Source organism: Xiphias gladius, unplaced genomic scaffold, assembly GCF_016859285.1.
Source record: "Xiphias gladius isolate SHS-SW01 ecotype Sanya breed wild unplaced genomic scaffold, ASM1685928v1 HiC_scaffold_1472, whole genome shotgun sequence".
Lineage (NCBI taxonomy): Eukaryota > Metazoa > Chordata > Actinopteri > Istiophoriformes > Xiphiidae > Xiphias > Xiphias gladius.
In genome coordinates this window covers 1,242,369-1,314,457 of record NW_024401802.1, presented here as the reverse complement: position 1 = coordinate 1,314,457, position 72,089 = coordinate 1,242,369, and the positions used below count along the sequence as shown (strand labels likewise).

The window sequence follows — 72,089 nt, the reverse complement described above, 5'->3', positions numbered from 1 at the left end:
CAACATTTATTTATGTGTTCTTTGCTGTGTCATGCACTCCTGCACTACTTATATAACACAATGCCTAGCAGACACAACTCTATAAACAATTTACGGTTATATTTGACATGGATATAAGTGTTCTATGTAAGATTTTTTTTTTTCTTCTGTTTAATTACATACTCACTGAGCACTTTTTTAGGAACTACTTTACACCTGCTTTTACATGCAATTATCCAATCAGCCAATCATGTGGCAGCAGTGCAATGCATAGAATCATGCAGACTGAATTCAGGAGGTTCAATTAATGTTCACATTAAACATCAGAATGTGGGAAAAAGTGATCTCAGTGACTTTGACTGTGGCATGATTGTTAGTGCCAGACGGGCTGGTCTGAGTATTTCTGAAACTGCTGATCTCCTGGGACTTTCACACATAACAGTCTCTACAGTTTATTCAGAATAGTGTCAAAAAAAAAAATGCAGTGAGTGGCAGTTCTGTGGATGGAAACGTCTTGTTGATGAGAGAGGTCAGAGGAAAATGGCCAGACCTGTTCAAACCGACAAAGGCTACAGTACTTAAGATAACCACTCTTTACAGCTGTTAGCAGAAAAGCATCTCAGAAAAAACATCAAACCTTTAGGCGGATTGGCTGCAACAACTAAGACCATGTCGGGTGTCACTCCTGTCATCCAAGAACAGGAATCTGAGGCACAGGTTCACCAAACCTTGACTTAAGGGTGGTCTCGTGAATCTGGATTTCTGCTGAGGTACACAGATGGCAGGGTCAGAATTTGGCACCAACAGCACGAATCCAAGGACCCAGCCTGCATCGTGTCAACAGTCCAGATTGGTGGTGGTGGCGTGATGGTGTGGAGAATGTTTTCCTGGCACACCTTGGGCCCCTTAATACCAATCAATCATCGTTTGAATACCACAGCCTATCTGAGTATTGTTGCTGACCATGTGCTTCCCTTTATGGTCACAATTTACCCATCTTCCAATGGCTACTTCCAGCATGATAATGCACCATGTCACAAAGCAAAAGTCATCTCAAACTGGTTTCATGAACATGACAATGGGTTCAGTGTACTTCAGTGGCCTCCCCAGTCACCTGTTCTGAGTCCAATAGAACACCTTTTGGATATGGCAGAGCGGGAGATTGGCAGCATGGATGTGCAGCTGAAAAATCTTCAGAAATTATAAAGATGCAATCATGTCAATATGGACCAGAATCTCAAAGGAATGTTTCCATCATCTTGTGGAATCCATGCTACAAAGAACTGGTGCTATTTTGAGAGCAAAGGGAGGTGTACCCATTATTAGTATGGTGTTCCATATAAAGTGCTAAAGAACATGAACAACTTAAATTCTAGGTTGTTTCCAGGCAATTCATTTGCTAAAGACTATTTCCAAATGATTTTTTTTTTAATCAGGTAAAACAAGCTACAGGAGTTCACAGTTTACTGTTTTCGCCATGTGAAATTTGTGTACCTTCTTTTCTCAACAGCTAGATTGAAGTATAGCTCCTGTAGTTGTTGAGCATCAGTGTCAACTCAGGCTGTGAAAGTTTAGTTGAGCTTCATTGATTGGTGGAAAAATGCACTGGGCAGATTCTGGGGTTTAAAAAAACATTATTGATTTGCTGATAAGTGTGCTGGAGCTCAGTGAGCCTATCAGCTTGTACCAGACACTGATGAAAGCAGGCCAGGTCATGGATGGAATGAGTGCTGTCAAAGGCTGCCCACACAAAAACTAAAGTGGAAATACAGTCATGGCCAGAACAGCTCATATCAGGACGAAATAATTTCAATGGAAAATGCACAATTATGTTCCCTGTGGCATTTGTGTAGAAAACAACTAGAACATCGGCATCCTCATAGATATCCATACTGATACTTGACAGTCAGTGGTGAAGGAGATTATCAAATATACTCTTTACATTTTACAATCCAGTCTGTGATTTGCAGTGCACTTTTGCTTTACCAGTAAAATCCAGACTGGTTCCTGCTGATACTTGAATATACGTATAGTGGAAGGAAAGAAGACAATGGGGAACAAGTGGGTCTTTTACAGAAAAGGAGAAGTATTTTTTGTGAATACCAGGTATGTAGTGGTACAACTTTGGGAAATACAACTGAAGTTGGGAAAAATGGTGTTAACAACCTTTTTCTGATGTGTAATTAAAGAGGAAAAATGGGAGAACAGCCACATTTTATATTACAGCCCACAGACCTATTATTATATAATATTATTGTTGATGCATGTACACAGTATTTTAAGGTTAAAATTGGTTAGATGAAGCTGATTCAAACTACATGTTATACTGCTGAATTGTTTAATCTATATAAAAACACCATGTTTTATAAGCTCATCCTATGGTTTGGATGAAATTATCATTGTGAAACAATCTTTGGTTGCATTCAAATGCACTCTGTCCCTGTCTCTCTCTAGTTATTTCTAGTTATTATACATGGGTGAGAGAGTGTGGTTAAATACTGCAGCTTAGAGCAGAGCTGATATGTTTGTATTTGATTGTGTGTGAGATGAGTTTGGTTGTTAACCCAACATCTGTATCATGAGGGGCCCATGGCTGAGAATGTGAAGAAGAATGCAGCAGTGGAAAGTTAGACCAATCTTTTGGCTGAAAACTGAAGCAGAGTAATCTCAAAAACTCTTTATTTCACAAACTATCACTTCTTTGCTTAAAAGCTAAACACAAAGTGGCACTGTACTTAGAATTTTGCTCTTAGTGATTACAGCAGATTTAACAAATAATCAAATACTGGTGTAACCAACAAAAAGTAAAAGGAAAAAGACACAGACCGGAAATTATGATGCATCCTGTCAGAAGCTTATCTAAATTTCAATAATCATTGCAAAAATCTATTTACACGTCTTATCACATGCACAGTGTATCCCACTCTAGGTTCACCATGCTGAAGTGAGAAAAATTTGCAACATTTGATTTGACAAGTGTCACTAACAAAACTGTGAAAAACAAAGCACCTTGCAATGCACATTCAGAGAAACTGCAGGCCACTCTGCAGTTGTTTCCCTCTCCTCTGCTTCATTTTGTCTCATCTAACTCAAATAGACCAGGAAGAAATACATTCAACACGTTTGCTAGAACTCAAGATTACACACAGTGTGTTTATTTTGTTTGCCTTTTGATTGATTTTTGGTGATTTGTAATAATTTTGGAAGGCACTGACAAACACTATTGTCCTGTTGATAGGGGCATCAGATAAGAAGAAACTTATATGAAATTTGTTTCAAATGTCCCTTTTTTCTGAGAACTTTACGGACTTCTCTTCTATGCTGGCAAGAATGGGCTTTCAATCTCAATTTTTAAACCAACAGGGACAAGAATCCATCACTTTGTGTATTTCATGATAGTTTACAGGACACAGTGAGGTAACTGCATCTGTAGCATCATCAGCTGTATTTAAGAATCTTGTAGTTAAGCACTGGAAATCTGTGTAACCTCTGAAACTATGACAATTGAAAAAGGAAATGTTTTATTATTTAAATAATTTGAACTGTAATAGGAACAGTATTACAATATGTAAGTACGTAGAATTCCAGACTTTCAGTAAGTAACCTGAACTTTGAGGAAGATGCTATCAAACAATGAGGCTGAGCTTGCCTGTTTTGGTGTTTGGCAAATGTGTTTTATGTTTTGTTGTTGTTTTGTTATTTGATCTTGTGAGTTTGATATGATGGTTAGCAAGATCAAGTTTTTTGTTTTGTTTATATGAAGTATATATGATGTGGGTAGGTACATATTTAGAAGAGGAAAATGATATTGTACACACAAAAAAAAAGAATCACAGGAATGGAACATTCAACATTCCATGACAACTAGACAAGTTTCACATGGTGAGGATGACTGTGTGATACTATTGATATATTGTCGTCTTACAGTGTGATGTTTTATTGTAAAGAAAAAAAGAATTACTTGCACTGAAGATGGTGTATAACTCTCAGTATCGCTCTCTCTCTCTCTCTCCAAGTGTATCGGAGGGTTGTTGGATGTGTGCACAGTGGAGTCACATTTCAGGTTGCGCTCTGGGAAATGACAGGCCACTTCAGCTTCATAAAAGCTTGATTGTTTTCAGGGGGAAGCTGAGAGTCCTAACTGACAGGAAGCCAGGGTCGCAGTCTCTCTGTGTTCCTTCCTGTCTGACCTCATCCTCACCGTCTCCAGCCTATGAAACACCAACTCCCACTGACAACACAGTCCCTCCCTCTGCTCACCACCCCCTGTACTTTTAATTTGATGTTTTCATGAGCCGTACCGGTGATTTACACCGCTTTGCTTTCCATCAACTCAGTTCTACAAGCCCCTAATCTACCAAGACAGTTAGGTCTTATAAACACGACTCCTACTTTGATCCTCCACAGCCATTTCAATCTGGAATGCTTTTTTTACTTTTCATAAATTCCTAAAGTGGCAAGAAAGGGTTTATTTGGATTTAATTTCTCTCTTTTTCCCTTTCTTCATTTCTTCCTTTCTTCCACCTGCAGGCTTTTCTCTTAATTGAACCTCTGTGTTGAACTCTGTAGGTCTTTTACATCCCAGTGAATTTCTACCCATAAATTCCACCCAATACAATTGTCTCCCCTCTAACCAACGCCTGAGGCGCACACCCACACACACACACAAACTTGTACTTCTATCTTTTTGAGGACACTCACTAATATAATGCATTCTTTAGCCCCTTAATCATCATAACTAAATGCCAAACCCCAAACCATACCCTGACCCTAACCCAAACCTGAACCCTAAAACCAAGTCTTAACCCTCAAACAGCCTTTTGAAAGTGTTTCAGAAAGAGTACTGACCAAAATGTCCCCACTTTCCCAAAATGTCCTCACTCCGTAAGGTATATGATTGGTCCTCACAAAGATAGAAATACAAGTACACACACACACACACACACACACGCACACACATATGTGTAAGTTCGACCATCATACATTGTATATTAACATTCTCAGCTATCCAACATCTCTATTAGTCCAGATTTTTAAGTAAAAACGTGTCTGTTCATGTATGTTTTGCGGCTCCAGCAGTAAAGAGTGTCCCACTCCACACATTGACACACAGTATATTCATCCACTGGTCAGAAAGTGATAATTCCAAGCTGTGAATGACAAGTGTCATACACTGCAGCAAAAAGAGCTCTCTACAGACCGAGTTGGACTACTCAGTGGTGGATGAACCTCTTAACCCCCACCACACAACAAAACAGTAAGAGCCGGCACACTAGTGTGATACTTTACTCAAATAAAAGTAATACCAAGCAGTGAAATACTCCATTACTATTACAAGTCCTGAATTGAAAATGTTTTTTAGGAAAAGTTTGTAAGTATAATCTGGAAAATGTACTCAAAGTATTAAAAGTACTCTTTATATACTGTATTATATAATATTATCTCGTGCATTATTAAATAAACAACATTTTACTGTCGTAGTTGGTAGGGGTGGAGGTAATTTTTAACTGTTTCCATTGTGAATCAATCTTCTGATTATTTTCTTGATTAAACAATTGATTGTTTGGGCTTTGGGTAATTGTGACATAATTTCTCACTATTTTCTTAACTTTTTAAAGCAAAATGGCACTTTCAAAATGTTTGTTTTGTTCATCCAACAGTCCAAACCTTAAAAATGATTAACAATAAATTAAAAATTTTAAAATAATTTTAAAAAAAGGGAACAAATCCTCACACTTGAGAAATTGGAACCATGACATTATGAGCATTTTGTATGAAACTATAAACTATTAAACAATTTGTAAAATCAATCGCCTAATCAATTTAGAAATGTGTATATTGTTGGGTAGTTTAATTTATAACAAAGCATAATCTTTTAAAAGCATTTCATGTTTTGTATGTAAAATCTTAATATATAAAGTAAACAGTGACTGCAACTGTCAGATAAATGTACAGGTACCTCAAATTTGTTGTTACGAACAGTACTTGGGTAAATTTACTTAGTTACACTCCACCACTGGGGGTATAGGCATGTGGTAGGAACTGTCTCCCTCAGGATTCAACCTAATAACTATGGTGATTCTCTGACTTTTTGTCCAGCGCCATCATCAGGTCAACATTTTAATTTGTCCAGTTCTTTGGTTTATGACCAAATACTTGCAAAAATAATGACATTCCCATCAATAATGAATTAGTCGATTAACAGAAAGTTAATCTGCAACAATTTTGATAAATGATCAGTCATTTAAGTTATCTCTTTAAGCAAAATACCAAAAATTCACTGGTTCTAGCTCCTCAAATGTGAATATTTGATGGTTTCCTCAGTCTTCTATGACAATAAACTAAATATCTGTAAATTGGGCTGTTGGTTGGACAAAGCAAGACATTTGAAGATGTCACCTTGGACTCCAAGAAACTGAGATGAACCAGTCGGTTAAGCAATTAATCAGTTAATTGAGAAAATAATTGGCTGATTAACTGATAATGAAATGAATCCTTATAAAATTAATTTGAAATCAGTATGCTTAGTTATAACCACTCATATATCTCTACATGTCCTCTAAACATCTAAATCAGTTTTTGTGTTTGTTTTAAAAATGTCACATGGCATTTTGTGATCTGATCCCTGTATCAGCAGCTTGGCATCGTTGGTCAGTGCCTTCCAAATCTGTTACAAATCATTGTTAAAAAAATGATCAGACCATTTTCTGATATGCCAAAGCTAGGTTAAGGTTTGGTTAGGTTTAGACACAAAAAACACTTGGTCATCTTTAGGGAAACACTGTGGTTAGGGTTACACTGAGTACATAGTGAAGGTTAGAGAATGTTCGTCATCACGGTTAAAGAAACAACTACTTGGTGAAGTTAAGGGAATGATAATGATCATGGTTGATAATGACAGTGCTGACTGCCGGTAAGAAAATAGAAACAAATGTACATGCTGCTACCACAAGTAGCAGTAGCTACCTTTTGGAGTGGCTGTGGCTCAGGAGGTAGAGCGTGTTATCCACTAACTCGAAGGTTGGTAGTGCGATCCCCGGCTCCTCCAGTCTGAATGTCGAAGTGTCCTTGGGCAAGATACTGAGCCAAAATGCCCCCAAGTTATCATCAATGTGTGAATGTGTGTGTATGTGGGTTATAAGACTCATCAAGAATCATCCTCTATTGACCATGAATATTCTCAACAAGTTTAGTTGCTGGGTTTGATTTTTCAGAACATGGACCAAAATGTTAGATGTGACAAAGTGCCTGAGCTGCCAACTGAGTGACCCCTGTCCATCCCCATCCTCAAACACTGCCAATAGAGCAAACATTTTCAGTCACTTCAATTTAAATGTACAATAAAGAAAGCAGAAAGTTTCTCAATTGAAAAACTGTCCCTCTGCCCATTTTTCCTTGAGATGAATGATCCAATCCTGAGTTCATGAAGTTATTTCTGGTCATTGAGAGCAGCTATAGTTTTTCAGCAACTCTGTCTATGTCTCTCTCTCCCAGTGAGCAAGCTTTGGAGAGACAAAATTTCTGTGGCTCTCTGGGGACAAGAGGATTTAATAATGAATATGTATCCCTGAGAGCTGACAAGGGGGAATCAAATTAGGCCAGTCTGTCTCTGCAGACACACTGAAGCCCTGGCCTTTCTATTGATGACTGCTGGAGCTTGTAATCTGCAGTTCTTAGACTGATAGAAGGAGAAACAGTGTGTGTATAGGGGGGGGGTGAGTGAGAGGAAAAAGCAAGAAAGTGGAAAATCACTCTAACGGCTTGTGTGAAGAGAAGAGAGAAGAAGAAAGTTTGGGGAAAAAGATGAGTGAAAATGGAAGTTATGAGAAAGATTAAACAGAAGGGGGAATAGGAGAGAAGAAAGGCAAAATAAGTGTGACAGGGAACAGTCATTGCTCTGACTTAATTGTTCTGTCTGTCTGAGAGGTTAGAGATTTTTGTACCCATCCAACAGCCTAATGTAGGACAACAGGGTTTCATGTTCAGCTTAAGTTCTTGTTCTGCTGAGAATCTTAATGTGAATATTTTTTTATTTTCCCCTCAATTTGTTGTCATGTCTGTTCCTCAGGTGTACCACCTTCGCTGTCACTGCAAACTTTGGCCAGCCTTACATGTGTTTTAGCCCAGTTAATACAAGTCACACTTTTCATCACTGCTAACCATTTCCCAAAGAGAGTGGTTGCTGAATGTTGTTTCCCACTTTCCAACTGATTTCTTTTCATTTCCAAATTGTTTATGAAAACAGAGACTTAAAGAGGAATGCCAATGATGTATTATTGCTCTTCTGTTGTTGAAGTTGAAAAAGAATAGCCACCTGAGATATCCTGACTTTTACAGGTAATCTAGATCAAAAGTGAGACAATAATATTACTGAAGTGTTTAACATTCAAACTATCCTGACCCTGACCTCTGTTGTTAACATCTCTGTCTTGTCAGCAGCAGCTCTTTAGAAGATGAGAGGTTCACCTGGCTGAAATATCAGAGATTTACTGGACAAAAATAGTTTTACAATAAGCTACATGAAGAGTCTATAGGAAGAATACTAGACTCAGAGCATAAAAAAAGAAAAACATGGTCAGAGTTTTTGTCAATTGTTATGATCAAATGGAAGCTTAACTGTCTCATGACGTGGGAGAGTGACAGACGTCAGACTTCAGCTAGCATGGCAACCAGAACAATGGACATTCCTTCAGAAAGCAGAGGATGCAGAGGAGGAAGTAAAGTAATGAGCTAGACAGACAACACCCCAGTACTCTTTTTATGATCTCCGGGGACTTCAGCTGGACAAGTCTCTCCCCACTTTCACTCAGTTGTGGACTGCACTACCAGAGGAGACGGAACCTGCTGTATGCTAAATGTTAAAAGGTCTGGAGATACCCCTTGGACATTACTTTTTCCACATTTGCATTTGTACCTTTTTCTATTCACTTATTGTGTGTTTATTATTATTACTATTTATAGTACTTTTTACTTATTACTTCTTATTGTAATTGTAACAAAACAATTTTCCTTGGGGAATGCCTTCACACGTAACCACACACACACACACACACACACACACACACACACACACACACACACACACACACACACACACACACACACACACACACACACACACAAACATACATATAGGGTGGAACTCTGATAAAACTTGAGACAACAGGGAGGATAGTTAATAATTGTAACAAAAAAATTTCCTTCGGGAATTCCTTCACACGTAACCACACACACACACACACACACACACACACACACACACACACACACACACACACACACACACACACACATATAGGGTGGAACTCTGATAAAACTTGAGACAACAGGGAGGATAGATATACAGACACGGGAAAGGCCTGGACTTTGGCTAAACGACTTTTGGGGACATTACATAGACTTGCATTTATTTCCTGGAAACATACCCTTTTGTAGGATTTATACAATGCCATGTTCACCCCTGTGAGAGTGACTGGTGCAGGCTCATTTTACCTCTGTGTTCATGGAGACAAGGGAGCCACAGACAGCAAATTATCCAAAATGACGCTGTGCCATGCAGCTATAAGGCTGAATCTGTTTCAACGTGACATCATCCAGCAAAGCAATCCGTTGGCCTATCACATAAATGCAAGTAGGTGCTCCTGGTGGATTATTAAGATTACAGACTTTTTGGTGCCTAAGGGCCATTTTACAGTAACTGGTATCCAAAGTAGCAAACAAAATCCCGAACACTGTCTAATTTGCAATGATAATTTTATTTTCAATGTTTCGGTGCTGGACCATCATCAGGCAAATGGTTTGTGACAATGAGAGGCCATCTTAAATAAGAGTGGCTGTGAACCTGCAACCAATCACATTGCCCCACGTGCAATAGAAAGGCATAAATACCAAACATTAATTTACTATTTAAAAGTTTCTAATATCATACATAGAGCTAGAAAATAAATAACTCTGTATTTTAACAATAATACATAATAAATGTACCTCAAAATTCTTACATTAAATGGTTGATTTAATATAAAATTAATGCTTAAGGCCCCAAAGGCTAAACTGCATTCTCAAAAAGATACATTCCCAAATATTGCAAGATAAATTTGTAGATGAACCTGTAGGGATACATTTACATGGCATATGAAAATCAGCATCAATACCATACCTCTCATAATAAATAAATATATATCTCATAATAAATAAGACCTCTCAAAATTCTATTGGGCAAACACAACATATGTTCAGTAGCAATATGTTAGCTATGTTAGGTTCACCCACAAATGTAACTTGCTAAATATGTGCATTTTTTTAATTGCAATTATTTTTTGGGGCCTGTAGGATCTATTTATGAGGACCTACTTAATATAATGTTTGCAGTCATGATAGGGTAGAGGTAGATTTGATTCATTTTACTTAACATATGTCACAAAACATCTGTCTTCAAAGTTGTTAAACTGACTATCATGTAGAGGATTTATTCACTGGATGCCACAGACTGGAAAAAACATCCAGCATGCTACAGTTTATGGACTAACTGCAATAGTCATTTTATTTCTAGGCTGGTCACTCAATAGTCTCTTAAATGCCAGCTGATAATATAAGGAGGCCAACGGCGAAGGCAGGATCTCTCTCAAGGCAGAGCAGGAGGCCAATGATGAAAGCTGGACTGCTCTGGAGGTCGGCAAAGAAGCTGGAAGTAAGGAAAGGTAGCTGGCACTAAGAGATACAGCTGCAGCTAGAGGCAGGGTGCGGGCAGGAGGTTGGCAGCTAGAGATCAGGAGCTGGTGTCAGCTGGGCTGCCAACTGGAGATCAGGAATTGGTGTCAGCTGAGCCACCGACATCGGCAGCTATCCTTAACACCGGAACAGAAGGGACATCAGCCGGAACCCCAAACGCAGGAACAGATGGGACGTCAGCAGAAACAAACAGCTTAGAAATATACTCAGGAACAGATTGGCCAGGACCCCCGATTCAGGAACAGGTGAGATGTCGGCTAGGACCCCCAAAGCAGGACCAAATGAGACTCAGCAGGGACCCCCGATGCAGGGACAGACAAGACATCAGCTGCAACCCCTGACTCAGGAACGTTGACTAGGACCCCCGACGCAGGAACAGACAGACAGTGGTGGGGACAGCCAACTCCCAATCTGGCTGGGTGCCCGGCTGTGCATTGATTTTGGCACTGGGAAGTGGAGGCTAAGGGTTGCTGGGCAGTGGAGACTATGTGAAGTTGGGCTCTGTTGAGCTTGGCAACAGAGGCTCTGCAGAACTGGGCAGCTTAGTCTCTGTGGAGTTAGGTAGCTTGGGGAATCGACGTCTCCCTGACCCACGCTTCCTTCTAGGTTCTCTGACCCCTAGATATATGGGGGAAATTGCCAGGCGAGTCCCAAAGAAAGGGTGACTGCTCAAGGTCTTCTGGGTCAGGATAAGACATGAGGCTAGTTGGCTTGGTCATAGGACTGGAAAGTGGACTAGCTGGCTCAGAGAAAAAATGCAAGTAGCAGAAACCATGCTATAAACACAAAAACACTGGGAACAGAAACAGTCAAACTGGAAGAGGGAATGAGGAATAGGTGGGGAGAGATCAGGTGGTGGCAGGGTTGTTGGGGGAAAATGGGAACAGATGTGTGGATCGGCAGAGCAGACAGGAAAATGGGAAGGTCTGGGGAGATGAGGGGAGGTTCTAGGCCTGAGGCTAGAGACAGGGGCGGGGGGAAAAAACAAAGGCAGATCATGACAAGCACTGGAAATTAAGTTTCTCCTCCTGTGTCTCTGTATTGTACCAACCTGTCAGAAAGGCTTTACAGACAGTAGCCCTTCACATGAGGGCAGCACTAAGTATGTTTAGTAGAAATTGTAACAAATTTTGCTGCATTATTTCTAACCCTTATAAAGAACAAGACTAGAAACCCTGTCTACTCCTGACATCTGTTTCATAGGGTTGAAAGTTTTGGGTCAAGTTAGTAAGAGGACTTTCAATTGAAATGGTTTTGTCAAGAATTAACTTTTAAGCTAACATTGATGGGAACTTTCAAAAGTGCTCAGAAATATGGAAGAAACTATAGTTCCACGACAACTGAGCAATGCTTAAGACTGGTTGATGTTGTTCAACGCTAAGAAAAAACCAAGTAAGTGAACTTGTTTTGTTTTTTGACATGTTAATTAGTACTGTGTGAAACAATGCAGCCTCGTTATTCATTTTAAATGAAAAAAAAATTGAGGTTGTCTTGTAAAAACGTTGAGCCAAGTTCAAGTTTTTTGCAGTGCAGTACTGTGGTGTGTAGTGCAGTGCAGTGCTGTGGTGTTGTGTGCAGTGATGTACAATGCTGTGCTGTACAGTGCAGTGCAGTGCTGTGCGCACAACAACAACATTTCGTCAATGATGCAGCCCCTTGTGTTTTTTTTGTTTCACATCTTTTATAGAATACCATTCCAGTCTGTAAGCTCAGTTTAAGTCTGACAGAAGAGTGCCGGATTGAAGTCAGGAGTCCAAGATCCAGAGAACAGGAGGATGCAGTACTTTTAGTTGACAGTTGTGAGTGTTCTTGATTACATTGGCAGCTGAGCTGGACTCTGGTGATTACACTTCAACAAATCTATACACCTCTGTGTGACAAATGATATCAATTTAAAGTTCACTTTAAATTGGCTTTTCAGAGCTTTCAATGCCTTTGACTGTGAAATGTTGTCAACAAATATACCTGTTATCATCATTTTAATGTACATCTACAATAAAACCAAATTTAGCACAACAGAATGCATGCATCTGATTGCTTTTCTGTTTATGTATTTATTATTTTTATTGAAATGTGGTGAGATCTGTACGTATAAGGACCCCAAATTCCCCAGGGGCAGCTCTGTTGTACAATGTCCAGTAGAAACATGAACCTTCCATTTTCCCTTCAGACAAACTATATGGCATTATCAAATATTAGATTACAACTCAGAGACCAAAGTTAACTTTTCAAAAAGAATTTTATCTTTTGCTTATAATGTGTTGGAGAAGCCAGAGCCACCAGTAAATTACCAATGGGTTGCTGAGATAAGATTGTTCTCTTAGGATGAACATGAATGCTGAGCAGACGGAGAGACGGCCTGCTAGCTCCTGAGATGACCCTCCAGTTTCACTCAGCAGCTCCTCACATCTCTGAACAAATCAGAAGAAATAGTCAAGCAGGCATTATTTTTGATAAACTGGGCATGTATTCATAAACAACAGTTGAAACAATTTTGTCTAAAAAGAAAAAAAAAAAGTGGCACAAGAACACAGTCAGTCTTGCTCAAACCCTTCACCATCCCTACTAGTTGATATGAAATGCATGCTGGGATACTTGTCAAACCTAAGTTCTCACACACACACACACACACACACACACACACACAAGAACACAACTGAGACCGCTGGACACAGACAAAACAAGAGTACAAACAGACAGTTCTGCCAACAGGAGACAGAGACAGAGAAAAACTGCAACAAAAATAAAACTCAAATACCCTACTAAGAATTAGACACACTGAAACCAAAACAAAATCCAATAGTAAGTTGGGGAAAAAACTGACATTGAAATGGAAATGGAAGCAGCAGAATCTTTCAGAGCATGTCACTGTCTGAGGGGTTAGGGTTAGGGTTAATCAGAAGTCCTCTCAAAATCAGAGTCCTCCTTTGCTTCTGTTATCTTCTACGGCTCTCACATTACCACCACAACCAAATGTATCTATAGCTCCATATATAGGCTATAGCATATGACAAGCATGATATGTAGCTGTGTAGTTTAGGTGAACCATTGGTGGGTGTTTTTTCTTATATTCCAGTATACTTACACTGTGACCTTGTACAACTTGCTTTTGCAAACTGTGTTAAATTATGGTCATCGTAATTAAGCAAAAGGTTGAAAGCCTATAGCTATCTCTCTCCTTACTCATGCGTAATGTCTCTCTGCCTCTGTGAACGTGAAAGTGATGACGGTTCGACAGGAGGAGTCGAGAAAGCTAGACACACACTGAGAGAGAGAGAAGGAAAGAGAGAGAGAGAAAAAGGACGGCAGACTGGACAGGGATCGGGGCGACAGCCGGAGCGGGACTTGTATCGGGGGTTTCGGGGAGATGCTGTCCCCACCGAGGAGATGGACCAGAGATCAGCCTCTGAGCTCTGTAACGTCGTAAGTCCACTCACGTTCTGCTTACTTTGTCGCTCCCCTCTAACTCCACATTCCTCTTACTGCCTCAGTAGTCCGCTGAACAGACACAGTGTGCCTCGGGTTAACATTTCCTAGTAAAAAGCATCCTGACCGCTGGGCAGACAGCCTGCTCAGATGTTCCGCTATACGCTGTAGGGGCATACCGAGAAGCAGCTGTTCTCCCCTCCTAAACAGGGAACTACTTTCGGCCGCAACTGAACTTATGTACCGCTCTTTGTAGAATGAGGGTAACTGGAAAACCCTTTAGAGCACCATGTCTATGACCTTTCTGCTAGGACATTTAGAGGGGAGCTTGACTGGTATAAACAGAATGTAGGCCTAAATATCATTTAAGGATGCTTCTGTAGGATGTTCTATAGGTTCCTTTGTATTTTTAACTCATCATTTCAACTTATCAGACCAAGGCTGAAATGAGTTAAAGGTGTCTGTTTCTTGTCACAGTACATACTGTACATTCTGTGGTCAATTAAGTAATGAAAATGTACAATCCAAATCCAAAAATAAGTGCTGTTTATCACTTTTGGTAGAAACATATAGGCTCATTGAGAACTGAGCGCTAGTATTGAGACAATTACTTAACTAATCATTTAGTCAGCTAACATAACTGTAAGGAAATTTCATAATCTATTGGGGGAAAAATGGGTTATGGTTAGGGTTAGGGTAGTTTTACCTATTTATCAGGTAAAACTGATTTTCTCTGGTTCCACCTTCTCACATGTGAGGATTTGCTACTTTCCTCTATTGGTCAGACAAGAAACCCATTTGAAGACATCACCTTGGGAAATTGTGATGTACATTTTTCACTATTTTGTGATATTTAATAGACTAGATGATAAATCTATGAATCAAAAAAATAATTAGCAGAATAATCAGTAAAGAAAATAAATCCAAATGAAAATGAAAATAAATCCAAATGAAACAAATGGACCTCCGTTGATATAGTCTATACAGATAACGTGTATCAAAATTATAATCATTTCAGTTTTACTACTAATTTAGTGAGTATAAACTGACCAAAACTAAATGTATTGATAGGAAAGGGATATCAGGTAAATATAAAATACATGAGTAATTTAAAATGAAAAAAGACACAAAATCAAACGTTTAATAGGCTATTCCTGATCGCACTAAAAGTTGATGATCAAATATACAGTATAAACATACAGATGGGTGATAAAAAAACAAACAACCACCACCACCTCCTTGTAAATGGTAAATTAACTGCACTTATATAGCGCTTTTCTAGTCTTATTGCCCAACAAAAGCACTTTACACTACATGCCACAGTCACCTGTTCGTGCACACATTCATACATAGCATTCACACACAAATTCAGTATCTTTCCCAACGACACTTCGTCATGTGGAATGGAGGAGCCAGGAATTAAACCACCGACCTCGTGGTTAGTGGACGACCTGCTTTACCTTCTGAGCCACAACCACCCAGAATATGTCCCAGTAATGTTGTAGTTTCAACCAGTGCTTGTGTGCTGGAATAGTGCTAGCGGGCCTCAGATTTTCAGTGTGTCAGTTAATTTGTGGCAAATTGATTAAACACAGGATTTAAGAAAGTTCAGAAAACTCTGACCAGAAAACAAAAAAAAAGTATGTAAAATGTTTTAATTACTTGAATTTAAACCCACAAATTCACATTAAAATAAAATGCAGTAAAATACCTGACTGTCTTCAGGGGCAATTTTTGCCTTGAGCGGAGATGGAGCATTTCTAACACACCTACATAAGGATCATCACATCCAGCTTGGCAGTAAAAATGGGAGATTTTGTTGATGCTGCAGTGTTATTGGCTGGTATCAACAGTTTATCATCATGAATCCAGAGGCCAGTGTTTCACAACCAAGCATACTCATTTTATGGACTTCTAAGCACAAATAAGCATAAAATCTATTTTAACAAATAATGCAACATTTATAGGCAAATTTATTTTGTTCCTCTTCATTTCAAACTTCCATAGGACTCAACTGATGGACTAGATCATAGTTAACTCATTCAATGCCCATTTAGTCTTCTATATTGTGTATTGAAAGTTTTTCTTCCTTTACTCTTGGTTTTGACTCTATCTTGACTCGAGCTTGAAACTGTTCAGAGTCGGACTTGTCTAAAACTCGACTTAAGTTGTTTACAGTAGTCCACTAGCCTCTCTATGATTTTGTGTTACATCATAATCATGACAGTTAGAAGATCTCTAATATAAACCCAGGCTCAGCTACAGTGTGTCACCTGACTCAGACTGTCTCGGTTTTTAAATTATTTTATACTCTTGACAATACTTTCCAACTCAATTAAATTAATTAGGGCAATTTCCAGTGAAACAACAGGACTGTCAGGAAGTGTGTCAGAGTGAAGAAAAGGGTGGGTTCAGTCCAGGCAGCTGTAAGGTGAACATGTGTGCACATGTTCTTGTTTTGCTGAAATGCTCAAAGGTATTCTTTGCTTTCTTGCTTAAATAAGAATTAAAATACTGTTCCTTAAGGAATAAGCCTTAAAACCATATGAATCCACCATGAAACTGTCATGTGAACAGCACCCAAAGTAAAAGGCCAAATCAGCATCTGCTGCTAATGTCACTCAGCTTAGTGCTGATATTGTATCCTGTCCCGGGTTCCAGGCATCAGATTACTGTCTGTAGTTTGGATCTGATAAGTGTAACAGAAGTCCAGGTTGTGAGGATGTGGGTTGGTTTCGTTACCTTGAGTCCAGTCCGAGGTCAGACAATGCTACAGGCTTGACCCACAAGGTTTATTTTTGCCTCATGTTAAAGGTACAACAGACATTTCAGGTCTATTTCATGTTATTTAACACTGGCTGCTAATGTGACACTCTTTTCTCTTTAGTTAGAGAAAATGGAAGTCATTTTCTTACCTGGACTGACTTGTTAATTACAGTAAATATTGACATGTGTATATATACAGTGGGGTAGAAAAGTCTGAGTCTCAGACGGCATTGGGGCTGTCTGCCATGTCATTTTCAGCCACACTGATTGGATGGCACAGTTGGTTGGTTGTTCAGCCTGTCTTGTACCAGTACGAGGTTCACATTTATGGTTTAGACTGGAATATCTTGGATACTATTGGATGGATTGCCATGAAATATGGTGTAGACATTCATGTTCATTCATGTTTCATTAGCTGTCAAAACAATCTCATCACAAGGTCCATTTAGTAGCTGTTCTGGGGCGTTAGATTGTACCACAGGATCTTCTGCAGGAGATAGAGTTTGCCCTGTTCGCAAGCAATTGTAGATGTTCAGATATCCAAGTTCCTCAGATTTAAAGGGATTGTGAAAGTTTATTCTTGATTTGTAAACAATAGTTGACAAAAAAGTTTCACCACAAGGTCCATTCAGAAGCCAGTTAACTGGAGATGTGGAGAATGAAGATTCAATCTCAACTGATTTGTTTTTACAACCACTTCAGCTCTGATGTTTTTTTATTTGTTTTGATTGATGGTAAGCTATTGTCAATCACAGACTTCCCTCACAAATGTTTCACATTAAAAGCCTCCCAGTAGCTCAAAGGACATACAGTAATCCCCCTCTTTCCTGTTAGGCTTTCCTAATGTGAAACATCTGCAGGAGCTTTGAGCAAAGTTGTTTGAAAATAATCAGTGACTGAAAACAGTATTTGTGTGTACGTGGGTAAGTAGGCACTCAGCAGTGTGGTGCGTATGACATGACTGTTTTTGGACTAATGGAAATGGACATAATACTAAATCTAACACGTCTCTTCATGCTTCATGCTTCAAATCAGCAGATTGGTTTTTAGTTTAGATCATAAATGTGATTTCTTTGCTCAGGGTGACCTAGCTGTGAGCATATCTCTGTCCAGGGACAGATAAGAGGCTACGTCAGTCCACAGTGAGCCAGGAGGACACACTGATCTACACTCACATTGACTGTGTATTTGACTGAGCTCCAGCCCACTTTCAGCAGAGAGACGTCTGGAATTCTTCTAAAAAGGCAGAGCTGGCTACCTGGAGCTAATACTTCACTTACACACAGAGGTTAAAAGTTCATGTGTGTTTGTGAGGGATGCGGAGGGCGGCCTGGAGGAGGAGCAGGACGGGCTCCAGATGTTGCTGGCGCCTGGGGAAACTGTGGCTTTTTTCCCCTCATTAAGTCCTGATTTCTGCAAACACTCTGCCCTCTTTGCTGACCAATTTTCAAAACATATCATGGTGTTTTGGAATTTGAACGTGTTTCTCGCAAGGTGAAGGCAGCTAATGGTTTCATTTCATTTCCATACAAACCATGGACTTTGTGTGAGCTTTGTATTGTGCATGAGCACACTTAAAATAGCTACACAAGTTACCATTTGTAAAGCATCACATCTTACTTATTCTCCTTTCTACGTTGGAGGAACGGTTTGAAAGGGTTATCACAAAAAGGATTCCACACTATTGTTTGGATTTTACAAGATAATAATGTCATGATACAATTATCATTAATATTATTATGTTAATAAAAATTATGTACATTTTGTAGAATATGAGTTAAAAGCAACAAATCAGTATTTGTTCTAGGTCTTGGCTCCAGGGGGAGACATATCAAAGAGGGAATAAAGGAAATGCCTGTTTGTAATTATTGTTTTTATGTTAAACTCCTGATTGATAAGGAATTTTCATAAAACTACATGTAATTTTATTACATGTCCTTTTTGGACTACAGTCCTTTCTTTAGGACCTATAGGTTGAAATTGTAAGGGCAGGTGTGTGTGGATCCAAGTGCAAGAGAGAGAGAGTCAGGCAGAAGTGCAATGTCCAAAATCCAAATCTTTAATCCGAGAGACGTAGCAGAGGTCAAAATACCAGGAGTCAGTTAAACCAGGCAACAAGGCAGATCAGGAACAGGCAGAATCAAGGGTCACAAAAATTCCCGGAAAAACAGATCATACACAGGGAATCAATCAGGACTAAATGCGAGAGAGCTTGAACACAAGGGTAACAAAGACAATCTGGCAAGGCATGAGAAATGAGGCGGGGTTTAAATACACAGGAAACAAGACACAGGTGAAAGACATTAAGGTGGAGACAGTAATCAAAACAGGCGGGAAAAACCAGGAAGTAAAACAAACAGTAACACAACAGAACCAAGACTTCAAAATAAAACAGGAAATGAATACAGATCCTGACAGAAATGTTGGATAAATGATAAAATAACTAGTAAAAACTTTTGGGAACTTGTACATTTTAGTGTGTGGACAATGTGTCCTTTCCCTCACGGCCAATAGCATTAGCAATGAAATATAATACCAGAATCTGCAAACTGTTCATTGACAAATCAAAATGTTCCTTCTGAATGTGTGAGCAAAATATTCAGTGTCATTGTATTTCATTTATGTTCCTACAATATATGCTCCTGACAGGTAGCCTAAGGAATGATAAATGTTGTCATGGTTGTGTTTGGGCAACTTGGGGATACATTGAGTACAGCAGTAATAAATACAATAAAACATAATAAAATAAGTAGGTATAATAAAATACATACTCAAATAAAATCAAATTAAAACAGTTATATGTAGGCATAATAAAAAATGAAGATACATACAAGAAATAAAATTAGTTAAAACAGTTACAGGGTGAAGCAGGGACATTTGTGATCATATTTTTAAATTGCCCATAAGATATTAGGGAATTGTTATTTATAGTGTGTTGAAAGTTGTTCCAAGACGTTGGAGCATTAAAACAAAAGGCTGTTTTTGGCTCTAGTGAACAGCATGAATTTTGTTTTATTTACTTTAAGTGCCAGTTTAAGATCGATAACAGCTTCCTGAAGAACATTAAAGCAGAGTTGCAGGTTCTCAATGACTAGTTATACAGAGTCAGCAGTACAATACACAACAGTGTCGTCTGCATAAAGACGGACTCGACCGCCATTCAGTGAAGAAACAATATTGTTAATATAAAAAGTGGGGAGAACTAGACCCAAAACTGACCCTTCTGGCACATCGTTTGCTACTGGTAAAAACTCAGACTGGGCAGTTTCTGACTTTATTTACACTGAAGCCTCCCAAACTGATAATTTCGGAACCAATCACAAGCCTTTCGATCCAGAACAATACTATGAATCTTTGTAAAAGCAAAGGATACTTGACTCTATCAAATGCTTTTGATAGGTCCACAAAAAGGGCATGACCAGTGTTTCTTATTGTCTAAAGCAGATATTATATATTTTTTGACCAATGAAATAGCTGGAATAGTGTTGTCATTAGCTCTAAATCCAGATTTTAATACAGAGTGACTTGAAAGAAATGACTTCAGTTGGTAAGATTCTTTTTTGCTTTTGCTAATCAGGATAATTTGGATACAGGGTAGTAGTTATTTAAATCACCTATATCACCTCCTTTACGTAATGGAATCATGCGGGCCACTTTTCAAACACTAGGAAATAACCTGTTGAGATAGAGAGATTATGTGCATTAATGGCTCCATGGTAATGAGAGTGGACAGTTATGTGAAAAAAGGATCTAATTTATCCTATCCAGTTGAACTCCTAGTATTAAGGGTTTTCAATGCTTCAATTACAACACTAGGAGAGGAGGGTTGTAAGGTAAACTGGGGAACATGGTTTCTGGTACATGCACAGTCATTAACAAGTAGAGGGGGCCCAGTAAAATTATTTTCAAATAAATGCCGAGCATCAGTGAAATGTTTATTGGAAGCAAGGCAAATCTCATTTTGTTCATAGATCAAACAGTCACCATATTTAATAAAGCTTAACTAAATGCACCTGATTAAGGTTAAGGAAAGACAGTGATCTTGGTTAAATACTGAAGATCTACATTGACTGGAAATCAAATCCACCATCTTTCCCTAACGTAACCTTAACCATGTGTTTTAGTAGCCTATACCTAACCACACAGGGCTCAAACACTGTCTCTGGTGTCACAGTCCTGAGCTTTGTACATCCAACCATCCACCCTGACCTCCTCCTTTCTGTGGAGTACATAGTATGTTTCCTCCCAAACATATTTGGCAAAGTAAATTAGTATAATAGGAACATATATTGTAGAAGACAGGGTTGTACATGCAGACTACTGTAAAACCTTGCCATTATATAAGCAAGATGGTCTCTTGATATCAAAATGCAGACAGGAAGGGAAATTAAAATCAGTGAGCCATTCTTCAAAAACAAGTCGGAGGTAGAGGAGAAATCTGGTTACTGATGTGCTGCATGTATGAATTTACAGTAACCAAGTTACTATGGCTGATTACCCTTTGTAACCAGGGAACCAGTAATTTCTCTGAGTAATCTAGTTACGTAAGTGCATGTAAACGCACTGTATCCAACAGTGGATTTTTTGACACTGAGAAAAATATAGAATAACAACAGCTTTTTCATTTTGATATAACTGGACTTTTGAAACCTGCTGCCTTTTGATTTTAACATGTTGCTTCATGTTTAAAATGATTCAAAATGACCAATGTTCATAAATGTCCGAGTTTTTGCAGTTTGTTGTTCTTTCCAAGCAGATAAGCTCTCCCTCTGAGTGCTTACTTACCAGCCTCTGTAGAATTCTTACAGTGAACTTTGTAATTTGACAGTGGTGATGTGATCAATATGATTTGATATGATTGATCTACATACTGTAAATATTGATTATATATTTATTTTTCCAGAATTGATTAAGGATTCAGTTTTCAGCTGGTTATGTGTTTATGCATGTCTTTAAATACTTTTGTCTGAGTGACTATCTGCTGCTCTAACTGAAAGACAGTTTGATCAGTGTATGTGGGACTTTGGATTTGGCTAACCAAATTTCTAATTTCTTTTCCATCTGGAGCTGTGGTTAAGCTGTGACTGGCTGCTGAGTTCTGTTTATAGAAAGCTCTGACTGTGCTAAAACATCAAACCAACAAAACATGACAAAGTCAACAGCTACTTCTCAGTCGTGGTAGAAACATACATGGACACGAACTGGCCCCAGCTATTTTCTTCTAAGCTCTAAAATAGCTAATTACCAGTTGCGACAGCTGGGCTGGTATTGTTTTCACCTTGCATTTGTGTATGTGTATCATCATGGCAAAATGTGGTCTTGGAGACACCTACTGTAGCAGAAACTACCACAGAGCTGGTTTTGAGTACTTTGGCAGGTGTTTATATGTCTGTCTGTCTCCTTTGTCACTACAATAACGCTATTGCACAACCATGCAAGATACAGTCACGAAACTTTACAGGTGTGTAGTTGAGATCAAAATGAAGGCTGAGTTTGAAGATGGGTGTGGTCCAACTGCAAAATGGTCTTAACATGGACTACTGTTAATTCTCAAACAGGTCCTTTATTTACTTCAACTGCAAAGAACCAACCCTTTATTTGAAACAAGCTTATATTAGAGACAGCCATTTGTTTTTAATTTTCTCTTTTCTACAGTAAATGCAAACTCTAAACATATTTCATACTCACCTCACTATTGCTTTTAGTTTCTCTTCTCTGACAGAAATATTGATTATTTACAGTCACTTCCACTTTTTTTTTATTACTGTTGATGTACCCTCAGTATCTAGCGGGGAAACTCAACTCCTCCAGCACAGATGTTTAATATTAAAACTATTCTAATAGCTATTCTAATAGACATAATACATTGTTTTCTGGAAAGTTTTTAATTTTGAAAAAATATGCAATAAGTGCTCAAAAAGATATCTGCTCAAAATAGTACTAAAAGTGATTCTACCAATAAATGGAAAAATCTGTAGTTTGATTTCCTGGACAACAGTTCATCCAATTGACTTCAAATTTAGCGGATGTAATGCTTAACATCCATGGAAGTGCAGTGTTGACTATTAAGTTTTTTGGATGAGCAGTTGTTGAGAAAATTGAAAATACAGACATACAATAATCTATAAACCGTATGCAAACATCCAACTGATAGAGGGTTCTATGACATCATAACTGTTTGCTGAAGACCCACGGAAGTGCAGTGTCAACAACTGTGTTTTTTGGATGAGCGGTTCTCAAGAAAGTCAACAGAGATTCCTCCATTTATTTTGAACTGCACTTGCTGTTACCATGTTAACAATATTTTCTTTTAAATTGAGAAACTACCCTTTGTTGAGGTCAGCTTTTGATGGGCATGCACTCTCTACAACTAATTACTGAAAAGTATTTGCGGAAAAAAGAGGTTGTGGGCACAGCAGAGAGTTGACTATGACATCAGTCTTTTGTTTGCCTCAATGCTTCCTACCCAGCCTTTATTTGTTTGTGCCAGACAAGATTATTGTTTGAACAGCAGTTTTCATTTTTCTGATTTTTTTTTTGCCTTAAGTTCTAAACACAGAAATGCATCTATACCAGAGGTGGAAGACCTCTGAAACAAAATTTAGATCATGATAGGACAGCACAACTGCGTGTGTGTCTTTGCACGTGTGTGTGAATGTGTTTGTTTTATCAGTACCCACATCTGTTTAGTCCTTCCAGGACTTTCTCATGGCAAAAAAGGCTGAGTATCACTCTAACAATAAATCTACACAGTGACAAAGGGACAGACAAGGGCTGGAGGAGAGAGCTGATGTCTGGGTTAACGGAGAGAGATGTGCATCAGTGTTTCGGATGTGGCAGGAGATGCAGCATACAAAAGAGCATGTCTTGTTAGTGATTCTGAATAAACCATGAAACAGATTTCTGTTTGACTTTAACAGCAACACAGCTTTAGGATAGTTAGGTTGATCGTCTCTGGCTACTGTGGTCCAGGTCATGATATTTTGACTACTACTGGCCAGATTTGGTACAGATTTTAATGTTTGCCTATATATAATCATCAGTATGTATAGTGCATAGTGGGTTTACATCACCAACGAGGGCTGGCTAGCAAGAAGGTGCCAGGAAATTTGATAAACAAAACAATCAGCTGAGACCATTTGTGTATTATGTGTTTCCATAATTGTTAAAAAAAAAAAAAAAAAAAAAAAAAAAAAAATTCATCCTTCACAGGAAGATGGGTAAGAACCCAATGACTAAGAGGTTTAGGACGTCATCCATTATGGGTTTCTTTCAGATTACACCACAGGCAGCTCTCATCTCATTGGTTATGCTTTGAAAGGTGTTGGAAAACAACACCAAGATAGTGCTGTCACGAGGGTTGCTATCTTTGCTCTCCCCCAGAAAACAAAGGCTCACTCTGGGGCTGATCATGTGTCATCTAATGAGTTTGGTGAGCCCCTCAACTTCCAACTGTCAGGGTATAACGATAAACCTTTTTGATCACAATAGTTACACTGTAGGCTGTAATTTTATATATGTAATTTTATATTTTATATTGCATTACAGTAATAATCTGTATCTGCACATGCTAGATAATAAAGCAACAGTAACACATTTTACTATTTTTGCTGCAATTTTGTACATTGACACAATGACCCAAAATCGATACGCTGTACAAAATCTGGTTTGGAAACTACAGATACAGTCTGTATCCTGACAGTACTTTTGCCTGTAGGGCACATAATGGAACTCAAACTACTCAAAATGTCAAATTTATGGCCACTATTTTGTATTTTTTTTTATAGAAGCAAACAAGTTAATCTCAGATAGACTGAGAGGTCTGATACTGCATTTTCATATAAGATAAGGATGTCCTTTTGTGGGACATGTAGCAATAGTCCAACTGACAGGAGATAAGTGCAAGGTTTTCTGCGTCCGTCTGAGATGACAAGCCTCTTACTCTGGATATATTTTAGATGGGACTAATGTGCAGTTGCATGCTGGCTGCCGCTGAATATCCGAACTTGTGCTGTTAGTTTTTGCTTACGTGCTATTGACTGTCCTATAGTTCAGACAGCACAGACAAGCACTTTCCATGCATTAATGTCTCCATCTCAGCTCATCTTTTTACCTGGCAAGAAGTTACATCTCTTGCTTTAAGGGATTCTAGGATTTCCTGACTGATTTACAGTGCCACTCAGGGATGTATAGACTACTTCACCTTTCGCATTGACTATTTCACCTGTCGCACATCATAGACTACTTTATCCCGCTCACCATTATCACTTCTTTCGTGGTGTCCCGCCCTAGATAGTGCTTTCCAACACAGCAGTGCTGATTAGACTGAGCTATTTATGAATCCCAACCCAAGGCTTTAATTTCAAATATCAAATAACTGAGTTATACAGCTATTAAGAAAACTAGAAAGTAAGATTTGATGTTTACAAAGCATCTTTAGTATTATGACAATAAAAAAATGGTTCATATCAAAGAGGCATAGCCTTAGACATGATAATATCAATCATGAAACCTTAATAAAATCCTAAAGTGCAAAAGCAGAAGTCATTAGCCCAAGACCACAGTACAAATATTCGTAGCCTACTTGAACAATAGTTCACTTCTGAATGAAGGCTGGCTTTTCATAAAGTTTTATATCTCAAAAATAAATTGTGTGCAGCCATTTTGGTGCTTAGGCGAAATTAGGATTTGCGCCCCCCCATTACCCGATTACCCCACCAGTACCGCCTCATCACCACTCACTCATTCTACAATGGTACACTGGCTACAGTGTTAGCTATTATCACCGATATGGTCAGCAAAATTTCAGCACCATGCCTTATGTTCTAAGCAGGAGCCGTTATCGAGATAGCCAGCCATTCAGATTCATGTCCTTCAATCTGGGGCCAGGGGCCAGAGGACAGGGGGCAAAGGAATGTGGCTTTGGATCACAGGGAACAGCAGGACAACTGGGCAGAGGCAGAGCAGGAGACCTTGGGAGGATAGTTCGGTGGCAGATGAGGGACGAAGCGGGAAACCTTGGGCAGACGGGCTGGAGGCCTGGCTGACAGGCAGAGGCAGAGGCAAAGGTAGGACTGCTCAGGAGGGCGGCGATGAAGGCAGGTGCACTCCAGGGGGTGGAGATGGAGGCATGTCCACTAAGAGGTCGAGCAAGGGGACAACGGTGAAGGCCGGACAACGCTGGTGGGCAGCAACGCGGTCAGTATCCCTCTGGAGACTAATGGCGATGTTGGGATCCTCCTGGAGGCAGAGAAGGAAGGCAACAGAGAAGGCAAGTCCCCTCTGGAGGTCAAGCAGGAGGGCCACAGCAAAGGTGAGTCCTCTTAGGAAGCCTAGCAGGAGGGCAATGGCGGAGACTGGTCCCCTCAGGAAAAAAAGCTGGAGGATGACTAGGCAGACAGAGCCTTGACATTGGCCAGGGTGGCTGACTCAGGAGAAGACTGGGCATCAGCTGGGGGGGCCGGGTGGAGCAGTCTCAGGTACAGACGAGACGGTGCCCCGATCCAGGAGCAGGAGTCAGCCCGGCCGCCGACAGGAGATCAGGAGAAGGAGTTGGCCAGACTGCTGATGGGAGATCAGAAGCAGATGTCGGCCGGGCTGCCGACAGGAGATCAGGAGCAGGAGTTGGCCTGGCTGGTGACAGGAGTTGGCCTGTTTGTTGACAGGAGATTGGGAACAGTTGTCGGCTAGACTGCTGCCTGGGAACCTGGAGCAGGCTAGGCATCGGCCCAATCACAAACAGGTGTGGCATTGGCTGGGGGGGAAAGGGTGTTGGCAGGGACAGCCGACTCAGGAAACAGACTCCAGAATAGGAAGGGTCTTGGCCGGGACTCCTGACTCAGGAACAGACAGTCGAACAGGCTGGTCACTGGCTGGGACCAGCAGGATGTCAGGCGGGATAGCCAACCTGGGAACAGGTGAGACGTCGGCTGGAGCAGCTGGCTCGGGAACTGACAGGTCATTAGGCAAGGCAGCTGACCCAGGGACTGGGTGACATCGGATGGGGCAGCCGACTCAGGAACAGGCAAGACGATAGCTGGGGCAGCCAACTCAGAGTCTGGGTGGGGGCCCGGCTGGGAACATGGCTGGGCATCGATCATGGCACTGAGCAGCTGGTGCAGGCTGGGGGCTAGATGACTGGGATGCTGGCTTGAATTAAGTAGACTGGGAGGCAGGCTGGAGACTAGCAGGCCAGAAGCTAACCAACTGGGATGCAGGCTGGGAGACTAACTGGTGGCTAGCAGGCTGGGAAACTGGCTGGGAATCAGGAGTGTGATTTCAAAATAAAACAGGAAATAACATTCCAATCATAAAGTCACTCAGAGGGGCAGATCATGACACCACCCATAGGTGACCTATGCCATGAGCTGGCCCTGATTGTGTGAAACAGAACATGAGTCCAAATGAAAATGGGCAAAAATAGAAAAATAAGTACCTGAAGTTAGCCAGCTGGTGCATGGAACCATTTTTCAGAACTGTACTCTTACTTTTTACCAGGGTATTGTTTTTTGGCCTTTTACTTTGCCACTTTACATAAACCTTCATTACAACTAATCTATCCATTTTGCCTGCATTGCCCAAAATGAGCTGTCATGTGTGCACACAGTTTATAACCCAAATCCAGCAGTTCACAGACACTATGCCACTGGTGGCCATGCTGGTAAGCAGCTTGCATTGCACTTTCAAAGGTTGGCAGTCTGACAGAAATATTTTCACTTCCATTAAAGGCATATTAAAAGCGTATTTAGTCTATGAAGAACAAACGTTGGCCTTAGAATGTATAAATATTTTAGTCACCCAGATTGATTATGATATATTAAAAGAATCATCTCTACTTTTACTTCAGTTTGTTTCTCAAATGGTAATTTTGACCTTTACCGAAGTAATTTGTTATGAGAGTAATTGCATCGCTACGAAAGCATATATTCGTAATGTATCCCCAAAAAGTCCGCCAGTTATCTACAAAGCCCACATTGTTTGCTGGACACCAAATGAATGATGACATGCGGCTATATATGTCATTGCTCGTCAGATTAGGCAGGGGCCCAAAGAAAACTACAGAGTCCGACATTGTCTGTGCATATGTACATACCGACTCAGCATTAATTTTTGTGATCTCCGACTGGCGTAATCAGGTGTTGTTACCACCGACGTGAATAACAATCTTACTATATTTCCGTTTATCCTTAGCCAGCAGTTTTAAATAGGATTAAATATCGCCCGCTCAGGCCACAGGAATGCATTTGACTATGGTCGCCGAACTGCCAAGAACTGCCAATAACCAGAGTTGGTTTCTCAGCGGGTGTGTCGCTGAGTGGGGAGTATCTGTTTGAAACGTGAACTGATTGGTGGTGGAGCATGGTCTTCTGCTTAGGGCTACGCTTCTTGTTACGGACAGTCACCCAGGCTCCCTGGCTTCCTGGCTGCTCAGGAGCTGCCGGGGTGAGAGAGGGAGCTACGATGGGTTGGCTAGCACCGGCTACTGGGGGCTGGCTACCTACAGTGGCTAACGATTTGGTTTCCATGGTGCGGAGCCGTGCTTCCAATTGACTGAGCCTCGCTTCCATCACTGCAAATAAACTACATTTATTACATGTACCATTATCGCAAAAGGAGGCAGAGGAATAACTAAACATGAGACACACCAAGCAAGAGAGAGCAGGAGAGTGAGCAGGACAGAGAGAAGCCATTGCTAACTGCTAACCTAAAGTAACTAGTGGATGTGAAAAGCGTGTAAACAACTGTGAAGTAGCGAGAAAATCACTAACAGAAAGAGAGTTAAGAGTTCTTAAGCAAAACTAATGTACGTTTAAATGTAGAGCGGGTAATTAGCTGCTGTAATGAAGAAAATAGCAAAATTAACTGGGTAGAGGCAGAGCAGCAAAACTCACTACCAGTCACACAGAAGCTGGCAACAGGAAATGACACAATACGCTTACCTCAGTAGGTCAGCACGTAAAGCAGAGTCCAAAAGATCTCCTGCATCCCACAGATCAACACCACCAGCAGCCCAAAGAGCAACACTGGCCCTCGTCCCTCCAGACCAGCACAGCAGAGAGAAAAGCCAGACATTGTCATCCTCATCAACTCCAATGGCAAATTCATAAATTAAACGAAACTTTTCCACACTCACAAGATGGCTAAAATCTGAAGGCAAAACAGCCAACATGTCATGGACCTACGGTCAAAGGACTGGCTTGGATCCCCAAGCCACATCATCATCCACACTGGTTCCAATGCCCTAAGGAGCTAGAGAGAGTGACAGATTCACTCAGAAGAGTGACAGAGAAAGCCTCCACCACCTTCCCCAACACCAGAGTGGTCATGTCAGCCCTGCTACCAAGAAAAGACTTCCACCCTGACACCCATCCACAGGATCAATGCCAGCATGTCCCGAGACTGTTCCCTGAGGCCCAATGTCCACCTGGCCCACCACCCCACCCTGGATGTCAACTGTGTCTATGACCAGGTCCATCTGTTTAAAAATACAGTCCCCATCTTCGCCCAGACACTGAAAGATGTTGCTCTCCACAGAGACCAATGCACACCCTGCAGAATTAGCAGCTTGGCCCACAACCCCCTTAGACCAACAAGTCACCCCACTAGACCATCACCTGGAAAAACCCCAGACCATCCTCATCTTCCTCCACATCATGCCCCAGTAAGACCTCACCAGGGCAACTATGATCCCCATCAAGCCAGACCAGAGCAAATCATGCCCCTAATTATACCCTGGCCAACTGAGCTATGCTCAGGCAGTGAGGAGGGCAGCAGACCCAACCATCACCACACCCCCACAAAAATGAGCTAAGAGACATCCAGCAGATGCTCAGTTTGCTTTGCTCTCACTTGATAGGTCTGGTACCAGACAGAAGGGATTCAGGAGGAATGCTGGTTTGGTACAACTCAAACCTTGTACACGCAATAGAATTAATCAAAAAAGGCGAATTTTCAACTTGGCTCAAAATAGAAAGGTTGTCGCCACAGATATGGACACATTCATGTGTGCAGCATATATCCCCCCATCAGAATCCCCTTATTATAATGAAAATAATTTCTCCATTCTTGAAGATGAGATCAATCACTAACAGCACCAGGGACGGGTACTGATCCGTGGGGACTATAATGCCAAAACAGATTAACCCACGGGGGGACAAACATATATCTGGCCAAACCAGCATTCTACTTCCTTCACATCCCCACAGGAACAACACTGACAAAACTGTCCACAAAAGCAGACACCAAGTACTGCAGCTATTTCTAAAACTGGGTCTTAACATTGTTAACAGTCAGCTTTGAGGGGACTCTTTTGGTCACTACACATACAGCTCTACTCTTGGCAATAGCACAGTAGATTATAGTATTATAGACCTAGACCATTTCTGCCTGAGAGCATTCACAGTCGGCCCCCTAACAACCTTATCTGATCATTGTAAAACTACACTCTACATTAGAAAGACAATAACAGACCCTTATGCAGCAGAACCCAGTAAACTGAACTATAAAACAGCCTTATAGATGGACAAACAAAAGCAAGGAGGACTACTTGAAAGTGATCAGACATTCAACAATTCAATCTCGATTAGATTTTCTTTTCACCTCAGATTCCTTCAGTAAGGATGGCCTAAATCAGGCTGTACGAGATATTAACACACTGTACTTGACAATGTGGCAAATTTATCCACTTCAAAAAGGCGTCAGGATCACAGATCCAAAAATTTAGCCAATGAAAAGTGGTTTGATAGAGATGGCAGACACCTGAGAAAAACACTCAGAAGTTTATCAAATCATAAACCCAGACAACCTGACAACCCTGAGCTCCACCTCCAAGGAAACACTGAAATTATACAAAACACTCTGTATACCCAGAGGAAGAATTGGCTATTCAAAATGGTAAAATATGGGAAATAAACACTCTGAAAACCTGTATAGTACTATTACACTGAATTCAGCCCAAAACAATCTTTTCAAGAAACTACAAATTCTAGAATCAGTCATTAAATACAGTCAGAACTCTTTATCTATCTATCAAGTTACTGAAAAAGAGCTACTGCCTAAAATCCAGGCTGTACAACTAAGGAAGGCCAGTGGTCTTGATGGTATTTTAAAGAAATGCTGAAATTTAGCATTTGCAAGTTCAACATTGTCATATTAAAATTGTTATACTTTGTTTTGAACTTTTGACACTTCCCTTACATTTGGAAGGAATTATCACACCAATCTTTAAAAATGGAAATAAATTTGACCCAGGCATATGTGTCAGCAGCAACCTCGGGAAGTTATTCTGCAGCATCCTGAACAGCTGACTGCAAGACTGCCTCAGTGAATATTTCCCGAGAAAGACATATCTACTACAGACCATATCTATACCCTCCACACACACACATTAATACACATCAAACAAAACGAGAACAAAATTTTGTTTTCTCTTCTCTCTTCTTTCATTGTTTTGATGGTCTCTTCCTGAAATGAATTGAAAAGGGTATAGGGAAGAAAACAATGCACAAATATATTAAATATGCTATGAAAGGAGTCACGTGACGTGAAGACCAAGATGGCTGCTTAGATGGTGAGCTCTCGCAACACCTCTAGATTAATTCCTAAAATATTTTATTTCGGAGTCAGTTTTCTATATTTTTTATAGTTTATTAGTCACAGTAACCCGAAGATGTCAAAAACTGCAAAAAACCCAACAAAAAAATGCCCATGAAGAACAAAAGGTGATACTTCCTTACATTTCTACATGGAGCAACTAACCTGCAATGATGAAAAAACATGAGATATTGCAAACAAAACTCTTTTCGACATGCTGCAGAAGATTTCAGGGGAAATTGAGCACTTGAAAACTATCAAGCAAACCACTGCGTCCGTCGAAGCAAAATTATCTTCATTTTTGACCCATGTGGTGGAGGTGGAGGAGAGGGTGGAGAGGGACGAGAGGGTAAGCAAGCTGGAAGACACGCTAGCTGAGCAAAAAGAAAACCCTATGATAGTAAAGCGAACTGGGAGGAACTGAGAGATAGACTGGCCATGTCAGCCTGCTGCACCCAGCTCTACTGAGTATCAGTGTGGGCACTGGAGGCCCTTGCCACCTTGAACGACCCCCAAAAAGCAATGGACTTCATGTAGAGACGGTGATCGCTCTCTCTCTCTCTCTCGCTCCCTCTCTTTCTCAGCCGTAAACAGATTTAGACAATGATGCTAAAAAGTATATGTATGATTCCCCATAAGATATGAATGAACTTTGACTGAGAGGTAGTGATTGCCCAAGGACTAGGAAAGGAAAGATACAGTTACAAAGTGTGCACATTTGATTTGGGTTATAAAGCGGTTTTGCATTCTAATATCTTCTGGTTATTCTAAAATAGACAGAACCATCCTCCCTTGTTTTGTTTTGTCTATATAAGGTTCATGTTCCTAATGGTCAATCTTTGTTAAGCTCCATCAGAAGGGCATAAATTAATAGCTTTAGTGTGCTCAGTTATTCTTTACATCCCTTTTCACTTTTATAGGCTCACAATTCTTTTACTGTAAAGATGGACTGCCATTAACTTATAGAGTTAAATAAAAATTACCATATTATGATAACTCTTTACCACCCAGGTGGAGGGTCAACAAGTCCCTGTTATAGGCTCACGCTTTTAAAGATAAACTTTGGGTAGAAATAAAATTCTACAATAAAATTAATGTTACAGCAGCGCCCTCTGCAGGTATGGCATGAGACGTTATGACAGCTTACCTTAGGGGTTTGCTCACAAGAAAAAACAGAATAATGTTGAGCTTATAGATTGGAGAAAAAGATAGAAGTAGCAGAGCTTAAATAAAATAAATAAGTCCATTGAAGGACTGAGAAAATTAACACAGCTTAAATTTGAGTACAATTCTTTACTAACAAAAAGGTGGAATTGTTGCCTAGGTAAAGGAAAAATTACTTTGAATCAGGCAACAAAGCAAGCAGATATTTAGCCAGACATATATATAAAAAAAACATTCCAGTTAAATAATTGCTGCTGTGTGGTGTCATGATAGCAAACTAGTGACTAAACCTAGACTTAGACCTCTCCAGTTGCTGTAATCTTGCTCAACACAGAGAAGGCTTTCGATTAGTTTAATGGAAGTACTTGTTTTGTATGTTAAAAGCATTTGGGTTTGGGCAGATGTTCGTGAAATTGATAGAAATCTTATATAAACAACCTGAGGCAGTAGTACAGACAAATGGGCTCATCTCTTCTTATTTTACGCTAGGCAGAAGGACACATCAAGGATTGGGCCTCTCTCCAGCTCTCTTTTGCTTAGCACTTGAAGTACTACCGGAAGCAAAATGTAGGAATTCTTCTTTTCCAGGAGTCACAATATGTGACTCTGTGCATAAACTGACTTGATATGCTGACGGTATACTCTGCTTTGCATCTGATCCTGTAAAATCTATTCCAGCGCTTCTTGATATTATCATCAATTTTTCAAAGCTCACTGGCTACAAAGTTAACTGGAACAGGCCCTACCTCTGACTGCATTTTGCCCTGAAAATCTATATCAAGTCAGATCCTTTCAATGGCCTTCAGAGGGCATTAGGTATTTAGGCACTCTCTTCTCCCCTAAAATAGATAAAATTGTGGAGAAGAACTTTGACCCACTGTTGGGGAAAATGTCATGACATCAAGATATCATGATGGGTATCCTTATTTTTTATCTTTGTAGGAAAAATGTAATGTTCTGAAAATGAGTGGCATTCCTAAACTTATTTACCTCCCTCAATCTCTCCCCAGACATATTCCTGTGAAATATTTCATGCAATTTATACAACAAATGTCTTTGGAATGGGAAAGGCCCACAGATATGTTGGGAAAAACTACAACTACAACAACAACTCGGTGGAAAGAGCGGGTGTGGGACTACCAAAACTGTTACTCTATCATTATGTGTTTAGTCTGCGACATATTGCCCTTCCACTAGAAAGAGCTCCTCAAAAGTCAAGTATTGAACAAGATGTGTGCCTGCCCCTCACCCCACTAGCATGCCTATCCGTTAGATTGTCAACTAAGAAGCAGTCCCTTCCGGTCCTTTCTCATTTGCAAGACATACGGAAAAAGGTATTTAGGATCCATAACATAGACAGTCACCTTAACTCAGAGTCAAGCATATGGTTTAACCCGAAGTTACGTGTTGGTAGAGCCCATTCCTGTGGAAAGGGTTAATAATCACAGGGATTCTGAGATCTGCGAGCCTCGAGATCTGTTTAAAAACAATTTACTGAAATCTTTAATCCAGACGTTTGGCCAGTATATGGCAGTACTTACAACTAAGGCACTTGCTGTCCATGTGCTGGGCTCTCCAAGAGCACCCCTTCAGCAATTTCAACTGCTCTCTGATATCATTAAAATATTTGGACTGGGTCATGAGTCCTCTCAATACTATTCAAATAATTTTTGCCAGGCTAATACACTTCCCACAACATTAAAGACTATCTGGGAGAAATATTTAAACTTTTCATTCAGTGAGTGTGAGAATTGAATGGGATATGCCAAAATCAAAGAAAGTTGTCGCAGGATGTAAAAGTAAGACTCATTCGATTTTAAATATTCGATCACTTCCCTTGGACACTATCTAGATTATACTGATAAGGCCTTAAAAATACAGCAGACTGTTAGAAATATCAGAACTCAGAGGGTGAACTACTCCAAGCCCTATGGAGTAACTGACATAGAAGAAGCACACAGTTACATATATTTGGGAATAAATATTACATCTACAGGAAATTTCAGTCTGGCCATTAATAATCTCAAAGATAAGGGAAGAAGGGCTTTCTATGCTATAAATCTGCCTCTATGATGCTCTACAGTGAATGCAAGTGCATTACTTTCAGAGCACGTATAACATGTCTGTCTCATTTCTCTGCAGAACCAGGAAGAACTAAACTGGAAGTGACTAAAAAGGAAACTGATTTCATCGCATGACACAAACTGCCAAAAATATCAATTTTACAAACTTATTTGTTAAATTGTACACCAGTTATTAACCTCTTATTTTCAACTAAAAATATGTGCCAACAAATAATTTAACGAAGAGGTTTTTTTTCTCTGATATCCTTATCGTATTATCCATAAGAATTTGGCCATACAAATTGAATTGAATTGAGCCGTTTGTTTTGTTAACTGCTGTTTCCAAGGTCATGAATGAACTTTAATGAACTGAAGGAACTCTTTTTTTTTGTTTGCTTATTAAGAATGACCACAAACTTTCCCTTATCTTAACCATACTCTGGTTGTCATGGATGAATAAAATCTTTGACACTGAAAGTAATGTGGGGTTTTGTACAATTGTCCAACATGAACATTCTGTCTGGTAAGTAAGCATGTCCACAGAGCATTCCAGAGTGCCTGATAAAGGTACTAATTAAAAGCTATGAATCTATATCTCTTAAACATGGTTGGATTTATAAAGAACTAGTTCTATTTGCTTCAGTTGCAAACATGAGTAAAAATAGTGAGAAAGGTCAAGTCAAGTCAGATTTATTTATATAATGCCAAATCATAACAGAAGTTATCTCTGGGCACTTTTCATATAATTTAGGTCTAGACCGTAGTCTTAATAATATTATTTACAGAGACCCAACATTCACCCATGAGCAAGTACTTGGCAACAGCAGCAAGGACAACCTCCCTGTTAAGAGGTAGAAACCTTGAAAAGAACTGTGCGCTGGGTGGGCAGCCATCTGCCTCGACCAATAGGGGTTGAAGGAGAAAGAGAGAGAGGGGGGAATGAGAAAATTGTAGCTTAATATTATTATTATTATTATTTAACTATATACAATAAACTGTTAATGAATGTGGTTATTTAAGGCAGAGAGTCTCTAAGTGTGGTGATCAGAGAGTATTTGTTGGAAAGACATTGTGAATAGCGACTGGTTTTCTGTGAGTCTGTTAATATGGAAATTTCATTCCATCATAGTTTGATATATTATTTCACCCTGTGGTGGCAAAAGGCTCCTGGGTGTTATCTCATCACTATGAACCAAGTCTCCACAAAGGGTTACCATCCATCTGCGGTTGCTGTCAAAATAACTTTTTAATTTCAAAATATTTTAGGTCCAGTTCAAACAAGATATATTGATTGATGTCAATTGTTTGCGCATGCTTAAAAACATCACCTGAATTGTGTTGCTGGATTATACCTAAGCAATGCTGCAGATGGAAAAGATAATAGCTTTAGGAAATATTCATCGTTAGAGATTTATATCATATTTATCATATTGGACACTGACTGCACCAGATCATATCTTAATTAAAAAGCTATATCAGAGCTATCTCTGTGTGCTCCCTGCAGGTGTGTGAGGAGAGGGCTGTGCTGCAGGCGTCACTCTCTGTGGATAGTGCTCATCTTGCTTGTAGTCTCGATTGCCATTCAGACCTTTGTCGCCCACCAGGCCAGGTAAGGTCAAACTCACAACACTAAACCGTCCAAGTTCTGGGCCATCAATAACTGCAATCCCTTGACTGAAGTCAAGGTGACTAAATAATAGGGATTTTTTTCCATTCTTACAAGTGTAAGTTTGTCACTTCCCATTCACATCTTTCACACACTTGATAAAAATCACTCATACCACTATTAAAAGAAAGGATATATTGCTTGATCAGAAAATACTTATGACAATGATTACTGCTGCAGATATTAACATTTAAAAAATAATCTATTCTACATGTTGGCTGACTGAAATTATATTAAAATAATACATTTCAAGATGAATATCTTATAATGTCATGTCTATCACATCATATCATCTGAGTTTTTAGACCATAGGCTGAGAACTACGGTTGAATGCTGGGAATTGACATTGTAATGTTTCCTGGGAATTCTTTCCAAATTCTATTCTCATTTTCCAAGAAAAATACCTGCAGGAACCGGGGATTTTCAGAGTATGTGTTATGTATACTGAAGTCATATTTACTGAAAACAAAACATCTTCTCCAAATCTCATTAACATTACCATGTAACTGACGCAGTTTCAGTTCAACCTTGAAATGCAGTTATTATGGTAATGTAACAATGAACTTTTCAGCTGAATTCTTCCTCATGTTTAAAATGGCAGTTTACAATCCAGCTCGAGGGCAAAATATTTTACTGTGAATAAAGTGGAGTGTAAAATCTCTAAACATAGACTATGAAGACAGTGTAACAAGTGTCTTAGACTTCAGAGAGGCGTTAGATTTCTGAGGAACAGGGAAATTTGTCTTTGGTTGTAATGTTAGGGTTATTATCTACTCTGTGTACCTTCCATCCAGTCCATAAATTAGGTTTTGGAAAAAAACAACTTTCCTTTTTTAATTATTCACTTTAAAATGCGTTAAAAAAACACACACACATTGAAAAATACCTTCTTTTTTTTTTTTATTTACTGTATATACTTGATGCACACAATTTTTATTAAAATCAAAGTTTTGAATGAGGACATTTAATTATTTGATTAAGATTATGATATTTCTTTTTCATTTTTCTAACTTCAAATTAAAACTGTCAAAATGGATGTGGAGGCATAGTTCATGATTTTCACAGTAAAAGCTCTGTTGTGTCTAGCCTCAGGAGTGTTAGCCTGATGGCTAAGTGTGACAGTGTGTCATACTCAATGTTAATTTAATAAATGTAGGCTAGATTTATTTAAATAATGCTCATCTCTTCGATTTTCAGTGCTGATCATTACTTTGTATGGGCTCTGTAGATGGTATGAGGAGAGGTCCTCCAGTCAGCTAGCTTTATAACATAATTACACACAGTTTGCAACGTGCTGGGTGCAAGATATACAAATCTACATGCTGCCCACACATAAGTCACCCTGGCTAAGGTAAGTTACCCAAGTGGCTGTTAGCATCCTCCTGCCTATTCAGCAGAAGGAGCTCAATGAAACTTTGTTATCACCAATTCTGTCTACACTTGATGAGAATGAATTTGAGTATGATCATGCCCAGTGAAAGTTATGTACTAAGACCAAACAGGAGGTAGCATACATATATCTCCTCATAACTTCTGCAGATCTCAAACGAGATTGGAACTGATCATCAATGAGATAAGTGTTATTAAAATAAATCTATTACAATTATCATTATTTACTGTCAAAGCACAGCCATCAGGCTAACATTCTTGAGACCAGCTACAACAGAGCTTTTACTGTGAAACTCCCTAGCCACACCTCCACGTCCAACAGAAAAATGATAAAGGAGTATCACGATAATCACAAGATTAAACTCCCCTCATTCATTTGATTTTAATTCAAAAAATTAAAAAAAAAATACTTCGCCAAGTACATATATGGGTAAATTTTAAAAAAGCATGTTTTTTGTGCTTAGTTTTTTGTATATTAAAGTGAAATTTAGAAAATTGAGTTGTGTTTTGTTATCCAATATCTGATTTCAAAACTGATATGGACTGAAGGAAGGTACACGGATTCTCAAAACACAGACAAAACAGGCCAAAATCAGCATCAGAGAATATGCTGGAAAAAAAGAAAAAAAAGATCAAATTATTCCTTATGGCTGGCATTATGTTTCATCCACCTCAGTGAGTATTTTTAAGAGGAATTGTTGACCTACTAGCACATAATTTAAGGAATATGAAAAAATAACATCAGAATATATGACTCAACATATTTTAATTATTAAGTATCTCCATTTTTGTGTTTAAAATAAGATTATATTTATGGTGAGAAATCCTAGGAAACCTTGGAGTGATACTTTCAGAGGAACTCATTAAATAATTCACAGGAATTCATTCAACCCTAGTTAGAACCCTAGGTTTTAGGTTTAAAATATATCTTATTTTCTGTGTAAACTGCACTCTAATCCACATGACAATCTGACAAGATATCAAGTTAATTTCCTGGTGTCATTAGGATTTTGGAACCTGAAAAAAGTTGACTCTGCTGTAGAATATTTCAATGCTTTACATCACATTACATCATACTGACTGTGTTTAGGACTTCTTGCAGGAGTGACAAGCTGACAGGACTACAACATCTGAGATTCACTGTTAACAAACAGCACCCATTTCCTAATCTGCAAAATGTCTGGGAAGGCTTTCATTCTCTGTCTTCACTGGGAGTAAAGCAGAAAGCAAGGTCACTACAGACAGAAAGACCTTCAGATCTTCATCATCAGAATGGGGGATATGGAAAGCCTTCAGATGATATTCTGTTAAGATATGTGGACAAAATCGTTAACCTTGCTACAGGTTCTCAGATGGAGGAAAGAAAAGTTTCACCTGGAAGGCTGCTCCTACCAAAACATGGAAACAAGTCAGGCCTTGGACTCCCAGACTCTTTGGTCCTCCACAGTACTAGGAAACATTTGACTGCAGGCACAGATAAAAGGCTTGTCAACACTCCCACTCCATCCAGTTTTTTAAAGGCTCACATCAACAGCATCCATACTAACGCAACCTGCCACCCAAAATCTCATATTGTCTTCCTCAAGACACACAAAACAGCCAGCAGCACTATCTTAAACATCCTATATCGCTATGGTGAAAGCAGGAACTTGACCTTTGCCCTCCCTCTGAACAAACATAGCCAGTTGTTTTACCCATTCTTCTTTGCATCACATTTTGTGGAAGGCATAAGCAGCAGAAGTGTGAGGGAGTTCCACATCATGTGCAACCACATGAGGTTTAGAAAATCTGAGGTGAGCATCAGAAAATTATTCAAGTTATGTTGTTTTACTGAATTTACAGCACAGTTTACATAGGGGACTCCATATGGTAGGGGTGTGCGATACTTCGAAATTTCTTTTTGATCCAATGCCAAATAATACAGGGCTAGAATTGCTGATATTGATACCAATACTTTCTAGTGGGTCATGTACTTTCATGTAGGGGAGAGGAGTTTGTCATGATTTATGAAGTATATTCAGATGGTTGAATATATTATTTGAATGTCTGAATATAGTCTATATTTAATCAGTCTGCTAAATTAACAGCTAATGATGACCAATTACAGTTCGAAAACTTAAACTAAACCAATACTGAAAATCAAATTTGACTAAAATATTATTTGCACTAATACACCTGGAAATTCCTCGCCTCTTTGAAAAGACTCTGCCATTGCACCCTGTGTCAGGGGTCTGTCTGAGGCATTTCCGTCCTCCTCCTTTCTTTTCTGTTTTTCAGAGTTGTCTTTTTCTTGATTTTTTAGCGAACAGTCTTTTTACATACACTGCAGTTAACAATGTTTTCATATATAGCTGTAAAATAGCTCCACACTATGCTCCTTTCTCGTTCAGCCATCACTGCATTCATGTGTCGGATTGGCACGGGTTATAGTGTGTGAGTTCATGTTTGAGTGCACACGACAGGACAAAAGCAGTGGAGAAGTAAAGAGTGCATGCACAACAAGATGAAGTATCTGTAGTATTGATATTTGGGATCGATCCGCCCACCCCTACCATATGGGCTAAATGTGTTAATAAGCTTGAGATGGACAGGTTTTTAGCTCCCCTAAGGGCTAAGTGTGGGTAAGGTAGAACTGGATATACTGTGTGGGTTCGGAATAACACCCAGATGAAATACACCAATCAGCTACAACATTAAAAACATTACCGGTTTTGTGGCTTATTGGTTTATGATGCCTTTTTGAAACTTATCTTGTAGCGTGCTCAATTAAAACATATAATATCATCTCTATGGAGATGGTAGTCAATAAAAACAAACAAAAGATCCAGAAAAAATTGGATGGACTCACTTTACCCTTAAGCCCAGCCAACATGTCCGTGTGGGCCCCACATTGGTTAATGATGAGCTGGTATTTTGGCCCCATTTGGCTAACCTGAGTGATGTCCAAAAATGTGTCAATCAGCTTCCTGTGGGCCCAGATGAGCCTGTACATGTGGGTTGCTAATGGGGCTAAGGTGGGCTATATTTGGGGCCCATGTGAAGACCCACATAGTGGACTTTTCTGTGTCCACCTTTGCGGACTACTGTTTAGGCCAAGGCATGGAATTAGTGAGCAGTTAATGTGGTATCAACGTAAGTTAAATATGATGCCACTGGGCATATTTTTATCGGCCCAGTTTATTTCCCTTAAATGGCGATGCATCACTTACCCACGTGGGGCCTCAATGGCTTGATGAACACCTTTAAAATATTGCTATTTTTTGATTTTGACTTATATTTCATGATGGAATTAATAGAAATAGAACAGTGTCGGGGTCTAAAGGGAACCCGATTAGCCATGTTACAGATGGTCCCAGCAACATGTCTTTAATTAGTTATGGGCTGGAATGTTCAACTCATTTAGGCTCAGACCTCACTGAAATCCGAATCAGCAGGGACATTGGGGGAGGGTGTGCTGTATGTTAGGTATGTAAATTATATGTTTAGTTACGGTGTGGGCCCCACATATAGTGTGGTATCAAAAAAGGACACTGCTGGGCAAACTTTATGGACCCCAGTTAGTTGGGTCAGTTAGTGCCAGAGCACTTACCCACATGTGGCCCAAATGTACAAGTTGGCTTTAGAGTTTGTCAAAAGATTGTTTACCACTTTTTTTTAGATTTAATTTCTCTGAACTATAAAAATTCAAATTTATTTTTTAAATTTAATTCAGTGACAGTGAAATACAACTTGTATTTTTCAACATGCCATCTATAAAATAAACTATTTTATGTACTAGGTGGCAAAATTGATGCCTGAGGATACGTTCTACTTTTCCATCCTGAGGCATCCTGTGGCCATGATGGAGTCCATCTTTATTTACTACAAGAGTATCCCAGCCTTCCGCAAGACTCACAGCTTGGATGACTTCCTAGACAACAGCTCGAAAGACTACAACTCATCAGTGACCAACAACCACTATGCTCACAATATCCTGGCCTTTGACTTTGGGTTTGACAACAACATTGCATTTGATGCTGAAGACCTAGAGGAGAAGGCCAGCATGGCTATTGCAGCCATTGAACGGGACTTCCACATTATTCTTATTTCTGAATACTTTGATGAGTCCATGATCTTGCTCAAACATGCCCTTTGCTGGTCCCTGGAAGACGTGGTTTCCTTTAAGCTCAACAGTCGCAGTGAACAAACTCGTCACCAACTTTTACCAAACACTGCAGAGAAAATCGAGAGGTGGAATGCTTTGGACTGGAGGATCTACCTGCACTTTAATACCACCTTCTGGCACAAAGTGAATATTCTGGTTGGTCAAGAGCAGATGAGGAGAGAAGTATCTCAGTTGAGAGAGCGACAGGTCAAGCTAGCAAACACCTGCTTGAAAGATGGCGGGGCAGTCGACCCATCCCAGATAAACGATGCTGGGCTGAAGCCATTCCAGTATGGAGCAGCTGTCATTCAGGGCTATAACCTAAATCCACACATAGACAGACAAACCAAAACAAAATGTCAAAGACTTATAACTCCGGAACTGCAGTACACAGACCGTCTGTACACCCAGCAGTTCCCTGAGCTAGCACCTAAGCATAGACAAGCAACAAGGATGATTCCTCCACAACGTCAACGCTCAAACAGAACTGCTATGATGGGAATGGTCTGGGCCAGGGAAGCCCATCACAGACAGTTCATAAAACGCAAATTTTTAAATCTCAAGAACCAAAAGGCCTCCACAAGTGCCCTGTCAACGCACACAGAAGCTAACAACAAAACAAGTATGCCATGAGTGGTAACTGTGACTAACAGATGATATTCGATGTTCATACTGTCAGATATGAAAGCAGCTGTTCTAAAGGTCACTATCTATATAATATGAAAACATATAAAGTGTAAAGCAACTAATGATCACCTACAGATGGCAATGACCATTACTAGCCACAAAATGAAAGTGTGCAGATGGAAAAAACAATATATTATTTTGCAGTTTTTATAGCCTTACCAGAAGCAAAGCTTAAAATTTAAAGTTTTTCCTCAAAGTGGTGCTAGACGACCTGTCACACTACCCAAAAATGGGAAGGGGTTCATCATGTGAACACCATGAATTCACAACGATTGGTGGCAATCAGCCGGCGATACAAGCTGTACAAGCCCTGTACAAGTGGAAAATATGGCCTCACGATTCCACCAAACAAAACTCTTGCTATCACCAAAAGAGCATGGTTCAGCCTCTTTTGATCAGGAATATCTTAAGCAAATTTTCTAGTTCAAGTTCAAGTTTATTTGTCATTTGCACAATATGTGAGGAACAACCACAATGAAATGCTTGGGGTTAGCCTTAGGTATTCTACAGCTATATATATAACTAACCAAATATATACATAATAAGTAATGAAAGAGGTTATATCTAAGAGAAAGCCTGTGGCTCAAGAGGTAGAGGGGGTTGTCCACTAATTGCAAAGTCAGCATTTGATTCCCGGCTCCTGCAGTCCACATGTCAAAATGTCCTTAGGCAAGATACTGAACCCCAAATTGCCCACTATGTATTATCAGCGCTGTATGAATGTGTTGGAATGGGTGAATGTGGCTTGTAGTGAAAAGTGCTTTGAGTGGTCAATAAGTCTAGAAAAGCGCTATATGAATTTAGTACCATATATTAAAAGAGGAAGATATATATAAATAGGATAAAAAATAATTACCGTATATAGTACGATTGTAAAGGACTCACCTCAGTTATAAAGTATAAAAGGTGTGACTGCACAGGTCTCATCTGAGTCCTTAACAGCTAGTGCAATGCCCAAATCCAAGTTAGTCCTTAGCAGCAGTGGGTGAGATGAGGTGGTCATAAACCATTTTAACATACTAAAAGTGTTATTCAGGTGTGGTTATTCAGCGTTCTGATGGCCTGCAGGTAGAAGCTATTCTTCAACCTGTTGGTTCTTTATGGGATGTTGTGGTACTATCTACCAGATGGAAGTCTGATAAACAGGTTGTGTGCTGGGTGGTTGCAGTTCTTGATGATTTTGTTTGCCTTTTTTCAGTTTGCATTTGCTAATAGATGTCCTTAAGGGCCAGGAATTTGTTGCCAATAATAAGGTCTGCTGCTCTCACCACTGGATGGCCTCTCTGGGGGGCCTTTTGGTCACTCCTGAATCTGACAGTGATGTAGCCAGTCAGGATGCTCTGTGTGGTGCACTTGTAGAAGTTGGTTAAAATTTTCCTTCTCAGGAAGTAGAGTCGCTGATGAGCAGATTACACATCATGTTAGTGTGAAGAGATGAAAATAATGTTGGAGCTTTTCCTGGCAATGCAGTCATGTGTAAACAGAGAGTACAGGAGGGGACTGGTTATACATCCCTGTTCTCCTGTGCTCAGAGTCAATGAGGTGCAGCCAATGATTTTCATCACCTGTGTTATGCTCGTCAGAAAGTCCATAATCCAGTTGCACAGATGGATGTTGAGCTTGGATGGAATGATTGTTTGAAAAGCTGAGCCGTAGTCGATGAAAAACATTCTCAAATAGGTGTTTTTCCCATCCTGGTGTGAGAGGGCAATGTGTATCACCAGAGCAACAACATTATCTATGGATCTGTTTGTTTGGTATGCACATTGAAGAGGGTCCATAGAGGCTGGGAGGGAAGAAAAGATATGGGTTTCGACAAGCCTCTCAAAGCACTTCATGGTGGCGACAGGGTGGTAGTCATGAGTCCATGACATGACTCCAGAACTCTTACGGATTGGGACAAAGGTGGTCCTCTTGAAGCATTTGGGAATCATAGACAGGTTTAGAGAGAGGTTGAAAATGTCAGTGAAAACCTGAGATAACTGTTTGGCACATGCTTTAAGGAGCTTGTCTGTTACGTTGGCAGATGATCCCACATCACAATGCTTCACACCTTTGTAGTCAATGATAGAACCCAGGCCATAAAACATGTGCTTGAGATCAGCTCCAAGAAAACTACAAAACTCAGCGTTTTCTGATCCGTTAGCGCCTTCCAAAGGAGGTATGACCGTTTCTGATCTACTGCCTCCATGGTAAAGGGTTGGATAAATTTGAAAAGTACATGGTTGACACTAGATAACAGTAATGATTATGGTTATAAGAAACCAAAGTTTTCTGCTATTAGGAGATGGGATTAGAGCAGTACTTTGTACTCCTAACCAACAGCATCCTCTGGCACTGTAATGGTGACACATTACTGCCACCATTGCTTTTCAGAGACAACAGTCATTATTCACTTGACTACTAGAGGTTCCTTGACAAGAAGAAAAACAAAGTTTATTTAAATGTTTGACCCTGTGACCACTGCTGTTGTTTTTATAGAGAGGACAGTCTCCCATCATGATGCCCAGTTTCATAGAAACCTAACCATCAGTTTTCGATGAACCATTTTATATTGAACATCTAGTTTCTGGTTTATTAGGTACACCCAGCTACTTCCAATCTAACAGCAATAAATCCGACATTTATCAAGCTTATCATGTTCAGTTTTTGTTGAAACAGTCAGAGATGTGTTGATTCAACTCTCATGGTTAAGGCTACAGTAAGCATTATTATAGTTGTTGTAGTTAACTAATACATTAACTGTATTGCATTGTATTGAAAGGTCTTTCAACTGACATAAACCTTTGTATAAGTACGATTTCATGTCTTTGTGTTCACGACTGAGCTGGGGTCAGGACGTGGTTAGCCTAGCTTAGCTTATGAGGCAGGGGGAAACAGCTTGCCTGCCTTTGTCCAGTGAAAAAAACCCGCCTTCCAACACCTTAAAAACGATTAACACTGTCTCTGAGGTTAGGGCTTGGGTCACACTACAAACTGTCACTTAAACTGTGTATTTATTAAACAATTGGGATACAACATGTTAATTAGTGGACTTTAGAGGTGCTGAAAGGTGTATTTTGGAAATAACCAGGCTAGCTGTTTCCGCATGCTTCCAGTCTTTAAGCTAAGCTATGCTAACAACATCCTGACTCAAGCTCCATACTTAACACACAGGCATGACTGATATCCTTCTTTACTTAACTCTCAGAAAGGAAGTGTACTTCCCAAAATGTTGACCCATTCTTTTAATAAACAGGGCCAAAAGGTTGAGTAACCCTGATCTGTTAAAATAATTCTTTTTCATGTTATCTGCATCTTTCTGTCTGTGAATTCTGATTCATTAATACTGATATGAGATTGATATTTGTTTCTTATGACTTAAACTTGGAAGACTTTCCGTCTCTATTCAGTCTCCATCGATCTGTTCAGTGATTTTCCTCTGCCGTTCCCTAAATGAAGCTTTATTCATGTTTGACAGGACCATAGTGATTTACATTTACATTCATTCATTTGACTTAGTGAAGCACCTTAGGGTTCAGGATCTTGCCCAAGGACACTTTGGCACACAGACAGGAGGAGCCGGAGATCGAAACACCAACCCTGCGATCAGTGGGAAACCTGTTCAGTGGGAAACCTGTTCTACCACCACCAGAAGATATTGTAGAACATAGAACATATTGTGAAGAGATTTTATGTCATTTCAGGTAATGTCAGAAAAACTTGAGATGACTTCAAATAAGCGTCTTTGCTTGGACTTTCAAGAACATATCTCCTTTTGATTCTATTTTTCATATGAGGTTCATGGTAAGAACGGGATTACTATAGAATCTTAAAGCAGGAGAAGAATCTTCCTTTCTTATAAAAGGTGTTATATACAATGTTTTCATTCTTAGAATATCAAGTGAAAGTGTTTCATTGAATTAAATTTATGTTTTCACAGTCTTACTACACTTTAATTAAGTAATGAAAAAAAAGTTAAGTTTGATCAAAACAACACATATGAATGATGTTTAAGAAACAACATTAAAGGAATTATGATGATCTTGATGACTTCTGTAAAAATATGTTATATTTTCTTTTTTTTTTTAAATCGGTATGCTGAATATTGATTGTAATAATAATAAGTTGCTGTGTGTTGACTTGAAGACTGCAAGTATGCACAGTGCCATCAGTACCTTTTTTTTTACAGGTTCTGATGGCAGCCCAAAGTCCACATTTTAAGACCTGCAAGCCTGTTGCACCAGCTGAACCTACTGTAAGTTTCTTAGTAAATTCTAGCACTAACTGCTAGGTTGTAACTAGTTCGTTTCACAATAAAATCACCATCATCAATCTACACTCAATAATCTGTAATAACAAAGTGAAAATAGTATTTTAGAAATTTTTTTAGTTTTATTAAAACTCAAAAACTGATATCTCTCATTTACAAAAGTAATCAGACCCTTAATTCGGTACTTTTTAGAAGCCCCCTTGGCAGCAATTACAGCTTCAAGTCTTCTTGGATAAGTCTCTACAAGCTTTGCACAACTGGATTTGGGCAGTTTATGCCATTCTTCCTGGCAGATCCTCTCAAGCTCTGTCAGATTGGATGGGAAACACCTGTGAACTGCGTCTTCAGGTTTCTCCAAGATGTTATATGGGATTTATGTCTTGGCTTTGGCTGGGCCACTCAAGGACAGTCAGAGACTTGTCCTGATGCCACTCCAGCATTGTCTTGGCTGTATGCTTCGTTTCATTGTTGTGCTGAAAGGAAAACTATCATTGGAGTCTCTGGTCACGAGCACTCTTGAACAGGTTTTGTTCAAGGCCCTCTCTGTATTTGGCTGCTTTCATCCTTCCCTCAGTTCTAACCAGTCTCTCTGTCTCTGCCACTGAGAAGCTCCCCCATAACAAGATGCTGCCACCACCATGCTTCACTGTGGGGAAGGTATTAGCCAGGTGATGAGCAATGCCTGGTGTTCGCTAAACATAGTGTTTGGAGTTCCAGATGGTAAACCCAGACATGTTTCTTAAAGCTCACAAGGAGCACCTGAATACGCCAATATTTTGGTCTCTGTGAGACTAAGTGCTTCCCCCTGGTGACGTACACATGAATCCTCTGTAAATATTGTAGAGGAAGATCAGGTTCAAGCCACTAGCCTTCAGTCCTCTGAAGGACACATTCTCATAGGCTGAGTCGTTCCAAGAAGGCACAGCTTTATGTAGTAAAGCATTCCACATAATGAACTGATTCATTAAGAGATAGCATTATGTTTGTGGTCTATTCATTGGTAGTCTATATTTCATTTCACTTATTGGTTTTGTTTCTACCTGTGCAGAATAAACAGCTGAACCAGAAGCTTGTCTCCAGAATCCTTCGAAAACTTTTTAAAATGTTATATCTACTGTGTTTGAAAAGGAGAGGGGTATATAAAGGCACTTCACTAAATGAATGATGGAAGCAAGTATTAAAGTGATACTCCACCCAAAATCCATCTTCTCAATATTTAAAACTTTAACACTGTACATTTAAAAAGGCAGCTGTAAAAAGTTTGTAGTTTTTTTTTCCAGACACTCATACTTTCATGAAAATATTTCTAAATACTAAATACGTTTGTTCTACTACTTACATAATATGTAGTCCTTTAAGATCACAAAACAATCCTGTTAAATTTTTGTTTTAATTACAGAATTTTAAAAGAAAATTTTGAATTAGCATCTGAATCTGCATCAAAAGCACCCAGTGATAGACAATCATGTGATTGTCTACGTGATGTGACAATGGTAGTGAATCGCTGCCACCATGACAAAACATACTGTATTTGCTCGGATTCTCATTATAATGTGAAAAGTGTGTCCTTCCAATTTTCTTGTAATTACTAAATACCAAATTATTCCATTTTACAGAAAAGTTTTGTAATAATAATGTTTAACTTGTATTGCAAAACGTTCCTGTTATTATACAATGCATCTCATCAAAACCCAGAAACACTGCTTGTTATATCAATATATACTTATTATAGAGTATGTACTAGCTCTATGACAGAAAATGCAAAGCACAGTATGAATAATCTATCAATGTCCTGCTCTCTTTATGTGTTAACTGCCTTCCATAGGGTAACGTAGATTAGCAGCCAGTCAAACTCTTTTCATGAATCTGGGTGTGATCAACCATGTTCCTTTAATCAATATTCCATGTGAAACACATTAAAAAGCATTAATCTGTACAAAAAACAAGAATGCAAAATAGGTATGTGTCAGTGAAATTCACTTTCTCCTTATAAAGTTACAAATTTACCAGTACAGCAACTAACCACCTGGCAGACAATGGGAAAACAGCAAGCTCTTCTTTCAAAGATATAAACTCAAACTGTCACTATAGATAAACAATATACAACAATACTAAATGCTTATCAAGTAGACTTAGAACCATTGCTTTCAGTGGGCTACAGGGAAGGATGGCTAAAGACTAAGGCCTACATAGACGGTCAATTCACCACTGTACTTCCTTCAACACTATTACCTGAAGAGAGGGCAGAGCAACTTCTCATTAACTGCAGTATACATATTCCTTTAATTAAAAACAACTAGAAAACTTAAACTAGTACAAACTGTAAAAATAAATGTTATGTAGTCCTCTTCACTGTAGTTTGTAAATTTGTTCTACATTTAACAAATAAGTCATGGAAGGGCAGAGCAATCACTATATGTATAATGAAAAGTTTTTCTTTATTTAATTAGATGTTGATTTTTCTAATTCAAATCTGACCAGTGATGACATGTGTAGCTGCATGTCATCATTCAACCACTGGCTGTCGAGGTGGTGTCCAGCTAATGACGTGCGCTTTGTAGATAATTGGCAGACTTTCTGGGCAAGACTTGTTATAATTAGGAGAGACGGCATATATCCCATGTATGGAGTTTATTATTACACCAAAACCATGACAACCCAGAGTTGAGAGCAGGAGGCAGAGTTGCAATCTTACATATTTCTCAACTTCTCTGTTCTAACTTTAGTCCCCTTCAAATTGATCATCTTGTTGATAGTAGAGCAGGCTCAATGCAAATGACACTTGATTAAATTGCCAATCTATAGCCTACCTATCAGGCACCCCAACAAGTCTCTAAATACTCTCCAGTGCAAGTAGTGGCAGGAACTAGGAAAAGAGTTCATAGTTCTCTTGTGTTAGCATCACTGCATTGGCTCAATTTGAAATGCAGAATTGAATTAAAATCCTCCTCAACTACAAAGCCCTTAATGGTTGGGCACCATCATATCTTATAGAGCTCATGGTACCCTATTACCCCAGTAGAACACTGTGCCCCCGGAATGCAGGTTTACTTGTGGATCCTAGGGTTTCCAAAAGTAGAATGGGAGGCAGAGCCTTCACCTATTAGGCTCATCTACTGTGGAACCATCTTGCAGTTTGGGTCAAGGAGGCAGACACCGTCTCCACATTTAAGAGTGCCCTAAAACCTTCCTATTTAATAAAGCTCATAGTTAAGGTGCCTCAGGCTTGTCTTGAACCATCCCCTCATTGTGCTGCTATAGGCCTAGACTGCCAGGGAACTTGTCCTTGTTGACCCATGGTGCACCAAGCTCCTCTCTCCTCCTCTCCCTCTTCATCCATACGCATTCATATCCAATTAATGCTTGTTACTATCTTTGCTACTTCTCTCTCCCGTATTCTTGTGCTTTCTTGCCTCTCTCCTCTGTCCTTCTGTTGCTTTCTCTAGGTATTTCTGTCTCCAGAGCTGCAGAGTCTGTGTAGTATTGTTAGTATTCTAATCAGTCCTAATATAATTATTAGTTTTAATATTAGTCTTATTATTATTATAATCCTGTATGTGGAACCTGCATTTTGCTATGTTTCTCTTTCCTCCTGAAAAGTGCCCTGAGATAATTTCTGTTATGATTTGGTGCTATATAAATAAAACTGACTTGAATTGAATTGAATTCATTTAAATAACAGGGAAGATATAACAAGATAAAGTGATCTGTTGTTATATCAAGAAAGGTTTATTTTTAAAATGGAATTATTTGATAATCATAATGAAATTGTCTGAAATTGATCTTATATTGTGTATCTCAGAAAGAGAAAGTTAGCAATTGTTTTATTATTTTTTTTGTATCATGGTGGCAGTGTGCTGAGTTTACAGCACACTGTAAACACAATACAGTAGTCCATACAAAAATACTGAACTGTTGGAGTGTTAAGAAATCCTTTTAAATTTCCAAGGTCATTTTCCCATGGCCTAACTGTCCACTAAATTTTACCAAAATAGGTTCTCAGATTTTTCAAATGTGCTTCACAAACTGTCAGATTATGGTGGTGCAGTGGTTAGCACTCAGGATATTTTATAATGTCTGAATGCTAGATTAATTGAACTGCATTCTCTTCCTCACTCCAGCAGTGTGACTTATTTTATCAAATTCCACCAGACATTTTTCACAAGTTTACCTGAGGAATCTCTTTTTGCTGTTCCTGGAAACAGAGTTAAGCATGTTGCTGAGGTTAGGGTACATTAAGGAGGAAAACCACTAACTGATGTCTTCATACACTAAGGTATATTGTAGACTAACCCCATCTAAAAAAATTCATATGTGTGTCTGTGCGTGTGTGTGTGTGGGTGTGTGTGTCTTGCACTGTGGAGCGAGAGTACCTGTTTATGGTGTTGAAATGCATGCTGGGATAGGCTTAAGCCTCCAGTTTCAGGACTGAATGTGCCAATGAAGCAGAATCATGATTCAGCCACAAGAGAGTGCACTTGTCCATGTTGTGACAGTCATTTTAATACTGCTGCCGGAAAATGGCAGAGGTCTGTCACCTTGTGTTTGGTAGCTGTAATTACACTCAACACTGTTTTCTGACCAGGAGTCTAATGAATAGTCTGTCTACTACTCATTTTGTTAACGAGACAAGGTGGATACACTCACAGCTACTGCCATGTGTCTCTGCTTCAATACATGAATGCAGGCAGCATTGAGTGTGTGTGTGTGTGTGTGTGTGTGTGTGTGTGTGTGTGTGTGTGTGTGTGTGTGTGTGTGTGTGTGTGTGTGTGTTTAGTGAGTGACTAACTTTTGTCTGACAAATGAAGTGTTGTGCTGATCTCTAAACAGTGAAGAAGCACAGAACACAGCACAGAACACCGGCACTGACCTAGTCCTGTGGGTTCTGAACTAGGTTTAAAAATGTCTAACATTACCTTGTCCTCATTGGTAAAGGTGACAGGGAATCTGTGTTCCTTGACGCCCTTCTGCAGTCTGAAATTTTCATTGTTGACCTTTTCCAGATTAACCTTTTCTCTCTCAGCTTGTATTCTCAGTGTGTCATTCTGAGAGTGTAAATACACGGACCGGTGTATTACATGCTCAATGTGTAGGTACTGCCATCTCAACCTGCCATTGGTTCAGACAGGACTTAGCCAACAGCCTCCACACATGAGTTTGGGAAACTTTATGATGCTAGAAATGAGCAGAGTGCAGAAAAGTTTTTTTTAAGCTTTGATCCAGCTGTGCTGGGATTCTTAAGGTAAATTAGGAGACAAGGAGTACTGCCCTGTGATGTTAAACACCATATCTGAATATGTACCTGCTCCCCATGGTACATTGCCAGGCATTGCTCATCACCCAGGGAAATTTCTGCATTTCATTACCCTTCACTTCTTCCTCAAGTCTTAATCATCAACCTTCAACTGCCTTAGTATTAAAGACTTTTGTGTTGTGGTATATTTGTTGATTGTAGCCATAATATTGCATGTGGATAACAACTTGTTATTCTTTTGTTTTACTGTCTGATGATAAAAGTGTGTTGTTATTTCCCCTCAGGTGAGTAAGCATTTTTTTAAGAGCTTGAAGATCCAATCATCACTAAATTAATTATTTTTTCTACCTAGCTAATGTTAAATAGTAAAGTTGAAAAGGTAGTAAAACATTCCGTCATTCCTCTTTTACTCTTCTGACAGCTTCTTTATATGTGATGCATTTGCAAAAGAACATTAGAAAGCCAGCATACTAAACTTGGTCAGCTTGTGCTGCATCCACAGTTCCTGCAGGAAATGAAATCTTGCTTAGCTACGATTTCGTAGCCTATCCTATTAGATGAACTTGACTTCTGTGTGCTATGCAACTTTTCCTTAGAATGGATGTTTAGAATGTGGCTTCATTTGTTCGGCACAAGCAAATTAAATAATTCAAAAAAAAAACTACTTGTGTTCATTTGCCTGTATTGCTTAATGCCTAATTACAACCTACTACATCCAAGGTATTGTCTAATACTTCTTAGCTAGATGTCTGGCTAACTTCCGTGTAATATTCTCAACATGATGAAGCTATTCATAAAGTCAGTCGAACATATGAATGTGAGATCAGTTATAGTTGACTAAACTTGCTACCATAGGAACAGTGGTTACATAACCTTTGAAACAAGCCATAACTTAACCGTGTGCATGTGCACGGTACGTGCGTCATAGATGCACTATGGTACTTAAACAAATAGCACTACACCTCTGCTCACCTGCCTACATTATTCACAAACTGACCTTATATTTGGTACTGCGAAGTGAGTTGAGTTTAACTTTTTAATTGTAATTAGAAAATATTGCCTTTGTTTGACACTGATGATTGTGTTGCCTTCGTAAGATCAAACGTGGTAAAAGATTTAGAACTTAATAAAACTATCTGAGCTATGAAAATCCTTATACTGAACTCTGAAGCCTCAGTTAAATCCAGTTTGCAGCAGTTTTAGGCTAAACTTCCATTACACTTAGCCCCAATTTGTGCATATTACCATTACATTCATGTCACAGAACTAAGCACCCACTTTTCCTAAAAACAAATACACAGCAATGCTTGAAATTAATCTGGATGAAAAAATGTTCAATCTGCTCAATAATAAAAACATTTTAAACCCATTTCTCAACTTGTGACTTTATTTCATATCTAGGTAGCTGGAAATGACCCTATTGTAAAACACAGGCAAATATTTGTGTGAAAATATATAATATAAAAAATAAACATCAATACATACCAATATAAAATTTAAATTTGGGTTCATGTTCTACAAATTGAGCAAAGAAATGTATTATTTGTGGTTACCATCTTTGTTCAGATTGGGAGAAGGAGGCACAAGTTTTTTAAAAACATTCCTAGGTATTTATCTTTTAGCAAAACTGGATATTAATGCTGTGATTTGAATGTAATGTTAATATATGAGGGGCATAAACTCAGGCTAACCCACTTCTGTAGCAGATTTACATTAGATGTCAGATAGTGACCTTTAGAGGCATTAAAGTGATTTCTACTTCAAGCAGCAGCTAGGTAGACTAAACCACAGGTTCAATGTATACTTCAGCTTCTGAGGACACAAGTCAGGTTTCTATCAAAATGTAGCACAAATTTTAACTGAATTTTGAGAAAATAGACAAAAGAAAATGTGATTTAAATCTTGTGTGAATACGAGTTTATTGGTTGATGTAGATAAAAAGCTGGTGGAGCTAATTCTCCAGTGAGGGCCATTAAACCATACCAGAAGAGGACACAATGAGATGAGGTCATTAAAAGAGCTCCAGTCAAAGCTCAAATGATGGAATACCCTGTTGAAAACATGATAGTAATCTGACATTTCTTTGTTGTTTCTTGTATTAATGTGAGGAAGGTTACAGTCTTCTAATTTTTCCACACAGGTCTGATGTTTTCGTCTCTTCACTGGAAATAACGAGATGTTTATGTCACATGCTTAATGTACGTCAGCAATTATTCACTTAGTCTGTTTCCATTGTACATGTTGCATTTTATTGCTATACCAACTTTTCCACCTCATCCAACATAAAAACTTTTTTGAGATATTTCAGGATGTTTTTGAATTTCCAATGTTTCATCTCAGTTTTATATGGTCAAATTGAAAATGCTCATAAAAACTGATGGAGGAAAACACACCTACAGCCATGGGTGTTAGAGACATGACATTAAACTGCAGTTAAGCTAATGACAGAGCAACAGTGATTCATTTTGATCTCTCTCTCTCTCTCTCTCTCTCTCTCTGTGGTTTACCTTTGTGCACACCTGCTGCTCATCCCCTCATCAGCTGCTGTGCCCTTATACCTGTCTCAGCAACTGCTCCTCATTACTCATTAGTCTCTGTATGTACATAGTAATGAGAAAGACCAACCCTTGAACAGTGTAATGCCATCCAATAAAAACACCCTGCACCCTACGATAGTTACTGCATGTGCAGAGAAAATATAGATACATTCAGAAAACAGTACTCAAAAAGATCTTTTACACACAAACTTTTATCCTTTGGATCATTTGGTGACTGGAGACTAAATGAGACTTGAATGTTAACTACTGTTTGAAAATGGTTAAAGCCAAGTGCTCTTCGTGAGAGAGGGATAGAGCAGTGTATTGCACATGCTCTCACAATACATACTGGTAGGTAATATTCAATATAATGTTCCAAAGATATCATTGTGAGCTGTTAATGGTACATTTGACTGTAACAGTGTATTAGTGCTGCTTTTACTGGGTCCACTCAGTATTTTGGAATGACAGTCACTATATTTAATTTTAAGAGGCCTGCATCTGTACATCTTGTCTGATCCACTTGCTCTGGCTCAGTTGGGACTGCAGCGGTCTGAAATGGGCATTCAGCCGTAATCTGTGTTTGCTCTGCATCACTCCTTATTCAGGATAGGCAGATTAATACACACATGCATTGCCAAACACATTTGGACAGTGAGAGCTACTGCTGTGTTGTGCTGCAGCTCAGTACACTGTTCATTCATTTATCCCCCATTCTGTCTATCCCTACAGTCCTTGAACGCTTCATTCGTTCTATTCTTTATTCACCTTTTTAAACATCCAGCATAGCTGATCCAGGTTTGACAGTTACCACAGTCATTTTACTGTTTTCACAGTCCAGCTCTCAGACTGGGACAAAAGAAGACACACATGCAGATTAATAAAGTAAAGGTATTTACAGAGAGAAAAAAGCAACAAAGTCATTCATAACAAATTGGTAGGTTACATGTCAGGTCAGTGTTATAGGGAGTGGAAGAGTGAAAATATTCTGCAAAAGAGGAGGCCTTATACAGTATACTTGGCAGAACAGGTTTGTCCCATGCTGCCAGTGGTCCAGCCCCTGGAAATTACTTCTCATTTATCTTCACTGTCTCCTTGTTTCCCTCCCGCAACTTTTCCTTGCATTTTAGGGACTATGGGGAGGAGAGGTGAATATCAAAATATTTTAATAAAATGTCCAAGGTTACTATTTGTTTATAGGAGAAACACCAATATGTGACCCAAGTATTCACCAGAATAATTCTGCTATCTGGGAAAGAGTGCAGTTTTAAATATCAAAAAACATGTTAAGGGTTGATAAATTAATGGTCTGATGCTCGCTGATGTGTCCAGCAATAACTGCAATAAAGCGAGTTGACCGGGAAGCATCCCCGACCAAATCTTGCGTATGTACAATAAAACTTTACTTCCCACACACCTCCAGAATGTACAGCTTTAGCTACAAAATGTGTACAGTATTTCCTCAAATAACAACCGGTAGTCAATTAAAAGTTGGGTCCCCTATAATGGACTGGGGTGTGGTCTGTACAAACAAATAAAGTCTGATCCCCAAATACAGGCTGGGTATAAAACAAGGGTGGATAATAATGGTGCCTTGCAATACTGTAATTTACTGGTATACACTTTGTTTTAAGAGAATATTTCCAATAAATGTACACAGTATGTTTTACAGGGTTCAAACTTACACAATTGATTCACTCATTCTGATCCACTTTGCTTTGTCGTCCTTTAAACTGTCCAGCTGTTGAATATGGTATGCCTGCAAATGTTTCAAAATAAAAGCCCCGTCGCGAAGGCCACATTGTAATCCTAAAGATTATTAGGGCCCGAGCACCGACTGGTGTGAGGACCCTATTGGAATTGTTATGTTTATTATTATTATTAAGGCCAGAGCACCAACCTGTGCAAGGACCCTTTCGCAATAGCTATGTCTTGCGCATAGCTTTCTCAAAATGGCAAGATAGTGCTCCCTACAAAAGCCCTCACAGTACATCACACTTACACGTACGAAAATCAGTACCCACATGTAACATACCTAGACTTACAAAAAGGCTTCATGGAGCCATACCCTAAAGTCAACATGAAGTGAGTAATTTTCAATTTACTGTACAATTGTGTTGCAGTTTTGGCCGTTTACAGACTTTTACTTAAACAAATTCCTCCTACAGAATTGTTCAGATCAACTTCAAATTTGGTCACTGCAAACTCAAGACCTTCCCGGTGTTAAATTGCAAAGCTTTAGAGTTTCGTTGAATGGCATGTCAGTGGTAGCATGGCGAATTTCAATGTTTCGTCATGAAAGAAAAAGTTGTTGTAACTCAATACACATTGTCCAATCTGCCCTAAACTTCACATGTTTGATTAGAGTCCCAGCCTGAAGATATCTACATGCCCATATTTAGTTATAATTACCTACTGGTAACAGGAAATGACATGTTTTATATTTTTATGTACTCCTCCTATCGAGTTGACGAGATCCACCTCAAATGTGGTCAGAAAAGCCTTAAGACCTTGATGATGCTTTATTTGGAAGATTGTGAGTTTTCACTATTTTCTATGTTTCAATGCGAATTTTCAATGTTTTGACATGAAAACAAAACACTGTTGTAACTCAAATCCAAATCATCAGATCTTTTCCAAATTTCACGTTTGATATGAGTCCCAGCCTGAAGACATTTACAGGATGATATTGAATCATACTAATAGCACCAACTTCTGGCAACAGGAAGTAAGCTCTGTGTGACAATGATAATTTTGTTTATACAAAAGTTTCATGGTGTATGCACAACATTACTGACACAGGATATGACAATATTCAGATAGAGTTGTAGCGCTACCTACTGGCAAAAGTAAACAATATGTTTTATACCTCGATGGACTCCTCCTAGCAGGTCGTCCACCTAAAACCTGGTAGAAAATCCTTAAGACCTTGATGACCTTTTCTTGTGAACGTTGTGAGTTTTCAATGAACGGCATTGCCCCAATGTGTCAAATTTCCATGTTTCCCCATGACACATGAAGTTGTTTTTGAGGAGCTAGGGATATTTGAAATCTCACAAAATCTGGCACACACATGTAGTGATAACTGATATCTAATATGGGTCTCAGGATTGGATGTCACAAAAAGGTTTGATAGCATCCCCTACAAAATTTCAACGAAGTAGGCCCTCGCGGTACTTTTAATCTTCATGTGCGTAATTTGGTAGCTGTATGTAATATCCCAAGACTTAAGACTGGAATTGCAAAGCATTTCAGCTCGACTCCACATGGTCAGAATTTTCCAGGACTGAAGACATCCACAGGCCAAACTTGAGTCATAGTCAAAGCACTTCCTGTTGGGGACAGGAAATCACAATTTTATAATTTGACATACTCCTTCTAGCAGGTTAACCAGATCCACCTCAAATTTAATCAGAAAAATCTTAAGCCCTTGATGATGCTCAATTGTGAAGCTTTTAAATTTTCATCTTGTCTATACTTGATATACAACAACATAATGCATGTTTGTTGCATGTTCTCTAGCGCCTCATAGTGGACACAGGAAGTGATACAAAATGTGCAATACGTAATGTCCGCTGCCATTCGCTCCACACAGGAAATAACATCTTACTCAGCACCAACAATGGTGTGGGGAGCCCGATCAACACTGCTTGCAGATTTAATTCTAATTAAATTACATTTGAAAGGTACAATTATTTAGTCCATGACTTAAAATGCATTTGTGTACAAGATCTTGAAAGTGACTTTCGCTGTCTGGGTGTCCCTTGTTTACTTTTTATATTGGTACTATATTTTTTTCATATAAATATCTTTAATTTGGTCTTTTTCTAACCAGGCTACACAAATGAAAAACGGTCTTGTGGGGGGACTGAAGTAAGAAGGGAAATACTGCAAAAGTACTGTATTGCTGTGCTGCAAAAAATGTTTGTGTTGTTCAAAACTTGATCATTTTACTGCAATAAGGACATATTCTTCCTTTTTGTCTACATTTGCAGGTTGGTTATACTGTATGTTATGTTGTGATGCCTTTTCAGGTAAAAGAATTGCAGAATTGATTGGAATTAACTTGAAAAAGTTAAGCCATATTTACATTGACTGGATTTATATGCAAGGTGTTGAGTCAAATTTACATTCTTTCTGTCAGCTGTTAACTGAATTCTTCTGTTAATGTTATTAATATGCTTACTGTAACGTTGTTATATTTCAAGTTTGATGAGGAATCTTTATTCTTCTAGTTTAATTAGACAACTGTTCATTTAATGCTAGCTGTTACTGTTGCTATTGTTGTACAAGATGTACAATGGATGTACAGTGACATGGTTAATTAATCACTCGCATTATGGTAAAGGACCATGGTACAGTTTTACTATGGGAGCACTATGGTCGTATAATATCATGGTATACAATGGTTTACAATGGAATTGTATCATCATGTCATTGACCAAAATTGCCATTACTTTTTTTGATACTTTTATGTAAGGGTGACTTGAGTACATCCTTGGTTTTTGCCAATGGAGCCACTAACTATAAAGAAATTAAACAATGACTGAGGACAATCTAAAGTAGCTGAGATACTTGTCCATCTAACAACACCACTCATTAAGATACCAAATAGATGCTTTTAATACAGAAACACATAGGAAATCCTACAACACAGTAGGCTCAAAACATGTATGTGTATGCATAAATTGAGTTTTGGATATGTTAGCACCATGCATTTTAGCAGTTGCTAATTCAATATTTAAAATACCGACAAAAGCTTGGACCCAAATAAGTTTTGAAACGAAATGAGGGGGCTTTAGAAATTAAATGAGGGGTCTTCCATGTAGTAGTAAACTATCACTGTGAGTATGTGAAAGTTTTGCCCAAGACTATAGCGAAACATATTCTGTGCAGCAATGTATAATGCATAACCAGATGATTGGGGCTGAGAGACGTAAATGAAATACTACTCCAGACTGAATGTCAGTTCAGCCCTTTTGCTGGGGCCTGGATGTTCTTTCTCCAATCACTGTCCAAAGAAAGAATGAGACACCAGTGTACCACTTCAGGGAACACTGTAAGCGTCCAAGGCTGAGCCACTATGTCGACATGTTAAGAGTTCTGTCAGAAAAGGTGTTAAGTTCTATTCCAGGCTCAATTTTCAATGTCATATTAGTGAGGTTATCCAATTTTGCTTCTACCATCTCAAAAAAATCGACAAAATGTATTCATGAGTTTTAAAGATACGGAATCCCTCATAAGTGCTTTTAATTTCCCTGTGCTTGGACAACTGCAGTGGTCTTTTAAGTAGAATATATCTAATTCAAAGACTCCAAATTGTACCGATGAAATATAATGAGAATCTAAAAGCTCTCCAGATAACAGTGAGAACTGCAGGTAGGGGATAACTGTAGATATCCCGGGAGCCTTATTACACACACTGTCTTGGAAGGCTCACATCACAACCAAGGACTCTTACCACACAGTTCACAAACCAAGTGTGTGAGCTCAGCGCTGTGGGCTCAAAGTCTGCCTCTACCTCCATTCCTCTCACCACTTACACCTTGCACTGATATCAATTAGTACTCATGCGATGTACTTTTATGCTGCTAGTAAATAATGTGCCAATATGTGCAATATAATGGTTGATACATACTTATTACAACTGGTAATATAACTGCAATGTCATGTGCAAATATTGTCCTGTGCAGAATTACATAACATTATCCATTCACTGGTTTCCAATATTGGTACAAATGCATATGGGTCAAACATTAACTTGCTAATATGCTAAACTAAAATGAACATGGTAAACTTTTTTTGCTTATTTAAACTTATATAAGTCTTACTGTTGTGTTTATTGCCTAGTAACTGGGTACCCTAATGGGTAAAATAAAACCCAAACCCTGTTATTGTGTGCTTCCATTAAATCCTGATACTATTTGCCTAAAAAATAATTTGGAATGTGTGAGTTTGTATGTAGGCACAACACTACAAATTTAACTTTCATTGGGTTTTACTGTTGTTAAATATTCATTGATCCTTTCTTTACAGGATCACCTCATTTGTGAATTAATTTATCTTCTTGCAGCAGGCTTGCCATAGGTCAGAGCAGGCCATCCAGGAGTTGCAATTCGTACTCCATGGGCTTTATCTCCTGTGAATATTTCAACAGGCAGCTTTTCTGGCCATATTGCTGCAGTAAGTAAAGAGCTACATTAACATATGGCTGCTATGAGCTCTCACACACCATCCTCCTTTTTGCATTGTGACTGAAAGGGGGTGAATGTAGGGGCTGAATAATAACAACTCAGCTTTTATGGCTGCAACCAGTAGGCCTGGAAGGTGGGTGACTATCTCAAAAGATAATTAGTCACAAAAGATAATTAGCCACCCACCTAGTAATTAGATTGTGGAAACTAGAGAAAGTGAGTGTTGTTTTTTTAGGCCTTCTATGTATTATGGGTGAAAGAGCCACTTGTGTAATAGAAGTTTGAGGAGCATTTAAACACTTTGTTCTACTGTACAACTGGTTTGATTATGTTTCATTACAGTGTAGATACTGTTGCTCAAAGGGGGTAGTTGGAAACAAAAAGGGATACAGACTGGCACTGCTATTCAACATTGAACTATATTGCTTCCCTACCTGTGTTTCAGCTTTATTGTGTTTCTTCATGCTTTTAGATTTAGTTTCCAGCTGTTTTTTTTTTTTTTTTTTAACATAGGTGCTAATGTTCAGATGAGTGGAAAAGCCACAAGAAAAGCTCAAAGGGACAACAGAGCATATGGTAAAATCAACATTACATGTAAGGAGAATGGTGAATGTATTTGGTGTATTTATGTATTTATCTTTTTTCTTTTCAAAAATAGATGAATCTATTGACATTCTCCAATCTATTCCTGGATCTCAGGCCAGCGTGTCTGAGCAATCCTTCTGGTGCATGTGCACCAAATGCAAGGAGATGAAAAAAGGCATTGATCGCAAAAACTGTGGTGTAAATTGGAGAGAATTTTGAGTCAGTACTCTGCCCCACATGGACCGCATCTTTCTCGACCCAACAGTCCTCCTAGTCACAAGAAACACTAGCAACAACACGTCTCCATGAACCAGGGGAAGAGGACCAACAACATCAGCATGTAGTGTAACGGCACTTCATTGTGTGGCAACATAGGATGTTCAGTGAGAGTTTTTATTCCAAGTTGTACAGTTCTGTGGAGTATCAGGGAAACCCTTCCCCATTTGGACAATATATAAATTTGTTCCTCTGAGACTGTAGGGCAATACCGTAAATATACTTTACATAATGCTATTATAGCATCATTGAAAGGGTTGACGTTGTCATTTTATTGATTTAGCCATCTGCTTACCATTATAGACTATTTGTTTGGATTTATATTTAAATTGTACAGTGTTTATAATGCTTAATTTTACAGAGAATGATCAGTTGGTACACTTCCAGTTATTTCTATACGTTAAGCTAACACAACCTTGAGACTTTTATTTATTTTAGCTGAACATGCAGAATGTGAAATGTGTGTACAAACAAACATATTATTTGGCTTAGCTGAACATGCAGAATGTGAAATGTGTGTACAAACAAACATTTTATTTGGCAAATATGAAGAATAAAGTTTTTTAATAATAAATACATAAGAAATATTCACTGGAGTTTATATGGAGATATTTCTTTTATGGAAATCAGTAGTAAAATCAATAATACGCTTAACATAACTAACTGAACTAACTAAAATAAAAGTCTCAGAACTTTGTCTCTGTTTCCTGTCATGATTCCTGTCTCAGCCCTGTTTATGTTGGCCATTCTGCCTCTGTCTCCTGCCATATTCCACCAGCCCATCAGATTTCCCCGGGCTTTCCTCCTGTTCCCAGATCCACCTGCTCGCCTGTTTCCCATTCTCAATCACTGAAGCACCTACCGAGCTCTTTTTCCCAGTCAATTGCCAGATTTTTGCACGTCTCAGTGTGTCTCCCTTTGTCCAGTCCATGCTTACCAGCTGCCTGTATTTTGCTCCCTGTTGTCTGTTACCTGCCTGCCCATCTGTAAGCCTGGTCTTCATCTTTTGTTCCAATAAAGTAACTCCACTGCACCAGCCAGCCGGTGTGTCTGCACTTCAGTCCTCCCTGCCTGTGCTCCTACCACCAGCCGTGACAGAAACATAAACATGTGCATGAACTCCTGCCTAAAACTAGTCAGTAGTACAATCTGTGCAACTACAGATCAACACTCAGCCAAATGGTCAGGTTGCAGTCATTTTTGCATTAAAAATCGTCCTGCAGATAGAATCCCTCTGAATGGTCTTTACACTGCTCCCAGTCCCAGCCTCACATGGAAACTGTTGCATGCATTGTCCTTCTGTTGTTAAACTTGCAAAAATGCATCTGCTCACTCAATTGAACTGAGTCCTCCCTCTGAATTATCAGTTGACTGGGACATAAGGCATGTCACCACACATGCTGCAAAGGACTTGGGATATTCCCTGTCTAGAACTAAAGTCTCTTACACCACACAAGGCACTTCCTGTGCTATAAGCGTGATGCACAGGGGAAGATTCATTATCCTTGGAGTAAACTTGAGTACATGAGAAATTAATCGATTAGCCCCTCGAGTTAGTTTTCAGAAAAAAATGGTGAAGAGGAGCAAGAACAAACTGATTTCAAACACCTTTTACTAATGCACAGTTATCCAGAAATTATGTAGCTGGCTACAGTCTAACACAAGACTAACAGCAACGGTATCCTTAAGTACAGTTTACTGGGACTTCCTTACTGTCTTCTGACAGGGACACTGTACCCTTTGACACAAAACCTTCATATCCCAGTGCTATTAAACCTGCTGATAAAATCATAACCTCTTCCTCTTCATATTTTATTACCTGGAAACTCACAAAAGCAACAGACTTCTTCAGGTTTCTTTTCTTCTCTTTGCAGCACAGGCAGATTTAATATGACCTGGGATTACCGTACTGGCAGATGACCTCAAATCGAGGGTGGTGGTCAATCCTACATTCTGAAGCTGATTTGGCAACCTGCTGGGAACAGGAGCAGAATGCATCGGTGCACTGCCATCCTTTTTTCGAGTTTAACTGACCTTCCTCTCACAGGCAAGTCACAATGTGTTAGTTCATAAGAATCTGTCACCATGGCTGCTTTTCTTAAAATGGGCTTCAATATACTGTGATACACTTCTTTTAAATTGTTTTATTAACATTAACTCCAGAAGCTCATGGAACAACACTTACAGCAAATGGAGTGTGAACATGGTCATAAGTCATTTCTTGTCGTATTTGACTGAAATTATTATACTTTTGTCTCCTTTCACAGCAGATGGGCCAGCACAAGTGTGTTCAGCAATTCTCTTCCTAAGTCAGACCAAGGCAACGAACATACCCACAAACCGGCATCACTGACCACAACTAGTTCTTCAAAAACAAAGTCTTCTCTTATTAGTATTTACATCTGTATGAAAAAGATGGTTTCTTATATTTCAATTAGTGATCTTCTGTTATTACCCTTTATATGTTAAATTTGGAATGAAACTATGTTGTACAGGGTGTACTATATCCATTAAACAGCTCGAGGCTGAGATGGTCAGTCAACTATGAAGTGTTCATGAATCAACACTCTACAAAATAAAAGTTCAAAAGGGTTCTTCTTGAAGGACTGAGGTTCTACCCAGAACCATTTGCTTATGAAAACTCCTTTTCTGAAGAAAGCTTTCTTCAAGGGTTCTTTGTAAGAATTGGAAGACTTTTCATCCAAAGAACCCTTTTTGGAAGAAAGAGTTCAAGGATTGTTGAAAGCATGGATGTTAGAAGATCCTCACCCTCAAATATTCAAACATTTTCCATGTTTCAAATGGTATTTTTAAATGTAGATGTATCTGGAATCCTCTTAATCGATTCATATTACTTGTGTTTTGCCATAGTTGATATCCTTACCATCATTTCCTGCCATACCTAGTTAATTGCATACCTGTATTGAACAGACACTATTTTAATTGGTTAGTCCCTCCAAGGTGAGATACATTGTGTGTATCCCACCTTGAAAAGCCCCCCCCCCCACCTTTCTTTTTAGTTCTTTTTATGATTATTAAATTAATTTCTACTTTTATACTGGTATGTTAAATGTAATTTACAGAATAATAGTACAATACCAAATAATGTTGTATACATAAGCTCACCTGAATCTGCAGCATACAGTATGTTGTCAGCTTGGTAGGGCTTTGAAATATCTAAGAAAAATTGATATAAAACATAATGGCTCAGTTTCCCAGACATGGATTAAGCTTAGTCCTAGACTAAAAACTTTTTTAAATGGAGATCTTTATTGAATATTTCTTTTAGTCTTGGACTAGGCTTAATCAGTGTCTTGGAAACTGGCGGAATGTGTTGCACGGAATTCTATTCTACCAATAATTTGTAAGAGATACTTTCACACTTAATAAAGTACAATACAAGAGGGACCAGAATGACTTAGCATACATAGGATTTTAAACTATAACCCAACCACTAAGTGCATCTCTAAACCTGCATGCTTTTCTATGTCTTAACCATTACACTAATAACCCACCCTAACGGTGTTTTAAAGAGCAACATTCAGGTCATCACATGTCTTCCTCTACAAAACAGGTGTGACGTATCAATAGTGATTATTTTGGTGTCTCTACAATTCGAGTACCTACCTTTGATTACACATTTGTTCACGCCCCTTCACTCTGTTCACATGTTGTGTGATCAACCGTCTTGAAGTTTGATCAACTTTCTATCTGTGTACGAATTGATACTAGATGCTGAATTGAAGTGATAGAAGATCAAAAACTTAAGAGAATCAAGGTAAGCTATGGTGGAACATGGACTATTTTAATGCTAGCATTAGTTTCTTACTTTTTTGTAGAAATGAACTATACAGCCTGAAGTAGCACTTCTGTTACAACTTGTCAAATGTTGCACATGGTGGAGGTCATTCTTCAAAACCTCTGAGATACATCAACTCCACATCAGTATCACTGTCAACATCTCTTGCCATTTGCTGTGGTGCTTAAATTGCAACACTGTATATTTTGAGAATAATCGGCTTGATGACTGTTACCGTAATTTAACAAAGCCAGACCCACAAGATCCAAATACATTTGAGAAATCCCCAAAACTAAATCAATAATTAAACAACACCTCCAGCAGTCAGAAGGACCAAAACAGCACTTTTACTTTATACTACTTTATAATACTTTATCTACATTTTGCTGCTATTACTATGTACTTTTACTTAAGTAGGATTTTTTATGCAGGACATTTACTTAAGTAAGGATCTGAATACTTCTTCCACCACTACTGTTTTTGCTATCCTCAACCTCCCTACTGCTCAATACTGCTTGCTAACTGGTTTGGAACTGGCAGATTAGCAAACATACACATACATACACTTTTCTGCCTACTTAATAATCCTTTATGCATCAGTGTGAAAAATCATTGCTTTATACTGTGATTTACTGTGATTTTGTCTGTTTGCCTACTAGTAGCAGATTGATCTTTTTGATTAGAATTTTAACTTTTATTATTTTTTGCCAATTTTTTTCACAAATTTACTTTAATCTCCACTGCGAAGTGATAATTACTCATATTTGCAACATTCACATTAAAGCATTAAAAATTCAAACATTAAACATACAAACACACATCAATAAACACTACTGCAACATCAAAAGACCTCCATTACCTTATATTCTGTTTCAGTACTACATCAGTGCTGGCAATTTTAGACTATTAACGAAAAGTCAAAGTATTTTGCCTATAGTGTACAGTACCAAACAGCGCCTGGGCTTCTTAGGCTATCTAGAACTTCAGAACCTCTTTTTTTTCCTGACAGACACAGACTCACCATCAGTCTGGATTAGACTGAAATTTGAATTTTTTAGCAACCTCAAACCTGTTCCCTAGGGCTTAACCTCACTGTTGGTCTTATCTGTGTCAGGCGCAACATGAAGTTGCCCCAGAAACAACCACCCTTTTGGTGTGCTGTGAGGGTTAAGAAACGCGCACCATAGTCTTTGCTCTCAAATTTACTAACCACCACTGGCCTAAACATTTAACTTTGCATACTTAAATTATACATAATCTGCACAAGAACTGCAACTTGTTAAACCACACTTCAATTTACTTGACTTCTCTCTTTTTTTTGGTCAGTTTAAACATCAGTTTTGATTAATCAAGACATCCACAGCCAAATTTACACAGTTTCTTTGTGATCCCATCAAAAACAGACATTGGCAAAGAAAACAGAAAGAAAAACTTTAAATTTGTACTTAACATTCTTGTCCTTTTTGGAGTCCTGTTTGTGATCCCAAATTGTGTCGGAAATCTTGCTGTTGGAAGAAGGTTCGGGAGACACAGATGTCTTAAAGCAGAAGCATTTGTTGATGCTCAATGAATCGAGGAGAAGAGTGGTGAGCAATACAAAGGATGAAGGATTCCTTCTTGCCATGTGAATCAAGTCAAATCAGATACTCAGTTGGCTCTACAAAGCCACCTTCATGATGCAGTACTGATAGAAATTAAATTCACTATTAATGTCCTCAAAAAAACACGTCAAATATAATTTCTTCCAAATGGAAACTTCTTTCTTTTCCTTCAAACAGATTTTTAAAAATCTTGATATTGCTCACTGAAAATTTGATAAAGCTCTCCAACATCTTTAGCAGCACTTGTCTGGACCAATGGGTGAACTTCCTGAAGCTTGAGGGAAAAAAAGGCCAGATCTCTTAATATTTGTTTTCACTTCTGCTAGTATCCCTAAAAAAAACACAGAGCTATGTCTATGTGTGGCTCATCTTTGTAAACAACATCTTCAATTTTTCTCTGAACTGCATTTTTTTCCTGTTGTATTGTGATGCTGTGCTTCGGGGGTAGGTGTTTTTGGAGTGATGATATTTTTGTATATACTGGGGCATCCTTTTGGCTACATTCAACAACAAAATTGACTTCACTTTGATGATTAGAGCAGTTCCTTTAATGCCAATTAAATGTTCCAGTCTCTGTAATAGGATGTTATAGTAAATAGTGTAAAATGCAGCACTAAGATCTAACAAGTCAAGTACAGAGACAAGTCCTTTGTCCAATGCCATTAGAAGGTCATTTGTAACTTTCAGCAGTGCTGTCTCAGTGCTATGATGCACTCTAAATCCTAACTGAAAATCCTCGAAGAAACAATTGTTATGTAGAAAGTCACGCAACTGATTGAAGAACTTACAGAGAAAGGAAAGGTTAGATATAGGTCCATAGTTAGCTAACATACCTGGTTCAAGAGTAGGCTTTTTAAGAAGAGGTTTAATTACAGCTACTTTAAAGGACTGTGGTACATCGCCAGTTAATAAACACAGCTTGATTACATCTAGTGAAGAAGTGCTAACTAAAGGTAAAACTTCCTTAAGCAGCCTAGTTGGGATGGGGTCTAAGAGACAGGTTGATAGTTTAGATGAAGAAATTACTGAAGTAGTTAAAGTACTGGTTAGCAGCTATATCTAAAGCTCCCTGGTGTATTGTGAATAAAGGGTGGCTGAGAATAGAAAAGACAGCTGCTTTTTAGGCTCTATGGCATAGAGCAGAGCTGCAGCATGTAGGCATTAATCGTTAGCATGACTGTCATTACCATCATCCAGAGAAAGGGGTGGGGGAGGTGCACTGATCTCAACTATTAGCTGCAAACATGGTGACATTCACACACGCTCCACTAACTGCACTAACTCCACTGTTCCACTGCTGCCTTAGGTTACAAATGACATACTGCTCATCCAGGCTGCTGCATTCTTAAGATTTTTTTACACTTAGAGCAAAGATCACATGTAAAAAGCATGTTCTGTGCATATGGGGCACTGATGAGTCAATGAACTGTAGCAATACAGTGTGATAATGTAACATGAGGAGCACATCTCCCTGAAGGGATACAAGCCATAGTCAAGTCAAGAAAAACAAAGATTGTAAGTGTTTATTTAGCAAACAAATTTACCTAACCAAATTATATTTATTCATTTCAGAAATGTTCATATTTGTTACAAGTAAAACTTTTGCCTGTCGATGGCACTGGATGAAAATTCATGTCGGGAGGTCACCAAGATGATAAGGATTTATCCTGTGGGGACTATGAAAAGCCACACTGCATTCCATAGAAATTATTGTCAAGATAACCTTGTCACCAACATAAATTGTTGGTGAATTCGAAACTTGTATCTCTTCGTGGAGCAAATCTCAGGGTCACCAAAATCTTTAGAAGTTGTCAAGATAACATGCACTGGACGTAAGTGTTACAGGGCGTTCAGACTGAAAACAGCACTCTGTTAAAAAAAACTATTAAAAATTCTGGAAAGTTATCACAATGAAGTTTCTTTTATCCCTGATGTGACAGTAGAATTACCCTGTATACATTACAAATTGGTCTACCAGGAATTCTTGCTCGCACGCAAAACTACAATCTCTTTTTTACCATCATCTAACAGTGTAATAAAACTCTGAAGATCATGTCCAGACTCATCACCAACATATGATACTCACAAATAGTACGCTTATTACAGTTAGTAAATTTAATTAGGTAGGTTGGTAAATAGGTAGGTAGGCAGGTGTACTTTGAATTTCCCCGAGGGGGGAAATTTCTTTGTTACAGCAGCAGTAATAACACAGACAATAGACAACTGTGATGGTTAGTCCACGGATGAGTCATAGAGTCTGATGGGAGTGGGCAAGAAAGACCTCATGTGTCTGTGTTACATCGAGGCAGGATAAATCTGTTACTGAATGTGCTCCTCTGCCTGGCTAAGGTGTCATGTCAGGCATTGTCCATGATAGCCAGCAGTTATGCCAACACTCTCCTCTCAGCCACCATATCCACTGGGTTAAGGCTGGCTCCCAGGATCGATCCTGCCTTCCTCAGCAGTTTTTTAGGGTAGATCACCCCCAAAAGCCTGTTGGGTGTTAAAGGGTTAAATAATTACACAGACTGACATACAGACTAATATCTTTAGGTATATCCAAAAAGCTGTCTGTATGATGCCTTCTTTGCTTTGCGAAAGTAACTGAGGCCTAATAACTGCCGGTGTGATTATAGTGGGTAACCGATTCAAGTTCCTCTTTGCTCAACTAGAGGGCACTGTTTGCATTTTAATTTGGGTTCAAATTTTTTGTATTTTATTTTTTTTTAGAACCTTAGAATTCATAAGTGTATGTAGAATTGGATGGAGGGATGCATGAACAGATCTAAATATGTAATATGTAGCTGAACTGATCTAACAGTGAGTATCAAACGAGTAAAACCTAGGGGACAGTCTTGGTTATCATAATTAAATCATTATCTCTCAGTGTGGTCCATTGTGAGTCTAAGGCATGGCAAAGTGTATGCACTGTTGCAGCTGATTTTGCATTTATGTCATGCAAGCATATTCATACATATACTTACAGACTATGTTGGAAATGAAAATATATTCCCATAATAAACACATCCAGGGTGGAATTTGGAATGGGACATAAATGCATTCAATCACATGCAAACACATATACAGTGATATTATTCTGTAGAAAGTGCTGCACGTGTGTCTTTGTAGTCTCTAGCAGGAATGTGTGATTATTAGATGAGACTGCTTTCTGTTTGCACTGTTTGTATTTGTGTCAATGTTTGTTGAAATGAAATAACACAAAGCATCCTTTTTTTTGCATTAAAAGCAGCACAGCAGCACATTAGCCTGGGGCTACTGAAGGAGGACTAACTTCATACATCACACATGTACTCATAAGCTGCTTTCCTTATTGGGCTTTGTAGCGAGAACTCACAAGACTAATGTACATGTGCACACACACACACACACAGACCCTCATATCAGCTGATGCTGATTCGGAATATTTCACAACATGCTTGACTCCTCATCGACTTGCCTGCTACCCTTAGATCATTCTCTGGCCGAGAATGATCTAAGTGCTTGTTTGTGGCATGCTCAGTTTGAATGAGATCAGGTAACTGACTTAGCCATTGAAGAATATTTAGCTCTTTGCCTTGAGAAGCTCCTGGGTTGCTTTCACAGCATGTTTTGGGTCATTATCCATCTATATTGTGAAGCACCGTCCTATCAGTTTTGCAGCATTTGGCTGAATCTGAGCAATTAGTACAACCCTATACATTTCAAAATTCATCCTGCCACTTCTATCAGCAGTCACAACATCAATAAACACCAGTGACCCTTTTCCATTGACAGCCATACATGCCCATAACATAACACTGCCTCCCCCAGGTTTGAAAGATGATGTGGTATGCTCTGGATCATTAGCCATTCCTTTCCTTCTTCATACTCTTGCCTTCCCATCATTCTTGTACAAATTAATCTTGGTTTCATCTGTCCAAAGAATCTTGTTCCAGAATTGGGCAGGCTTTTTTAAGATGTTTTCTGGCTGTTATCTGGCCTTTCTGTTCTTGAGTGTTACTCAGTGGTTTGCACCTTGTGGTAAATCTTTTGTATTTACATTCATGAACTAGATGTTGTGAAGGGTTTTTTCTTCACCAAGGAAAGAATTCTGTGATGGCTGTAATTCTTAAACAGCTAATGTGATACTTTTGTTAGTAAAACAAATTGAATTAAAGCTGAAAGTCTACACTTCAAACAGATCTTGATGGCTTTGTTTTAAATCCATAATGATGGTATACAGGGGCAAAATTACGAAAACACACACAAAAACAAACAAACAAACAAAAAACCCCAGAATCTCCCTGGAGTTGGAAGGCAAAGGTAATGCATTTGTCACCAGGCCGACAATAATAATGGTAAGTATGGTTAAGATAATGGTAAAGATAAGTAAAACCATTAGTAGTCATCATTCAGGGACCATATATATCCACAAATAACAATAAATGACATATGGCAAACACTTGTCGAGAGAGATACAGTAAATGATAAACTATGTCTACATAAACTATTCCAGAGCACAGTGAAGTGTCCACAAGTGATGATCTTTTGATAAAAGAAAGCAATGCAAAGTGAAGCAGTCACACTTGTTCTGTTTGTGTATTCAGAAGAGAGGAGATGTCTCCTCAATCTCTGTCTAAATTCAGGGGAACAGCACAGTAATCGCTGTATGTTTAGTAATGCCTTAACAGCAAGTCAGTTGGTTTTTGCGCTTTAAGGTCAATTGCCTTGATTCTACCAGACAAGCTCAATCAACTCTGGAGTCCATTTCAAATCAAACTGACCCTAGGTCTGCAACAAAAAAGCATACACTGTATATAAGTGTGTGGGTAAGCAATGGGTCTGCCTGGTTGTCAACTTGCTGGTCAACCAACATCTCAACTGATAAAGAGTGAAAAACAGCAGGCTGTGGAGGATATTACAGCTGTATGTTTCCACTGCAATGTGGCTCTGCAGACACAGACACAAAATAGATTCAGATGAAGAGTGATGATAACAGGCAGGCTAC

At 39.0% G+C, this 72,089-nt stretch overlaps 1 protein-coding gene and 1 long non-coding RNA gene across 2 annotated transcripts; both read left to right on the top strand.

Annotated features, from left to right (window-relative positions):
* The first annotated feature begins 14,000 nt into the window (after window positions 1-14,000).
* On the top strand, window positions 14,001-49,141 carry gal3st2 (galactose-3-O-sulfotransferase 2). The gene is made up of 4 exons (XM_040122993.1): window positions 14,001-14,130; window positions 36,223-36,327; window positions 38,876-39,566; window positions 41,552-49,141. The coding sequence occupies exons 1-4, from the start codon at window positions 14,075-14,077 to the stop codon at window positions 42,548-42,550; spliced, it is 1,851 nt and encodes a 616-aa protein (XP_039978927.1). The 5' UTR covers window positions 14,001-14,074; the 3' UTR covers window positions 42,551-49,141.
* An 11,579-nt stretch (window positions 49,142-60,720) lies between these two features.
* On the top strand, window positions 60,721-62,327 carry LOC120787387. Its single transcript, XR_005706909.1, has 3 exons — window positions 60,721-60,830; window positions 61,355-61,417; window positions 61,500-62,327. It is a non-coding gene; the product is annotated as an uncharacterized LOC120787387 (long non-coding RNA).
* Window positions 62,328-72,089: the final 9,762 nt, after the last annotated feature.

Coding starts and splice junctions, on each gene's coding strand:
- gal3st2 (XM_040122993.1), top strand. CDS start 14,075: ATGCTGTCCCCACCGAGGAGATGGACCAGAGATCAGCCTCTGAGCTCT. Junction 14,131..36,222: donor CCTCTGAGCTCTGTAACGTC/GTAAGTCCACTC, acceptor TGCTCCCTGCAG/GTGTGTGAGGAGAGGGCTGT. Junction 39,567..41,551: donor TGAGGTTTAGAAAATCTGAG/GTGAGCATCAGA, acceptor TTTATGTACTAG/GTGGCAAAATTGATGCCTGA.